General features: G+C 42.0%; 1 non-coding gene across 1 annotated transcript; it reads left to right on the top strand.

Moving 5' to 3' along the window:
• Positions 1 to 49,484: 49,484 nt before the first annotated feature.
• Trnas-cga (transfer RNA serine (anticodon CGA)) lies at positions 49,485 to 49,559 on the top strand. Its single transcript has one exon. It is a non-coding gene; the product is annotated as a tRNA-Ser (tRNA).
• The last annotated feature ends 22,530 nt before the right edge of the window (positions 49,560 to 72,089 follow it).

The following is a 72,089-nucleotide window of genomic DNA, read 5'->3' as shown; positions in this document are numbered from 1 at the left end:
ACTTACGTTTAGTGAAAAAAATACGAGCTTACGGAATATCGGACCAGGTTTGTGATTGGATTCAGGATTTCCTAGAAGAAAGAACACAACATGTCATTCTTAACGGTTCAAAATCTGCAGATGTAGAGGTAATTTCGGGAGTACCGCAGGGAAGCGTGATAGGACCTTTATTGTTTACAATATACATAAATGACTTAGTTGACAACATCGGTAGCTCCGTGAGGCTATTTGCAGATGACACGGTTGTCTACAAGAAAGTAGCAACATCAGAAGACTCGTACGTACTCCAGGAGGACCTGCAGAGGATTAATGCATGGTGCGACAGCTGACAGCTTTCCCTAAACGTAGATAAATGTAATATAATGCGCATACACAGGGGCAGAAATCCATTCCAGTACGATTATGCCATAGGTGGTAAATCATTGGAAGCGGTAACGACCGTAAAATACTTAGGAGTTACTATCCGGAGCGACCTGAAGTGGAATGATCACATAAAACAAATAGTGGGGAAAGCAGGCGCCAGGTTGAGATTCATAGGAAGAATTCTAAGAAAATGTGACTCATCGACGAAAGAAGTAGCTTACAAAACGCTTGTTCGTCCGATTCTTGAGTATTGCTCATCAGTATGGGACCCTTACCAGGTTGGATTAATAGAAGAGATAGACATGATCCAGCGAAAAGCAGCGCGATTCGTCATGGGGACATTTAGTCAGCGCGAGAGCGTTACGGAGATGCTGAACAAGCTCCAGTGGCGGACACTTCAAGAAAGGCGTTACGCAATACGGAGAGGTTTATTATCGAAATTACGAGAGAGCACATTCCGGGAAGAGATGGGCAACATATTACTACCGCCCACATATATCTCGCGTAATGATCACAACGAAAAGATCCGAGAAATTAGAGCAAATACGGAGACTTACAAGCAGTCGTTCTTCCCACGCACAATTCGTGAATGGAACAGGGAAGGGGGGATCAGATAGTGGTACAATAAGTACCCTCCGCCACACACCGTAAGGTGGCTCGCGGAGTATAGATGTAGATGTAGACCTGACGTAAGTGGCTGTAGTGACTGAAGTGACGTAGAAACTTGATTTTTTTTACATCGCCAAGGGATTGCATCTGACATAAATTTCAACTTTGTACGTCTACCCGTTCCAAAGAAAAAGGATTCTTAACAGTAGGACAGACAGACGGTAAGACGGACAATGAAGCGATCCTGTGACGGTTCCGTTTTTACAGATTGAGGCAAGGAACTCTAAAAATGTCTTACATTTAATATGGGCTACAACACTTGGAAATAACTATAAAACGAATAGCGGAGAACAGTAGTAGCTTGAGTAGAAAAAAAAAACGTAGCTTAGATTACAGAAAGAAAAGTAGAACAACAAAGACTACAACCAGACAGATTTAAACCGATGCCACTAGCGGCAGTGGACGTGAGGAAACTGTTTGGAGAAAGAAGGGAACACAAACATGATAGAATACAACTTGAAGAGAAGCATATAGAAAGTTACGGGAGACGCAAAGAGAAAGAAGCAAAACTGGTCGAACATGGAAGCGTTTGGTTTAATTTTTTCATGGAAGGACTGACTAATGTGATAATTTTTTAGGAAAATATTATGAGGTTGACGTACAGGAGGGTTTCAGGTTTTTCTTAAGTGCAACTGGGCGTCGAACTGTGCACAGAGCGCAGGGGTAGCTTGTTCCAGAGGCGGACAGTAGCAGCAGAGAAGTAATTTTCGAAGTATTTCGATTGCACTTGGTCTCTGATTTGAGGTTTTGTGATGCACGTACACCGAGGAGCCGATGAAGTAATCATGGCGTGTAGCAGTTACGTAACTTGTCTGGCCGCAACCATCCTAACTGGAAGCATGAAACACTGACATGGTGAAAGAGAAGGTTGATTCATATGGAACACACACAATCATTAATGCTCAATTTTAACCATCTGCAGTTATGACTACTCGTGTCGAGTATGGATTTGTGATGCACGGGTTGTGTGTTAACTCTAAACGTAAACAAATGTAGCCTAGTCCACAGAATTAGGAAGAGTGATCTGCTAATGTTCGATTACACGATTGCCGAACAACCACTAGAACCACTAGAACCTTCCGCTCACGCCCCAACATCGGGCAGCCCGCCTCCAGTGGTGTCGCGACAGGCGTGAATGGAGGGACGAATGGAGACGTGTCGTCTTCAGCGATGAGAGTCGCTTCTGCCTTGGTGCCAATGATGGTCGTATGCTTGTTTGGCGCCGTGCAGGTGAGCACCACAATCAGGACTGCATACGACTGAGGCACACAGGGCCAACACCCGGCATCATGGTGTGGGGAGCGATCTCCTACACTGGCCGTACACCACTGGTGATCGTCGAGGGGACACTGAATAGTGCACGGTACATCCAAACCGTCATCGAACCCATCGTTCTACCATTCCTAGACCGGCAAGGGAACTTGCTGTTCCAACAGGACAATGCACGTCCGCATGTATCCCGTGCCACCCAACGTGCTCTAGAAGGTGTAAGGCAACTACCCTGGCCAGCAAGATCTCCGGATCTGTCCCCCATTGAGCATGTTTGGGACTGGATGAAGCGTCGTCTCACGCGGTCTGCACGTCCAGCACGAACGCTGATCCAACTGAGGCGCCAGGTGGAAATGGCATGGCAAGCCGTTCCACAGGACTACATCCAGCATCTCTACGATAGTCTCCATGAGAGAATAGCAGCCTGCATTGCTGCGAAAGGTGGATATACACTGTACTAGTGCCGACATTGTGCATGCTCTGTTGCCTGTGTCTATGTGCCTGTGGTTCTGTCAGTGTGATCATGTGATGTATCTGACCCCAGGAATGTGTCAATAAAGTTTCCCCTTCCTGGGACAATGAATTCACGGTGTTCTTATTTCAATTTCCAGGAGTGTATGTTACCTTAAAAATAAACTCATTTAATAGTTACCTTTTTAGTTTATTAGTTTCTTCTTGGAAATTACATTCTTCCTGAAAATTTCTCGATAGTAAGTCCCCTTAACGTCGGAGACACACAGAATTTACCTGAAGTTCTTAAATATTTTATAGAACCGTATCCTGAAAAATACTGAATGTTAATAACAGAATTCATCGAGTCATTATAGCTTTATACTGAATTTAGTCGGAGAAATTAAACTGTGAATTTGTTTACGGCTGTCAGTGCATTCGCACTGAGCGCTCGATCAGCTGTAGGCGCGAGACGTAGAAAGCAATTGTTCGCGGTCAACGACTGCCTTGTGCGGTGCGCAGACTTGACTGTTGCTTTGAGTATGTGCCGCCGCCAAAACACAGCGCGGTATCCTTGTACACTCCGCGTGTTTACATGTAGCTGTTAGTTTCTCTAAAGTATGTCATTCTACAAAAATTTTTACGTTAGATATATGATGTATTCCTTTAGAGCATCGAGATTTAAGAGTTTCTACTTCAACAGTGTTATGATGTATAATTTTACGAATTCTACATGGACCGTTATAAAGCAGAAAAAATTTGCGACACAAGCCTTTTCCTTTGTGAGACAAACGGTGGGACTTAATTAACACCTTCTGACCAACTGACAAGATTTTTAAACGACCAGGACGTTTAGCTGATCTCTCTCTTCTAGCAGCCGCAGATGCAATATTTCGTAGAGCCAGGTTGACAACTTCAGAATGCCGCAGTTTCCGTGAAGGTGGAAAAGGAACGATTTCAGATATGCGATTTGTCGGTGCTTTGTTTTTTAATATCTGTATAGGCGGTAAACAAGTTGAATCATTAGGGAGTTCATTCAGAATGTTTTGAAAAATATGAAGATACTGATCCCACGTTCTGTGATTCTGATGACAATAAAGACGACACAATTTATTGATTTCCTTCATCCATCTCTCTGAAGCGTTAGATTGAGGGTGAAAAAGTGAAATGAAAATTGCTTTAATTTTACGACGCCGTAGAGTACGAAGCCAAATTTTAGAGCGAAACTGTGATCCATTATCTGATATAACCTTATCAACATGACCAACTTCTTTAAGAAAATGTTTGATAAAAGCGTTAGATACTGAACGAGTTGTTGCTTTGCGTAAAGGTGTAAAACACACATATTTTGACGTCAACTCCACTGCTACGAAAATGTACGCAAAACCATTAGTAGAACGAACCACTGGACCGAACAAATCGACTGCAGCCATCTCCTTTAATTTCGCTGGAATGATAGGAAACAACGGTGCTCTGTGAGAAACTGTTGGCGGCTTAGCCTTTTGACATAATTTGCATTTGGCCAGAACAGATCGAATACGTTTTTCCATATTACTGATGTAGCAATTTTCTCGTAATTTATGAAAGCATTTTCTGGGACCAAAGTGTGCATAACTGAAATGCGTATACCAAATCAGCTTATTAACCCACTCATCAGGAATACAAACTAACCAAACAGAGTTGTCGAGTGATTTTCGTTTAAAAAGAATGTCATTGCGAACTGAATAGCATCTAGTTTCTCTGGATCAGGAAGAATACCTTCTGTAGCAATAATGTGACCGAGAAATTTCACCTGAGAACGACCAAATTCAGATTTTTCCAAGTTTACTGTAATGCAAAGTCTTGCAAAGATACGTAACAATGAATCCCAAAATTTTGTTGTGCTCACTCCAAGAATGTTTAGCAGTAAGAATATCGGCAACATATGAAGTAATATTGTTACGAAGATAAACAGGTAAAATTTCATTTAAACTACGAATGAATGCTGCAGAAAATATAGTAAGTCCAAACGGTAAATTCCAAAGTCACTTTTGGGTGAAACAGTCATATCCGGTTATTGTTTACTTACTCTCTAGATAGATTGATAGTCGAAGAGTTGGTTTGACAGATGCAAAGAATAGTAAAAGAGTAGGCAGCGGTACAGAAAACTAAAAGAGAAATAGCACCACTACAGCTCGGGGCCCTATGCTCGCTACGGCACATATTCACTTGGAGTAGTGAATCCCCTGAGGACTTTAATAACTGCACATAATTTCCAGTTTGTGACTTTGTGGCAAATTTGGTGGAAGTGCGTACATAAATTGATCTAACCATGCACATGGATGTATGTCATTCTTAGAATTGCGGAAGATCTTAAATTTCCGAACAGTCAAAAAGTGTTTATAGTCGAAGTTTTCGCCTCGTGGCGACAAAGACCTGCCGCGTCTGTCCCAGTCCGAATGTCGATTATTGTAAAGTTCGCGCGCCTGGCGCTCTCTTGTTCCATCCCGTAAATGAAACAAATTATTTTCTTCAAACCCCTCTGCTATCTGTGATTCCAAATTTCTTTTGCCGTCTTTTCCTACGATTTCGCCCTCAATCTGTTTGACTTGCTTTTTTAAAGCCTCAAATTCCCTTTTCACGCGTTCATTAAATTTTCCCTGATTTTCAACATGCTTATTTATATTCTGATACTCTTCGGTTTCTGCAAATGGTAATGGAGCTGTATCATCCGAATCTCTGTCCCCATGTAAACTAAGATTTGTCAATTTGTCTGAAATCTCCTCAACTCTTTCCGATAAATCACCTATTTGTTCTTTCTGTTTATTTACGACTTCCGTAAGTGTCGCGACTCGGGTTTCAGTATTAACACATTTAGTAGTTAATTGTTCATACTGTTGTGTTAGGTTATTTAATCTGTCATTCGGTACGGATTCCTCGCTTCTCTCAAATATTTCTTCCTTATCTTTTGCATCTTGTAAATTTAACTCTGAAAATTTCTCTACTATCACGCGATCTCTTTCTTCCTGTTCTCTATCCTGTACCCTTTGTCTAATCTCTACTGCAATTAATCTATTATTGTGAGAATTCAGAATCGGTTGTACTTCTTCTCTGATTTCTTTCTTTAATTCATCTTTCATATTTTTGAAACATGTCCCAATTCGTGAATCTAACCGTGTTTCCAAAGTTCCCATCTCTGTTTTAATTGTTCCTATCTCTGTTTTTAATTCAGATCCTAACCATGTTTCTATTGTTCCCATATCAGTTTTAATTGTTCCCATCTCAGTTTTAATTGTTCCCATCTCAGTTTTAATTGTTCCCATCTCTGTTTCTAAACGTGTTGCCACTGTTTTTAATTCAGATCCCAAATTTAATATTGCACCCATCAACTGCTCCATATTTAATGGTTCAAAATTCTTTTCGCCCCGAACATTTCCCGCAAAACTAACTTCCGTCTGCATAGCCATAAAGCTATCTGTGTTCGATACTATTTCAGAATCTTCTATCGTTAATCTCGTATTCTGTGAATTTTCTGATTGAGAAAAATTTTGAAATGGTTCCGGACTATTTTCCCAACTTATTACATTGTTTTCCACTTCATTATTCATCACACTGTTCTCCTGTGTTGGCGAGTTCGCCATGTTAACAATTTCGTCATTCTCACTATCCATCATTTTTGCCTTTTTCATTGATCGCGTAATCATTTACAAAACATAAAAAATTCGTCACTGTACGAAAATTACACACAATGACACTTTATCATCAACAATATCATTCACATGAAATGTTTCCCTCAAATACGATTAATCGAACAATTGAAATAATTGCACTAAATTGTCAAACGCGTATACAAGACAACAAATCAAATTCTGAAAAAAAATACCATTAGAAGAATGCCAATTACCAAATCTACACATGCAAAATAGACTACAATTACTAAACTAGAAATTACTACAACAATACTACTGTCTACTATTTTTACAATCAGAAGAATTCCAAGGGACGATCCTGGCAGGGTCGCCACGTGCATGGGGGCTTAATTAAATATGATTGAAAATACTTTTTTAGTTTTTAGTAGCTGTATGTCCGATTACACTGTGTCTCGTAATCGGTTGGCCCTGACTAGTATTATTACGCTATCTGACTGCAAAGAACAACAACAAGAATGAAATGAAATTTTTCGTTAACACAATTAATTAATTAAGTCCCCAGCAACTATAAAACCTACATAACCCAAGCACAAATGTAATTGTTCTGTGTGTGGGAGTGTGACTCAACGTACACATCTGGCACGGTTCTTCTTCAACAAGACAAGAAATTTCAAATACCATTTATACTGACGTGATAAAAGAAAATTACAAATACTATAATTGCGTAAGGAAAGCAGAATTACATTCTAATACAAGAACACACGCCAGATGCTTTGTTGACTGAACCTGTAATGACGCATTATTTAGGATACTGAAATTAAAACAAACGGAGTTAATTACCTCATTTATATTGATGAAAATCGTTCTAATCCTTACATTATATCTCAACCAGAACTCTCCAATATCACATCTCAGCAAGCACTGCCTAATAGCACATCTCAACAAACACTCTCTGCTACAACATCTCAGCACAGACTACCACGAGACCTCGACAGGCACTGACTACTACGAGCTCTCGACAAGCACTGTGTAGGCGGCTTAATAATACTCTTTGGCGCAATCTCTGGCGCAGTGGCTCAGTGTAGCCACCTTTCAACATTTCATACGATAACTATCAAACTATGTAAGGCTAATGGCGCCTTGCTAGGTCGTAGCCATTGACTAAGCTGAAGGCTATTCTAACTGTCTCTCGGCAAATGAGAGAAAGGCTTCGTCAGTGTAGTCGCTAGCAAAGTCGTCGTACAACTGGGGCGAGTGCTATTCCATATCTCAAGACCTGCCTTGTGGTGGCGCTCGGTCTGCGATCACACAGTGGCGACACGCGGGTCCGACATGTACTAAATGGACCGCGGCCGATTTAAGCTACCACCTAGCAAGTGTGGTGTCTGGCGGTGACACCACACTTTCTACTGCATTGTCTACTACTCATCCTTTCTTCGTTCCTGTACTAGTCTATTGCAGACGACGCAATAGATTCGTAGCGTTAAGTTATGGAGGAGTCAGTTTCGAGTCTCGATCTTACAATATTCTTGTAAGTTTCTGTCATCTTTGTTATCTAGATTATACGAATGCTACAGTATTCCCTTTGTTAATTCAATACTCATTCCTTCGCTCATTCATTAGCGCTTGATAAATTTGAGCAAGGTTATTTTTTCGATAACACAGTTCTAACCCTCCGTTTTTTATGATCGATTACGATAGTTATGTGTACCTTGGGAAAAGGAAATTACGCCTTGGTACTGTTTGCAAGATGAGGCTCGTGTGCATCATTTACGTGATATTTCTTCTACGTGCTTTTTCCATTCGAGTGTTTTTCTTTCTTTTCATTCGTAAATGATCCAGTTACACTGCCTGCCAGGAAAAGTAACTCACTCAGAAGGCAAGGACGAAATGAAATTTCACGTGTGAGAGGGTGTGTGATGTTATTTCAGTGGCTACAAAATCGACTCAAATTTCCAAAGATCATAGCAGTTTGAGTCCATTTCAGTATAACTTTGCACTCCCTCCGGCCTGGGTGCACGCACTGATTCACTTGAGAACGGTGTCATAAAGATGTTGTATGCTCTTCCGAAGCACTCCAACTGCTTTTATAAAGATTCTCAGATCCGACCGCTTGACTGGAGTTTGCTCACCGCTAACAGTTCAGTACACAGTCCCAAACTGGCCCCTAACAACTCCAGTCGATAATCACCGTACAACAAACCAGCAATACAGTTCAATGTCAGTTACGGAAAACTTCTCACAAAAAAGACCACACTGAAATTCTCATGGCAACAAATGAGATTTATTGGCACGAAACAATCCTCACTCTGCTCTGAGGCCTCTTTTGACAGAACACGCTATAAACGCAGTTTCGAATGCTTTCTAAGCGTTTCGTAATGGTAAAGTAATCCCGTCGATCGCGAAGGTTCACTAACTCCGGAACTCCTAAACGATAACCATTTTCGAACCTAAACTCCGCCCCAGACAGTCGTCAGCTCGCCACCTCCGCTGCACCAGGACTACCGGCCGACTCTCCGATTCCACACCACGGAATTATTTAACATGTAGGCCTCTGAGCCATTCAGAGTCAATTGCAGAATTCAGGCATTCTATTTGGCCATTTTCGGCTGCTGCTTACGGTGCTTCTGCAAGATGCTAGCTCCTGGCAAGACGTTAAGTAATGTTTCTGGCTCAAATGGCTCTAAGCACTATGGGACTCAACATCTGAGGTCAGTAGTCCCCTGTAATGTTTCTGCAACGGACTGGAAACCACCGGCTTTCATCGGGAAGCTACTCACTCTAAAATTAGCCATGTCTGTCCGACCTCCACCATTCGGGAGCATTAAGGAAAACCCAGTCTGTCATTTTCAGCGGAAAAAAAGCCCCTCCCCACTGCAAACGGAAACTGGCCGATGTTACTATAAAGCGAACTATGGCTATCACAAGTAGGGGGCCAGGAAGTGAAATGTAAGAAACCCTCCCATCAAATATAAATCTTCCCTCCGCCTTCTCTATTATTCAATTTACGTGTTTACTCCATTTCATATCACTTCGTACTATTAAACCGAGATATCAAATCTAAATCTCCCCTTTGTCTTACCTACTACTGAATTTATGACCTCACCCATTTCATATCAATTCGTGGTATTAGGCCTGACTCCATACGTTAACACTAATCTTGAAATCGGACATTGCCGCAGGATTTCTTATTTCTTTCAGCTTCGAACGTAATCTAGCATTTACTTAACCCCCTCCCCCCCTCCCCCATATTTAAAGAGAGATGACAGTATAATGAATTCTACTCTGCTTTTGTAGATGATAAAAGTCTATGTGAATGCCGCTTGCCGCTAACTTGGTGTAATGTTTTGTCTGTACAGAAGTGTATCTGTCGCCTTTATCGCTCTTTCCCTCTCACACATAAATCGGTACAATAAAGTCAGGGCTTCGTGTTTTCTAGTTAGGCTGATCCGTGAAAAGACAGAGAAACAATTATGCTAATGGAGGATTCTCTCTCTCTCTCTCTCTCTCTCTCTCTCTCTCTCTCTCTCTCTCTCCCTGTCCTTTATCTGTGTACAGTTTAAATATACACTCCTGGAAATGGAAAAAAGAACACATTGACACCGGTGTGTCAGACCCACCATACTTGCTCCGGACACTGCGAGAGGGCTGTACAAGCAATGATCACACGCACGGCACAGCGGACACGCCAGGAACCGCGGTGTTGGCCGTCGAATGGCGCTAGCTGCGCAGCATTTGTGCACCGCCGCCGTCAGTGTCAGCCAGTTTGCCGTGGCATACGGAGCTCCATCGCAGTCTTTAACACTGGTAGCATGCCGCGACAGTGTGGACGTGAACCGTATGTGCAGTTGACGGACTTTGAGCGAGGGCGTATAGTGGGCATACAGGAGGCCGGGTGGACGTACCGCCGAATTGCTCAACACGTGGGGCGTGAGGTCTCCACAGTACATCGATGTTGTCGCCAGTGGTCGGCGCAAGGTGCACGTGCCCGTCGACCTGGGACCGGACCGCAGCGACGCACGGATGCACGCCAAGACCGTAGGATCCTACGCAGTGCCGTAGGGGACCGCACCGCCACTTCCCAGCAAATTAGGGACACTGTTGCTCCTGGGGTATCGGCGAGGACCATTCGCAACCGTCTCCATGAAGCTGGGCTACGGTCCCGCACACCGTTAGGCCGTCTTCTGCTCACGCTCCAACATTGTGCAGCCCGCCTCCAGTGGTGTCGCGACAGGCATGAATGGAGGGACGAATGGAGACGTGTCGTCTTCAGTGATGAGAGTCGCTTCTGCCTTGGTGCCAATTATGGTCGTATGCGTGTTTGGCGCTGTGCAGGTGAGCGCCACAATCAGGACTGCATACGACCGAGGCACACAGGGCCAACACCCGGCATCATGGTGTGGGGAGCGATCTCCTACACTGGCCGTACACCACTGGTGATCGTCGAGGGGACACTGAATAGTGCACGGTACATCCAAACCGTCATCGAACCCATCGTTCTACCATTCCTAGACCGGCAAGGGAACTTGCTGTTCCAACAGGACAATGCACGTCCGCATGTATCCCGTGCCACCCAACGTGCTCTAGAAGGTGTAAGTCAACTACCCTGGCCAGCAAGATCTCCGGATCTGTCCCCCATTGAGCATGTTTGGGACTGGATGAAGCGTCGTCTCACGCGGTCTGCACGTCCAGCACGAACGCTGGTCCAACTGAGGCGCCAGGTGGAAATGGCATGGCAAGCCGTTCCACAGGACTACATCCAGCATCTCTACGATCGTCTCCATGGGAGAATAGCAGCCTGCATTGCTGCGAAAGGTGGATATACACTGTACTAGTGCCGACATTGTGCATGCTCTGTTGCCTGTGTCTATGTGCCTGTGGTTCTGTCAGTGTGATCATGTGATGTATCTGACCCCAGGAATGTGTCAATAAAGTTTCCCCTTCCTGGGACAATGAATTCACGGTGTTCTTATTACAATTTCCAGGAGTGTATTATTTACGTGAAATCAGCCTAGTAGAATCTCTGGTGGAGCCCTTCGTCTTAATATTCAGCGGCTGGCTTGTTAGAAAGGATCTTTACATTTGTTATTATTATTAAGCGCTGCATTCAGTTGGGAAAATCGATCGTTTGAACAATTCGTTCAGTTTACGACAGATCTAAAATTTCAGATGTGGGCGGAGGCTTTTTGGATGATTTCAAAAAACTCAGAGATTGCAGGCTCTCTTCGTCACAGCTGAAACTTCCCAATTAATTACAGGGCCCAGACAATCATCAATGGTTCAGACAGAGAACTCATTCGTCATTCTTTCTAGAATAAAATGGTCACAAACCTTATTTCTGAGGAATATTGTATATTGAATCCATTTCCGTACATGTTCCGTTTTCTGTTGGTTCCAAGTCTCATGTAATTTTCTTTTACAGGTTCTTCTTTCTCTTTATTTATCACGCTAGCGGCACAAACTTTCCTAGCTCGCTTTAGCGCGAAGAAGAGTAAATATATCTCCTTTAGCAATCCGACAATTTTCCAACCGATACTTCCGAAGCTGTTCCTCTCTCTCTTTATAATAACCATGGAGCATACATTTCTGTACCTCTGTTGTTCCAAAGAATAAACGTAGTAGAAAAATACTTTGGCGTCGACGAGCTGTCGGCGCATATATTACTAGAAAATCTGATCAGATACTTTTCAAACGTAAATACATGTGGATGATTTGGTTGACCATTGTTAATTATTGCGTGGTAGAGGGTAATTTTCCGTGGGGAGATTACAATGCCCCTCGCAGCGAGCGAAGTTTGTGTGCTCAATTTTGATTCACCGAACACACTTCGCGAGCTATCTATTAGCGTGGATAACCCGGAAGTGATGATTGTCAGTCCTCCGACTGAAAAAGAATATTATATTTGAGACAGACGAAGAAAAGAAATGTTGAAGACAGAAGAAATGAAGAGACCGGTACCGCGGCTGTATTGCTTTTACGTGCATTTAGGTGTTATATTTGCTGTGCACAACCAAGGAAGATGATCTTTCATGAACTGATGTCAGGGTCTACCCATTCGGGAACTTTCTTAAGCAGGGAAACCTTGGAAAACCTCTTAAGCCTAGACCCCCAGCCTACGGTACATAGAAGATAGGAAAGCCTATAGAAGAAAAAAAAATATAATTTTGAAATAGATCTCTAAAGGAAAGACAGGGATCAATTTGTATCACGATTTGGAGAAGAGTGGTTTGTGCCTCTAGCAAAAAAAAACGTTTTACAATAAATAACGTGAATTCTCGTTTTACAATCTTGCTCCTGGTACAATATCTTGCGGTGCTAAACTCCCCCGGGTCTTGCATGTCCCCGACGTCCACATTTGTAGTCGGTCTTCTACGCGGCCCCCTCTGTAGTTGATCTTCTACGCGGCCCACAATGGGAAGAGTAGAAGGAACAGGGATACTCGAATTCACATGCAACATTCATTCCAAAAGAATTAGCAATGACCAAAAGGAAAACTCTTCCTATAAGAGAACTGATTAGGTTGCACCGTCCAAGATTCTCCTTTTTGAAAGCAAAATCTTTGTGGCTTCATGGATCCTTTTTGTTACGACGTACTTCAAGGAATTCAACCATTAACTAATGATGTTGCCAAAAGCATCATCCGATTTACTCCCTTTGAATACTCCTTTTGACTTTGCCTCCCCACTTGTGCTTATAAGTCCAAAAGTTCTAACACATTTTCTATCACTAATTTGTTCTTCGTAATTTAAAGGATTCATGTAACTTACTACAGATTTTGGATTCGAATCATCGAATAATGGAAAGTGTAGTTCATTTTATACCAAGACATCATCCATATTTCCTTGATAAGTCATATAATTTAGCTATACTCAAAACTTTTTATTCTAAATACATATACACTCCTGGAAATGGAAAAAAGAACACATCGACACCGGTGTGTCAGACCCACCATACTTGCTCCGGACACTGCGAGAGGGCTGTACAAGCAATGATCACACGCACGGCACAGCGGACACATCAGGAACCGCGGTGTTGGCCGTCAAATGGCGCTAGCTGCGCAGCATTTGTGCACCACCGCCGTCAGTGTCAGCCAGTTTGCCGTGGCATACGGAGCTCCATCGCAGTCTTTAACACTGGTAACATGCCGCGACAGCGTGGACGTGAACCGTATGTGCAGTTGACGGACTTTGAGCGAGGGCGTATAGTGGCCATGCGGGAGGCCGGGTGGACGTACCGCCGAATTGCTCAACACGTGGGGCGTGAGGTCTCCATAGTACATCGATGTTGTCACCAGTGGTCGGCGGAAGGTGCACGAGCCCGTCGACCTGGGACCGAACCGCAGTGACGCACGGATGCACGCCAAGACCGTAGGATCCTACGCAGTGCCGTAGGGGACCGCACCGCCACTTCCCAGCAAGTTAGGGACACTGTTGCTCCTGGGGTATCGGCGAGGACCATTCGCAACCGTCTCCATGAAGCTGGGCTACGGTCCCGCACACCGTTAGGCCGTCTTCCGCTCACGCCCCAACATCGTGCAGCCCGCCTCCAGTGGTGTCGCGACAGGCGTGAATGGAGGGACGAATGGAGACGTGTCGTCTTCAGCGATGAGAGTCGCTTCTGCCTTGGTGCCAATGATGGTCGTATGCGTGTTTGGCGCCGTGCAGGTGAGCGCCACAATCAGGACTGCATACGACTGAGGCACACAGGGCCAACACCCGGCATCATGGTGTGGGGAGCGATCTCCTACACTGGCCGTACACCACTGGTTATCGTCGAGGGGACACTGAATAGTGCACGGTACATCCAAACCGTCATCGAACCCATCGTTCTACCATTCCTAGACCGGCAAGGGAACTTGCTGTTCCAACAGGACAATGCACGTCCGCATGTATCCCGTGCCACCCAACGTGCTCTAGAAGGTGTAAGTCAACTACCCTGGCCAGCAAGATCTCCGGATCTGTCCCCCATTGAGCATGTTTGGGACTGGATGAAGCGTCGTCTCACGCGGTCTGCACGTCCAGCACGAACGCTGGTCCAACTGAGGCGCCAGGTGGAAATGGCATGGCAAGCCGTTCCACAGGACTACATCCAGCATCTCTACGATCGTCTCCATGGGAGAATAGCAGCCTGCATTGCTGCGAAAGGTGGATATACACTGTACTAGTGCCGACATTGTGCATGCTCTGTTGCCTGTGTCTATGTGCCTGTGGTTCTGTCAGTGTGATCATGTGATGTATCTGACCCCAGGAATGTGTCAATAAAGTTTCCCCTTCCTGGGACAATGTATTCACGGTGTTCTTATTTCAATTTCCAGGAGTGTATTTCTTCGCTTGAGTGCTGAAATGTAAAAGTTATTAGCATTGAGGAATGCGGATTCGCTTCTTTCAATTACTCTCTGATTCATACGGTGTTCATCCATGCTCATATATGGAAATGGATTTTTCACACAAAATTCCCAAACGAACACGAACCATTAAATTACTACTGAATCTATGAATATTACTTTCTTTAATCATTCATTAATAAATTAAAAACTCTTAACTTCTAATTATAACACCTATTCCTTTTAGAGTTCAACATGAATCAGTTTATCCTCGCGTTTGGTGCGAGTCTCTTACAAAGCATATCTGTATCGTCTATATCGATTTTAATTCTCGCGCCGACGTCAACTGTTTTGCGCGGGAAATTATCTTTGCGGCGTTAACCGTCACTCACGATTCACTACCACAACACATCCCTTCACATGTTTACACATGTAAGCGTTCACATGAGATTATATATGAATATTCACTCGGAACCTCTTTTGATTATTCCGCGTCATTTGCGGGAAACATTTCATTCTTCTTGAAGGTCAGTTAAATCCTTAATCATTCTTGATGACATTAGCAATGTTAAAGTTCTATGTTCACCCAAACCACAGGTGAAGCCTATCTCCACTATCTTCTTTACAACACTCGATAATAATAGTTAGTCACTATTTCTATACTCTATGTCACTGATTAACTATTTCAATTTAAAGGTTTCTATCACTACACACACAGTTTATTGTTATGTTAACAAACACTGTTATCCTGGTTCTTAGTTCTGGGCCTAGTGCATAATCTAGAGCTGCTATAAAGATTCCAGCACTAATGTTGAGTCCGTAAGGAACTACAGTAAATTGGTAACTTCTTCCGGAATAAATGAAAGCCGTATATTTCCTTGATAACTCATCCAGCTTGACCTGCCAATACGAACTCCGCAAATCGATGCTCGTCAAATATTGGACATCCTGGAACCGTTGTATCAGTTCGTCTATGTTTTCCGGATGTGTTCTCACTGGAATTATGATTTTATTTATTTCCCTGGCGTCGAGTACCAGTCTCACAGTTCCATTTGCTTTTGGCACGACCAACAATGGGGAGCAGTATGGGCTTGTAGAGGGTTCGATCAAACCCCATTTCAACATGCGATCTATTTCTTTTTGAACTTGAGCCTTTAACCTCCAGGGAACAGGATAGAAAGTTCTACAATACGTTTCGTGTGGCTTAACGTAGAGATGGCATATGTATCCCTTAACAACTCCTGGCCTTTGGTCAAACACGTTTTCATACACTAATAATAATTCTTTGAGCTGCTTCTTCTGCTCTTCAATAATGCAGTCGGATTCATTTAACTTCTCATACACTAATTGACCGAAGTCTCCTTTGACTTGGAACTCATTATTTACGTGCTGTTTAGAATTTTGTGCAGTCCTGATTACTTGCACACTGATCCCACTATTATATTTTCTGGTAAGGCTTTCCTTTTTCAACAAGTCTCAATTTCTTGTTTATTTACATTTAACCAAATTTTTCCTGTTTTAAAATCTATTCTGCATCCGTATTGACGTAGGCTGTCGACTCCTATAATGCAGTCTACCACCAAATTTTTTACAACAAGGAATGTGCTTAATATTGCTACATTTCCGACTTCTACACTAAGTAGTGACTGCACTTTTACATTAGCCGATCTAGCCCCAACGGCGCCTATTATTCTGCAATTTTGAACTGGAAAAATTGGTACTCGTCTTATATTTCTGATCTTGTTGAATATGAAACGTCCCCTTTGAACAATTATACATGACTGTGCTTAAACTGACACACAATATTTTGTTAGCGCAACGCAATCTGACTTTCAAAATTCCCTACAAAAGAATGGCCCTGACTAACATTAAACTATACCTTTCACAAATCACTTACCTCACAAAAATCTTCGCTGCTCAAGCTACTGCAATACAGCGAGCGCCACTGCTGCCAGCTAAATAAAAGATTCAAACTATGGAAGGCACTAACTACTGATAGGGATAGTTAGCAAATGAAAGATATTAATAGAGAACAAACAATGTATTTACCTTGATATCATCATGTATAAATATATCAGTTCATGACAAATTACAAATCTCCGCCATCTCTCTCCCCACATCCACCACTGCTGGCGGCTCACCTCCAACTGCGCAACGCTACGCGCTGTTCACAGCCAGCTGCCTAACACTACAATGGCGAGTATTACAACAATGCAAAGCAGCCACAGACTGCGCACAGCACAGCCAGTGATTTTCATACAGAGGTGGCGTTACCAATAAGAAATCCTAAACAGCCTACTTACATAAAGAAAACATAAACAGCCTACTTACAAATAGAGCCTCCGAAATAACATTCGTGGTTGCAGCTGTGTCCAAAACCGCCACTATAGATACAGTCTCCAAAATGACTTGCACTTCGGCTACTGCCACCTGTTCCTTATCCTCATCTTGGAGTTCTAAGTCCTCGGTCAATTCATCTGCCAGTAATCGTCCATCATTATACGTTAGCATGGGTACACATATCCTGTTGCCCCTCAACCAATTGTTGATCGCTCCTCCGGGGCACGAGTGGGTCCTTACAAGTTTGTTGGATTTTGATTCGCCTGGTGGTTGACATCGTCCGTCACTTCGGTAATTACCGGTTGATTCGTAGATGTCCGTCCCCACTGATGTTGGTTATTTGAATCTATTCCCCCCGGTTGATTCCACTTTCTATTACTGTTATTGTTCCAGGCTTGCGGTCTGAAATTCCTTTCGTTCCCCCATACGGGATTGTATCGTTTCCCATTCCTGTTGTTCCTTGGATAGCCCCTCGCAAGACTATTGCCGGTATTATTATTGAGATTTTGAGGGGTTTCTCCACTATTTATCGATCTCTGAGCGTTCCCTTGCCTACCATTTGGCGGAGGTTCTATCTCCCTATATTGGAATCTGTTGTTACGGGCTTTCTGGTTGCTCTCTTCTATAATGTCTATATGATCTAACGTCGTGAGGAACGACTCCAAGTCTTTATCGTTCCCGTAAATTAATTGATTCCGGATGTTAGTTGGTAATCTTGCCTTAAGTATGTTTATTATGTTTGGCAAAGGCATAGGTCTGTAGCAATATCTAGTTTTGTTTATACATTTTTCAAAATACTTCCTAAGGCTTCATTTTGAAAAAGAGAAAGGCTCTGGGTAGAGCACCTCCTGCCTTAGGCGTTCCTGTACCCCTTCTGACCAGAATTTTGCTAAAAACGCTTTCTCAAAATCGTCATATGTCGAGCAAACAGAAGTCATGTCCGAGGCCCAGATCGCCCCCGAACCTTGTATATACCCAGTCACGAAACTGATTTTCTGCCACTCCGACCAATTTCTGGGTAGCACTCCTCTAAAACTTCGGATAAAAACAATCGGATGGACCCCCCTTTTGTCAGTGTTAAAATTCTGGAATTGCCGATGCTTTATCATTTTTTCTTCGGCATGGCAAAGGCTTTCGTAATCTCCGTCAGATAAAACTTCACGCGAACAACTAGCTCGTGGCAATTTAATATTCGAGTTACTCACACAAGTCGGTATCGTGTGCGAATGTGCAGTAACTGGCTCTACAGACGCTGCCAACTTCTGCTGCTGGCCGGTATTCATTTGTTCTGAGCCTTGTTGTGAAACGCGTATCGACTTTTCTATCGTTTGTTTCCAATGCTCGAAATCAGCACCTAACTGCTGTCGCACTTCCTCAAGTCCTTTCGCAAACAAATTCTCTTCCTGTTTGCCGCATAGACTCTGGAATGCTGCTATAACATTTTGCTCAACGTTTTCACACATTAGCCTTTTATTTTCTAATGTGATTTCGGATAATTTACCCGTTAATACATTAATTTGGTGGTCTATAACGTCTTGACGTTCGGTCAGATGTTCAACACTTTCCTTTAGGTTCGTCTGCGTACGTGCCAATTCAGGAAGTTGCGCAATTGCACATGACATGGCATCTTGCTTTTGTACTAATTGCGGAACCATTTCCACCTGTTCCCGTACGGTATCTATCTTAATAGCTACATACTCCTTCATTTCTACACGTACGCGTTGAGTAGATTCCTCACATTGAGCTTTAACCAATTCTATTTGTGCAGTTAATTTTCGTTCCGTCTCTTCGGCCTGATCTTTAAGTTCCTTTGTCTTCGCCTCTATCCGCTGCTCTAATTCGGAAAAACTGTCATGTAACTGCTGCTTAATCGCAGCTTTCAGATTTTCCTGCCCCTCAGTAACTGAGGCTAATTTCGCATTCAAATCATTTTGCCCCTCGGTAACTGAGGCTAACTTCGCATTAATGTCGGTTTTCATATTATTCATGCTCTCGGTTATCATCTGCATCTGTCTCATGATAATTACTAATGGATCTAATCCATGTTGCATACTTGCTGTTACATCTCCAGCCGTGTCTACCGGGCGTTCTATTGCACTATCTGTGGCGATCGGTTCTACAACACTTCTTACTACATCACTATTATCCGTGCTCACAGCTGAAGGCTGTTGCGTGTTGCCCTGCTCTGCTTGACTCATCTTAAACATTGCCCTAGTTAAAACCATATAAATGTTCTACAGTCTATATATATATATATATATATATATATATATATCTCCCTTCACACAAGAATACTTCTGTGGCTACTTTCTTATAGTACTTATACAGGTAAATGCAACTAGGGCAGGTCAATCAAACTACGTCGGGCATGAACACAATTAGTAACTGCTCAAATCTACGTCTACTTCATCAATACCAACAAGCTTTAATAAAAAATTATAGATATAGCCGTTTTTCTGCGCCCAGCGTGCTGGTTTTATTTGTAGATCCACTTAATTTGCCTGCGAGTATTTCTTCTCTTTTCCAAGTTAAGTTGTCTCGTCGTAGTTCACATGAAACAGAGAACAAAATTATTTTAACAACGTCCAAAAACGTGTCCTGTCACGGATTGGCCATTATAATGAATTCTACTCTGCTTTTGTAAATGATGAAAGTCTATGTGAATGCCGCTTGCCGCTAACTTGGTGTAATGTTTTGTCTGTACAGAAGTGTATCTGTCGCCTTTATCGCTCTTTCCCTCTCACACATAAATCGGTACAATAAAGTCAGGGCTTCGTGTTTTCTAGTTAGGCTGATCCGTGAAAAGACAGAGAAACAATTATGCTAATGGAGGATTCTCTCTCTCTCTCTCTCTCTCTCTCTCTCTCTCTCTCTCCCTGTCCTTTATCTGTGTACAGTTTAAATATATTATTTACGTGAAATCAGCCTAGTAGAATCTCTGGTGGAGCCCTTCGTCTTAATATTCAGCGGCTGGCTTGCTAGAAAAGATCTTTACATTTGTTATTATTATTAAGCGCTGCATTCAGTTGGGAAAATCGATCGTTTGAACAATTCGTTCAGTTTACGACAGATCTAAAATTTCAGATGTGGACGAAGGCTTTTTGGACGATTTCAAAAAACTCAGAGATTGCAGGCTCTCTTCGTCACAGCTGAAACTTCCCAATTAATTACAGGGCCCAGACAATCATCAATGGTTCAGACAGAGAACTCATTCGTCATTCACTCTAGAATAAAATGGTCACAAACCTTATTTCTGAGGAATATTGTATATTGAATCCATTTCCGTACATGTTCCGTTTTCTGTTGGTTCCAAGTCTCATGTAATTTTCTTTTACAGGTTCTTCTTTCTCTTTATTTATCACGCTAGCGGCACAAACTTTCCTAGCTCGCTTTAGCGCGAAGAAGAGTAAATAAATCTCCTTTAGCAATCCGACAATCTTCCAACCGATACTTCCGAAGCTGTTTCTCTCTCTCTCTCTATAATAACCATGGAGCATACATTTCTGTACCTCTGTTGTTCCAAAGAATAAACGTACTAGAAAAATACCTTGGCGTCGACGAGCTGTCGGCGCATATATTACTAGAAAATCTGATCAGATACTTTTCAAACGTAAATACATGTGGATGATTTGGTTGACCATTATTAATTATTGCGTGGTAGAGGGTAATTTTCCGTGGGGAGATTACAACAGCTATCTAAGGAGAAATATTGTCGGAGTGGCTCTCCATTTTCTTACAATCATCCTGAGAGGTGGCCATTGTCTTTGGCAATGGCAACTCTCATTTATATTTCTAACAATGTAACAATACTTAATGCAATTGTTCTTTCCAGAACACGAGTTTGATCGAAATAACATCATTTTTTGATCGTGATAATATCATTAAATTTACTAATCACAGACTTACTGTCGGTGTCTGCAAACCAACACCAAGTTATAAAAAAGTGACCAGAGGAATAGAACTGTTTTTATTGATTGATTGAATAAGTTAAGAATGCCCACTGTTTCCTTATCCTATTGAGTCCACAGCAGGAGGGAGAAAGAAATGAATGTACGAAAATAATTGCAGGAAGAATGTTTGGGGAGAGAATAAGGATCGAACGATATTTAGCGATTGTGGGTGTACGATAGAGAACAACTAGTCCATAGGCAGCGATTATGGAAGCTCTGAAACTTAGCCTTTGGCGGTACCGAGGTGTAGGAACGTTGGATAGTCTGCAAAACTTACGTTTCAGTCTTTGGGAAGCAAAGCGCGGGATGTTTCCCATTATGTAGAAGGGCGGTTCGACCGGCAGCTTTAAACCGGGGAATTTCTGAGCTGATGATTGGTTGGGAGCCGCCCCCGCCATGATCGGTCAGGAGAGCAGAACTGTAGCGTCGGTCCGAGTCGAGGACTGCTGCTGAAGACTTGGACGAGAGAGGACGCTTTTCTGAGATGGGTCGACCCATGCTCGATTTAAGTGTGGGAAATGTGCTACATTTATGATTAAGGGTTTCACATGAGGTGAACAACCTTTTTTTGCAGCTAGACGTAAAGTAATATTAATATTTTGGGGGAACGAAATTTACTTAGGTAGGTAATGTGCAGTAATAGGTGCTGTAAAACTGTTGCTTTCCTTTGTGATAATAATTTGCAACTTTGGGGTTTTATAACAATTTCGTGGTGAATAATTTAATCTAATTTGTGTGAGCAAGCCAAGTTAATTAGAAAAAATGAAATATTTAATTGCTTGTGGCAATTTATTTAGTTTTACACCTGGCACTCACCACTTGGGGCTGATCAAGAATTGGATGCACGAGTGCTAGGGACTTATAGCATGTAAGTAGGAAGTGTGCTATTACATGAAATATGCGTGTGAAATTATGTACCGTTATAAATTTTCAATTTTCTTACATATCTGCAATCTTGAAAGAGTTAGCAACGTGGATCCTTTGTTAAGGACACGAGGTATCTCGTATGAAATCGTGTGTCGAATTTTAGCAAACCAAGTGAAATAATGCTTGCTTATTCATGTTTATTGAAATGTAGAGTCACGTCGGGAGACTCTGAATAATTAAAATTGCAAAGCGGAGAAAGAGATTAGTAAAATGATAATGTAGCCATGAATTGTGGCTGGAACAAAGTAAGTAGTTCATCCTGAGTGTGTGTATTTTGTATGTGTAATTTTGGAAGGGTTTTCATATTTCAATGGGTGAATTTGTGTCGGGAGTAGGCAGCAGTACAATAGTGGCTATTAAAGTGAATGATGAAATAGGCGCGGAAGTTTTTGTAATAATTTTGGTTTTCGGTGGAATAATTTTGAGTAGAGATAGTTACTGTATGGTGAATACCGGAACTGCTAACGGATCGATCCTTATGGTTCTCCTGTATATATGTTGTTGCAGTAATTGTGTGTGCATGTTGATTAATGGATACAGTTGTGGAATATCCTTTTCTTCCGATCCAAGAATGCGCACTTGTAGTAATAAGAGATACCATTCTGTAGGAGATCACAGTTTTAGTAAGAAAGTCAGATGCATAAACGATAAATACAGATACAAAGTCAGACGGATTAAATTTTACATTGTTAATAAGAAAGTCAGATGCGTTTAAATTAGATGGTGGAATCTGATGCAAATTTCATGCTGTGTAAAGATCAACGGCGTAAATATTTGTTTAAAGAAGTGAATTTTTTTGTTCTTATAATTATCTGTATTGTTTAATGAATAAACCAATTTCTTCTATAAAAATTCAAATTTGGTTCAAATGGCTCTGAGTACTATGGGACTTAACATCTGTGGTCATTAGTCCCCTAGAACTTAGAACTACTTAAACCTAAATAACCTAACGACATCACACACATCCATGCCCGAGGCAGGATTCGAACCTGCGACCGTAGCGGTTACGCGGTTCCAGATTGAAGCGCCTAGAACCGCACGGCCACACCGGCCGGCAATTCAAATTTGGGTCGGAACATTCTTTGTATAAGAATAGGCAAACCTTTCATTATTTTGTTTTATTTTCAGTTGAAAAAGAAATTTTGTCTAATAATTTTACTAAAGGTTGGAATGCCAATCATTGGGCCAAGCAGAATTGACATAGCTTTCGAGTTGGGGCATTTATGCAAAGGTCCCGCAAATAAATCCGTTGTGCATAGTGTTAAACTGAAGCAGTAGTGGGTACTTTGCAATCCGATGTGTGGACAACAGCAGTGATTCTCGCAGTGGTTTTGAACCAGATGAGTCATTTGTGTTTATTTAGAATATTAATGGTCCCATTACACTTTCAGGGGGCGCATTTACTGTTACTTGGTTACTTTTGTTTCTGTTGACCATTTACCTTCCAGTATATCGCATTCAGTTCTATCAGTTAATAATTCTTCGATCCAGTCACAAGATCTCTGTGAGATAGTGTTGTGGTTATCAGTCGACCATATGTGCAGTGTCGAATGTTTAACGCATGATGAGAAGGACCAAATTCACGTCTTCCGAAAACTATCTTAAGCAACTACTTCGGCAGCCCACACGCAGTGGAAGCATCGTAGACGTTGTAGCTACAGCCAGGCCGGACGTTATCGACGGCGTCAGTAAAGAGACAGGAATGAGTGATTATCATGTCACCATAGCGACTGTGGTTGCGAAAACCAGTCAAGAAGGCTAGGAGAGTGTTTCTGCTAGAAAGAGGCGATAAGCAGTTGTTAGCATCTCAGACGGTCAATCGACATCTTTGGTTCCGGTGTGATTGGCGCAGAGGTATTACGGTCGAAGTCTGAAGGGATTGTAAATTGTTTTCTAGGGGCGTATGTGTCTAGTAAGAGGATTAAGGAAGGAAAAGACTCCCCGTGGCTTGACAACGAAATTCGGAAAATGTTGAGGAAGCAAAGGCTGTTGCAGTCTTGGTTCAACAGAGAACACGCGAATGCGAGTGGCAAAAATTGTGCTCGTATGTAAAATCGCTCAGAAGGTCCAAAGGTTCCGTCACTCGGTGACCAGTCTGATTTGGATGTAGCAGATGGCGAAACGGAAACTGAAGTTTTAAATTTCACGTTTAAGAAAGCGTTCACGCAGGAGAATCGTACAAATATACCGTCGCTTGACCATCGCACGGAGTCCCATATGGCCAACACAGTGATAAGCATTCCTGGCGTAGAGAAACAGCTGAAAGAGCTGAAAACAAATCAGTCGCCATGTCCGGATGGAATCCCAGTTCGTTTTTACAAACAGTATTCTACGGCACTGGCCCCTAACTTCGCTTGCATTTATCGCGAATCTCTCACTCATTGCCAAGTCCCAAGCAACTGGAAAAAAAGCGCAAAGTCCCAAGAGATAGGAAAAAAAACGCAGGTGTCTCCTTTCTATAAGAAGCGTAAAATAACGAACCATTAAAATTGCAGGTCAGTATCCTTAACAACCGTTTGCTGCGTAATTCTTGAACATATTCTGAGTTCGAATATCATAAATTTGTTTGATCGTGAGAAACTCAGCTTTCTTATTTCTCACCTGATGTACGATGAACTAAGGATAAAGCTCAACAGACAGATTCCGTATTTCAAGATTTCCGAAAAGCATTTGACACAGTGCCCTGCTGCAAATTGTTAACTAAGCTACGAGTGTATGAAATATGTTTCCAGGTATGTGAGTGGCTTGAAGAATTCTTAAATAACAGAACCCAGTACGTTGTCCTCGACGACGGGTGTTCATCAGAGTGTTGGGTATAGTAAGAAGTGCCCTGGGAAGCTGTTAATAGGACCGATATTATTTTTCATATACGTACATGATCTGTCGGACATGGTGGGCAGCTGTCTGTGGTTATTTGCTGATGATGCTATGGTGTAGAGGAAAGGTGTTGAAGCTGAGTGACTGTAGGAGGGGATACAAGATAACTTAGACCAAATTTATAGTTGGCGTGATGAATAGCAGCTGGCTCCAAATGTAGAAAAATGTAATTTAACGCGGATGAGTACGAAAAACAAACCTGTAATGTTCAGGTACAACCTCAGTAGTGTTCTGCTTGATACGGTCACGCTGTTTAAATATATTTGGGCGTAGCGTTGCAAAGCGATATGAGATGGAAAGAGCATGTGAGGATTGTGTTGTGGAAGGTGGATGGTCGACTTCGGTTTATTGGGAGGAGACAGCGTATAGAACGTTAGTGCGACCTATTCTTAGGTACTGCTGTAGTGTTTGTGATTCACACTACGTCGGATTGGAAGAAGATGCCGAGGCAGTTGAGAGGCGGGCTGCTAAATTTGTTGCTTGTACGTTCGACCAATACAGAAGTATTACTGTGATGCTTCTGGAACTGAAATGCAAATCCCTTGAGGGAAGGCGATGTTCTTTTCTAGAAACACTATTGAGAAAATTTAAAGAAGCATCATTTGAGGCTGACTGCAGAACGATTATGCTGCAAGCATCTTATATTCACGTTACGATCATAAAGAAAAGATACGAGAAATTAGAGCTCATACAAAGACATATAGACAATCGTTTTTCCCTTACTTGATTTACGAATGGAACAGGAAAGGGAATGAGTACCGATACGGGGTAACCTCCGCCTCGCACCCTACGGTGGCTTGCGCAGTATGTATGTAGATGAGGATGTAGGTGATCCGCAAACGCGAGACACAGGGCAGTGTTACGACGTTGTTCTCGTATTTGGGAGGACGGACTTGACACTTGGGCATCCTGATGTGGTTTCTCTGTGATGTCCTAAATCTTTTACAGCGAATGCCGAGGCGGTCCCTCGGAAAGGGCGCAGACGATTTCCGCTCCTATGGTTTCCCAGTCCGAGCCCGTGATCCGTTTCCAGTGACCCTGTTGCTGATGGGACGTTAAGTCCAAACCTTCCCTCCTTTTGTCTATCTCTGCAGCTTCATCTATTGTTTGCGGAATATCACATGCGGAAAAAGTGAAATGTGCTTCACCTGAGTGTTATCTTTTCTGAAAGCATTCTGGTTGTTTGAGAGATTTTGACGTTATCGTTCGGGCTTAGAATATGTTATACTAAGGCAGGCGGCCTTTAGTATTATTTGCAGATAAATTTCTGTCTTCGTTCTTCTGCACTTCTCATACAGAGGAATACTCCGCTCTCTTTTCCAGTAATGTGGGTCTGTTCGGTACGCGAGAGATTCTTTGCAAATATGACCTAGATTCTGGGTTAATTCCGTAGTGCATTTCAAGTAAATACGCTGGGACTAGGGGATTTCTCCCGGTGCTGGCATTTGTTTGGCGCGAGCGAAGCGACTGGTTTCCTTTTTGTTTATCGCATTGATTATGCATCAAAAAGAAGAAAAATTTGGATTTAACATGCTCTCTATACGTGGATTACACACAGATATGAGGAATAAGGAAGACCCTCGTTAAAAAAAACCTGTAGTGCGATGTCAGTAAATTCGCTAAGGAAATACAAGATTATGTCAGAGGTGTTTTATCCATGTTAGACAATCTCAACGTTTTATTTTTTAAGCGATATGGTTCCCCACCACTTTTACGCACACCTCATGCGTGGGTGGCTGCACGGTAGTTGTGGTCGCCTGAGTCTTGGTAGTAATGCGATCTTGCAGAGTAACCATGCGGCCCATGGAGTACCGTGACACGGCTGCCCATGTCATCACCGAACCCCTGCTATCTTCCACTCTTGGGACGGAAACTTGGTCAGAAGTTGGAAACAGTGTACAACAGGACACATCCGACCAAATGACTTTCGTCCATTGCTCCATAGCCCAGGTTTTACGGCTTCGGCACCATGTTTCCATGCTACGGGCATTTGCATCACTGATGAGCGGTTTTGGAATTCCAACTCACACTACAATTCCCTGCTTATGGAGCTCCCTTCGTGTCGTTTTGGTGTTGGCAGCTTTCCAGAGTGCGACATTCAGTTCTGCAGTGACTTTCGCAGTTGTCGTCCTCAGATCCTCTTCAATGACCGTCCGTCACGATCACTCAACACACCATCGTCCGCGTTGTGACTTAGCGAGTGATGTTTTTGTGCTTTCCCTGTATGCGGTATAGGTGTTCGATATGGTGCCTCTTGGATCACCAAACACTTCGGCTACCATGGTTACGAAAGCACCCACGATACGAGCATCAACAATTTGCACACATTCAAATTCACTTGGCTCTGATATAATGCAGTCACAGCTATACATAACCATATTGTTACCACGACAGGCACTTGTATTGAGGACATTACCCAGTGCCGTTCGTGATCAAATACAACAGCGCAACCTCCAGGCTGGGATAGCGCCTGCATTTTCGTTCAAGCATGCATTTCTGGCAGTGTTTCCATATTTTTGTACAACCTCTGTAGAGAAGACGTCTCGGACCGATATCTCAGGCAACTTGCACAAGGGCGAGAAGTAGAATGAATTCTCCAAAACTATAATCCCCAGTGGAAGTGGAACTTAGTTTGGAGGAACACAAATTCGGGAGAACTTAATGCCAGGCGAGGTCCTTGCCTAAAGTGTGTGGCGCTTTGAGTGGACGTCTTGCTGGTTGTGCGACCAATCCACGAGCGCTCCAAAGGGCTCCAAAGTGCTCTGCCCAGACTACGATAGCAGAGACCAAGCGAGCCGGTCCACACTCTCATTCAGTAATAACTGTACTGTCCCTCGGGCAACACATTCCTTATCATAGCCTCACTGCCGTCCTTGGATTACTTTTCTGCATTGATTTATCCTTTGGTCAGCTTCATAAAACATTGTTTTCCTGGGTAAGATCATGTCACTTCCGTTACTATTACCGGAATTTGTTTTTTTTTTTTGGATACTGTGATTTTTATTTTATTTCAGAAAATGTATTTATCATGTGAGCAGGTCTGACTGCACTTGTGAAGTAGATTGCAAAAATTCTTTACATTACGAGCATTTGGACCCAGGTCATTTTCGTGAATAATTCATTAGAATTTTGTTATTCCCAAATGCTCATAAAATCAAGCCGCTGTGTGCAGTTAAGAGAGTACTTTCGATTTCAATATCTCAGTCTGAGATGCACATTGTGCAGGTAATATGACAGAAGTGGAGGTACACAGCAGTCAGTTTAAAACTGTCTCACTGCGGGGTGTCTGTAAACGTCTGTTAATGAAGGTCGCAGGCATTGTTGGTGTGGGGTTGGGATAAATACTAAGGTGAGGCAAAACCACAAACTCTTATGAAAGAAAACGTATTCTACAATGCGTTAAAGGTAGAAGCTATCCACAACAACTGGTACTGCAATGTTTTGTTCACTGTCGAGGCCATCTGTGGACTAGACGGCACCATGAACTTAGGCAAGACTACCACTTTTTATTGTGTTAATTTCCGCAATACTTCTGTCGCTGATCATCAGTATCAATTTGGACTCAATGTGAACTCATTTCACTTTTCACTTTCAACAGAGGATTATACAGCCTGTACCTTTCCCACTTGACAACCTTAACGAAGAGCCGAACACGTTCTGGCCTAACCACAAGCGCTGGAACGAAGACGAAGAACACGATACCAGAGAAGGCGATGAAACGACGTTGGCCAATGGTGCGCTCATCAGGACCGCGCCACGACAGGAACGGCACCTGCAAGAAGGGAACATAGACTGTTGTCGTTGTGGTCTTCAGTCCTGAGACTGCTCTCCATGCTACCCTACCCCGTGCAAGCTTCTTCACCTCACGGTACTTACTGCAACCTACATCCTTCTGAATCTGCTTAGTGTATTCATCTCTTGATCTCCCTCTACGATTTTTACCCTCCACGCCGCCCTCCAATGCTAAATTTGTGATCCCTTGATGCCTCAGAACATGTCCTACCAAACGGTCCCTTCTTCTTGTCAAGTTGTGCCACAAACTCCTCTTCTCCCCAATTCCATTCAATACCTCCTCATTAGTTATGTGATCTACCCATCTAATCTTCAGCATTCTTCTGTAGCACCACATTTCGAAAGCTTCTATTCTCTTCTTGTCCAAACTATTTATCGTCCATGTTTCACTTCCATACACGGCTACACTCCATACAAATACTTTCAGAAACGACTTCCTGACACTTAAATGTATAATCGATGTTAACAAATTTCTCTTCTTCAGAAACGATTTCCTTGCCATTGCCAGTCTACATTATATATCATCTCTACTTCGACCATCATCGGTTATTTTGCTCCCCAAATAACAAAACTCCTTTACTACTTTAAGTGTCTCATTTCCTAATCTAATTCCTCAGCATCACCCGACTTAATTCGACTACATTCCATTATACTCGTTTTGCTTTTGTTGATGTTCATCTTATATCCTCCTTTCAAGACATAATCCATCCCGTTCAACTGCTCTTCCAAGTCCTTTGCTGTCTCTGACAGTATTACAATGTCATCGGCGAACCTCAAAGTTTTTATTTCTTCTTCATGGATTTTAAGACTTACTCCAAATTTTTCTTTTGTTTCCTTTACTGCTTGCTATATATACAGATTGAATAACATCGGGGATAGGCTACAACCCTGTCTCACTCCCTTCCCAACCACTGCTTCCATTTCATGCCGCTCGACTCTTATAACTGCCATCTGGTTTCTGTACAAATTGTAAATAGCCTTTTGCTCCCTGTATTTTACCCCTGCCACCTTTAGAATTTGAAAGAGAGTATTCCAGTCAACATTGTCAAAAGCTTTCTCTAAGTCTACAAATGCTAGAAACGTAGCTTTGCCTTTCCTTAATCTTTCTTCTAAGATAAGTCGTAAGGTCGGTATTGCCTCACTTGTTCCAATATTTCTGCGGCGTCTACCAGTTTTTCCATTCGTCTGTAAAGAATTCGTGTTAGTATTTTGCAGCTGTGACTTATTAAACTGAAAGTTCGGTAATTTTCAGATCCTTCAACACCTGCTTTCTTTGGGATTGGAATTATTACATTCTTCTTGAAGTCTGAGGGTATTTCGTCTGTCTCATACATCTTACTCACCATATGGTAGAGTTTTGTCAGAACTGGCTCTCCCAAGGCCGTCAGTAGTTCTAATGGAATGTTGTCTACTCCCGGGGCCTTGTTTCGACTCAGGACTTTCAGTGCTTTGTCAAACTCTTCACGCAGTATCTTATCTCCCATTTCATCTTCATCTACCTCCTCTTTCATTTCCATAATATTGTCCTCAAGTACATCGTCCTTGTATAGACCCTCTAAATACTCCTTCCACCTTTCTGCTTTCCCTTCTTTACTTAGAACTGGGTTTCCATCTGAGCTCTTGATATTCATACAAGTGGTTCTCTTTTCTCCAAAGGTCTCTTTAATTTTCCTGTAGGCAGTATCTATCTTACCCCTAGTGAGATAAGTCTCTACATCCTTACATTTGTCCTCTAGCCATCCCTGCTTAGCCATTTTGCGCTTCCTGTCGATCTCATTTTAGAGGCGTTTGTATTCCTTTTTGCCTGCTTCATTTACTGCATTTTTATATTTTCTCCTTTTATCAATTAAATTCAATATTCCTTCTGTTACCCAAGGGTTTCTACTAGCCCTCGTCTTTTTACCTACTTGATCCTCTGCTGCCTTCACTACTTCATCCCTCAGAGCTATTCATTCTTCTTCTGCTGTATTTCTTTCCCCCATTCCTGTTATTTGTTCCCTTACGCTCTCCCTGAAACTCTGTAAAACCTCTGGTTTAGCCAGTTTATCCAAGTCCAATCTCTTTAAATTACCACCTTTTTGCAGTTTCTTCATTTTTAATCTACAGTTCATAACCAATAGATTGTGGTTAGAGTCCACATCAGCCCCTGGAAATGTCTTTCAGTTTAAAACCTGGTTCCTAAATCTCTGTCTTGCCATTATATAATCTATGTGATAGCTTCTAGTATACACTATATGATCAATAGTATCCGGACACCTCGCTGAAAATGACGTACAAGTTCGTGGCGCCCTCCATCGGTAATGCTTGAATTCAATATTGTGTTGGCCCACCATTAGCCTTCATGACAGCTTCCACTCTGGCAGGCATACTTTCAATCAGGTGTTGGAAGTTTTCTTGGGGAATGGCAGGCCATTCTTCACGGAGTGCTGCACTGAGGAGTGATATCGATGTCGGTCGGTGAGGCCTGGCACGAAATCGGCGTTCCAAAACCTCACAAAGGTGTTCTATAGGATTCAGGTCATGACTCTGTGCAGGCCGGTCCATTACATGGATGTTATTGTGGTGCAAACACTCCGCCAAACGCCGTGCATTATGAACAGGCGCTCGATTGTGTTAAAGATGCAATCGCCATCCCCGAATTGCTCATCAACAATGGGAAACAAGAAGGTGCTTAAAAACATCAATGTAGGCCTGTGCTGTGATAGTGCCAAGCAAAACACGACCATAACATAACACCACCGCCGCCGAATTTCACTGCTGGCACTTCACACGCTGGCAGATGACGTTCACCGGGCATTCGTCATACCCACACCCTGCCATCAGATCGCCTCGTTGTGTATCGTGATTCGTCATTCCACACAACGTGTTTCCACTGTTCAATAGTCCAATGTTTACGATCCTGACACCAAGCGAGGCGTCATTTGGCATTTACCGGCGTGATATGTGGCTTATGAGCATAAAATACAAGTTTTTTTCACCTCTCGCCTAACTTTCGTAGTACTTGCAGTGGTCCTGAGGCAGTTTGGAATTCCTGTGCCTTCGTCTGGATGGATGTCTGCATATTACACATTACAACCCTCTTCAACTGTCGGCAGTCTCTATCAGTCAACAGATGAGGTCGGGCTGTACAGCTCCGTGCTGTACGTGTCCCTTCACGTTTCCACTTCACTGAGACATCGGAAACTGTGGATGATTAGGAGTGTGGAAATCTCGCATACAGACGTATGACACAAGTGACACCCATGCACCTGACCACGTGCGAAGTCACATGAGTTCCGCAGAGCGCCCCATTCTGCTCTCTCACGATATCTAATGACTACTGAGGTCGCTGATATGTTCCTGGCAGTAGGTGGCAGCCAAGTGCACCTAATACGAAAAACATATGGTTTTTGGGGTGTCCGGATACTTTCGGTCAAATAGTGTAAGCGCCAATCCTGCCAGCCTCGGTAGCTCAGATCACCTCCGTATACGAACATTAGTGGACAGTATAGGCACAGTCGTAGACCGGCACCCGCAGATCAGTTATCAGTGACGTGTGTCACCTTGCAGGAACATTGTGTACAGCGACGAACTTAACTGTTTGCATGTCGCTCATCGTTTGTGACTTCTACTTGTAAATCTCCAAGTATTGTTGTTGTGTACATAGTTCCACGTAGTCAGCGCGTACACAACTTTCCCACTAGAGCGCGCCGCGCTAAGCACAACAGCGGAGGCGCAGCGCTCGTCCATCTCCGCACTACGAGATGGCGCTGTCTTAGAGACGGACCAAATTCTGCTTCCGCCGATCCGCATATTAATATGTCACGCAGCCATTGAGATTGCTGCTAACGTAGAACCTTTTCTCCTCGCGGATCACACTCGCGCAGTCATACCTGAATGCGCGAGGTATTATAACGAGTGTACGGACCTCCGATTAGTCAGTCGGCATTAGTCTGTACCAGTCTATAGTCAAGTTTCAGTCTGCGCCTAATAGGATTATCATATTCCTGTACATAGCCATGAAGATAAATGTATAGACACTTTGTCAAGTATCAGAGATATGTGAGAATAAAATTAACGTACCAAGACCAAAGCAACTTCAGATTGTCAATTTAAGTAGCATCCAGAGTCAAGTTAAGTAATTTTATGCTTTTATTATTTTAATAAATGTGTGTGAAAAGTAATCCAGTTCTGTTTAAAGTTGGTCACCGTCAATCTGCTACTCTAAGCGTGCAAGTGGCATTTCTATCGTCTGACCTAACGGCAGAAGATAAACACGCCACGATAAGACCACGAGACATATTGCTGTCACTCGCCTACTTCGATAGAGCGACAAGTCAAATGGCTTGGTTCAAATGGCTCTGAGCACTATGGGACTTAACATCTATGGTCATCAGTCCCCTAGAACTTAGAACTACTTAAACCTAACTAACCTAAGGACATCACACAACACCCAGCCATCACGAGGCAGAGAAAATCCCTGACCCCGCCGGGAATCGAACCCGGGAACCCGGGCGTGGGAAGCGAGAACGCTACCACACGACCACGAGATGCGGGCCGACAAGTCAAATAATCTGATGGTGTGTGTACCGAAGGTCTTACAGTACGCACACCACAATTGTTAATCTGCTTTATAGAAATAATACTAGTAATGTTATTTGCGTGAATTGTTATATAGCATTCCGAGAACGCTGCATCCCTTAGGTACCCTACAGGAGATGAGTTCGCGCGACTCAACAGAACATAATAAAAATAACGGCTATGATCCCACGTTAGTTGACAAGTTCTTTAAATTTAAATCTGACGCTAAAGTATCCACTTCAGGCGGCTGTGCTATTCCTGACAGTAGCGAGAACGGAAATGTTTTCTCGATTCCATTTGTAGGCCCTATTTCGTATAAAATTCATCGTCTTATGATTACAAAATAGTGATTCAAAGTTGGGCTTCCCAGGAACAATAACTTGCAAAAAAATCTCGTTCACAATCTCAAGTCCACAGTTGCCCCGATACACAATTCAGGAGTGTATATATTACTTGTGATGCGTGTCCCGTTTGTTATATAGGAAAAACTGGAGGATCTTTTAGTGACAAGTGCAAGGAACATTTGTTCGGAAAGAGAGGCACAAATGTATACAATTCCACTTTTGTTGATTATCTGCTAATTTCCGGAGACAAACAGAAACGCGTTGAAGAAATTTCCATTTTACATGAAGAAAAGAAACGTCATAGGCTCGATGTACTTGAAGAGCTGGAGATTTTCAAGCGTATTTCTAAGAACGACAGCCTCATCTTCAATGAACAGTAACAATTACGTAGGAAAAAGTTTTTCGGTGGTTTCAATCCACTACTCGCGGAATTTTGATTCCTCTATTTATTTTTTACTATATTTTTCCTGCTTCTGGCTCCGAAACATCATTTTCTTCTAATCTCGTAGATATCTGCTGCTGAAGTTACCTTAATGCATATATTTTCTGGATTGTACAGCTGTTTGTAATTCTTTTTCTATATCAACCGTCCTTTACGTAGCAGTAATTACTGTAAATCCTAACAGATGACTACATTATACTTAATCTGCTTGACGACGTATTTTCAAAAAGACATTAAGCTCTCTTTGTTCTTAAATTTAACTGTCTTTTTTCAATTATTTTTGTTATAAAGCTTGAAATGGTCACATGTTACAGTCCGCGCCTTATAGGCGGTGTAACTCGTAATGTTTTCGTGGCAGCAATGTACGCTACTGGGCCGATGTATGTGATGTTATTCCCAGCTGGGCAGACGTGGAAAAGGGTAGAACGTTTTATTTCACTTTTGACTTGAGCAATTTCATAGGATTTAGCAAAATTTCATTCTGATGAAGACACCCCTAGTAGGCGTCGAATCCTAGGTCAATGTACCTACTAGTTACGTGCAACCGGTTGGCTGTATAATCCTCTGCTGAAACTAGTATACGGTTGCTGTGTAAGAGTCATATTCAAAATGTTGAAAACTCTATCGTTTCACTTTTTTTTATAGAAGAATTAGTGCCAGGCATGTGTTACAAGTGTACCAAAAATTAAAAGCTGTGAGTTGCATAACGCAATGCAGATCGATGCCTACATCACCTTCTGAGCACAGTAAAGGCTGTACTTAACAACTTCTGACTACCAGACCATTTCTCTCACACGTCGTTAACTCGAGAAACTTTACCTCGCCGTGCCTAGAAAATAACGTCTGGGAACAAGGAAAAAGCGGAGAACGGCTTGTACTTAAAGTTACGCTCTTCCGTAGAGTGTCACTAACGGTAAATCAGAGTTTAACATCTCATCAACTTAGAGGTCGGTAGAGATAAGGAGAAAGCGTTCTCGCCTACAAGCAGTAAGCGGATGTATACTCATTCGGGCTTTTCGGTTGGTAAAACAAACATCCGAGTTCGACTACCTTTGTAGTACACAATTTTAAACTGTCAGTTAATGCAGACCGAAAAAATTAACACAAGCCCATCATACAACCGAGGTCTGTAGCCGCTCAGGTTATGGCATATCTGCCACACTCTTACATTTGGACTGTTAAAATATTCAGGGTCGTATATCACACTCGACGTAATTTTTTCTACATGCGTGCTTGCTTTTGTGTTTCGAAACAAAATGACAGGTTTGCAACGCTGCAAGCTGTGATTAATATCCCGTCATTGTTCATCCTACAGTAGCAAGTAGGTGTAACTCAAATACAATTGACGTGGACTCAGCCTTTTTGATGAATAGTACGTCGTACGTCGTCTACAGCTGTGTGCTTTGTACCGTGCGAAAACAGGTTCTTTCAGCGACGGGCTCCTAAGAGACGCCCTTTCTGGCGACACAGGCCTATCTGAAGTCTCACAGGGGAAGATCTCGGTAGTTGTTGCCGAGAATGTTTTGTTACTGACTAGAAACAAAAAACTCTTTGTAAAGTTTTAGCTGCTATGCTGCGACGGTGAAGAAATAGGTGGGGCGGTGATAAGTTCCTCCTCTCTTCATTCACGTATCGGTCTGCAAACAGCGCAGTGGTCACAATTCGTCAGGTGGGTTTGCGCTTGCTGTTGGAGTATATCACATTATCTTTGTGGTGTGGAGGTGTGTTTACAGAGTTAGCAAGCATTTCACCCTGGGCAATGAGACAGACAGTAATTGTGAACAGTGGTTGAATACTTTGGCATTGCATGAGGTGTACCTACAGGTGAAGAGCGTCCTAGTTGTGAACAAATAAAGCAACAGCTGACAGAAGAGAATGCTGTAATAGCAGAGCTTACTACACTTTTAATAGCGAAGCGCCGTCAGATGAAGATGCATCAGATGAAGAAAATGATATTGTCATGGCAGTGAGGGATGAAGCAGAGTCATCAGCCAGATTTCTAAGGAAGCAGTGGTTCATATAATTATCCATCATCTCCAAGATAACGAATGAAGTTTCCAGAAGGATATCTGGCTGATACGTACTAGATATGGACAAAACAAGGGAAAAAGATGGAAATGTTAGTTCTCCCCGTCTGTGTCGTCCTGTATTAGGAATTGATATGACACCGTGTTTGAAAATTACAGCAGTGTTGGCACAGAAAAGGAAATGAAGAGAACTGAGCCTCACAGTTCACTGCAGTTCAAAACTTCCAACTCGTGGGGAAAGAAATATATGTAAAGTGAGTTTGTCTGGTGCAAGATAACCTACAGAGTTAGCAAGCCGTTGGTTGAAGGGATGCCGATATACAACAAAAAGTGGATCAGTTCGTGTGAGAAATCAGGTCCCTCATTGAGGGATAACATCTCACCCCAGATCAAGTAATTAACGCCGAGCAATCAAGATCTCAAGTTACAATCTCGACGGATTCTCGACGTGAAGGGTGGCAAGCATGTCTTTGGTGTGCTTGAATCCATAGTGGCAACCACACACCCGTATATGATAATGAGGATAATGATGAATGGTACGTTGCTACCATATTTGTATGGCCTTTTTTCGGAGCTCACCGGCCTTTTTCCTGAAAATACGAATATAAATTTGTCGAACATCAACGCGTTTGCTAGCAAATCAGTTAATATGACGAATAGGGCTTGAAAAGTCTGCATAGGACAAGTAATGTGGCTAGATACGCAAGAAAAACCCTTTTTTTGGTTGACTCCTGGACAGCCAATAGTTATGACGAACTAACAACTCTACAGTTCTTGAAAGCATTGAATTCGACATTGGGAAATTTATCACAGATACAATTAAAGTATCTTTTGATAATTACAGTAGCATAGGGCATAGAGACCACTTCTTACGCTTTCAATCGTTCGTGTAATTCCTGGTCTCGGCGGCATTATTCTCAACTTAATGAAATTTGCATTTTTTCAATGCGGCTTCATCAAAGACTTTCCTATTGTATTTCAAAGACTCTTGGAGTACTGCTTCGAAGAAGGATTAACGGAAGAATGTTTCCATGAGAACTGTGGCCAACCTCTTTCATCAAATGTGGGCACTGTTGTTATTGTTGACCTTCATATCCTTTGCCTCCGGTACTGTAGTTAAGTAAGTAAACTCTGTCAACGAGTGTTTCGTGTTGTATTATTGACTATTTGTCTCAGGTAATCTATTTGTGTAGTAAATAATTCGTACTTAACAGTATTCTCATCGTAACTTTGACGACTCATACCTCCTAACAGTCCATAGCAGCTGCAATTTTTATAGTGCATGTATATTTTGTTGCTCTATTACCTGCGCTGCGTGTGAGTATAATTTGCGCGACAACATACCGTCACCTTCCCCCGTCAGTTCTGCAATTCCTGTTGCCACAGCCTGTCTCTGGCTAAAGCGGTACATCGCCTTCTACATACCAATTGTTCCCTTCTCTGCTGCTTCTCGGCCAATATAACTCATCACGGCCGTTCCGCTCTTGGCAACTGGTTTCACAGTGCCGTACATTTTGGTCTGCTGGGACTGGGAAGTGTGTTTCGTGTCTCATTCAACACGCCGTGCCCACATAGGATACGATTAAATACGAAATTGCGTCGTACTAACACTCGACAATAAGCACAAATTCATGGGAGCTTTGTAGTGTCAAAAACTTATCTGTTGCACTCATTTCTCGCAACAGCTGACTTAATGTATGTTCGGCACATTTTATTGAAGTTTCATTGTACTCCATTAATTTCCGGATGCCCAGCCACATAAATTCGGCTTCTTTTAATATTTCGGCTGTCTATCGTTCAGCTTCATCACAGTTAGCCGAAATACTGACGCTCGAGCATTCGCTCCCTCTTTTTAAATTCGCGGACAGCGCCAATGTGCGTGCGGCCACAGATACACAGCCGCCAGAGATGTTGATCGACGACAAACAAGTACAGTGTGCGTGAATTATATCTGTCGCTGCATCAGATCATCTTTAAAGGAACCCAAGGGTGCTGCTGTCGTTGGTGGAGGATGAAATATCACTTTTAGTTTGTGCTCGCTGAGGATACTTCGTATTTTTGGCGAGAGACGTCCCACATATGGCAGAAAAGCCACGAATCTTTCTGTGCCGTCTTGTGCATTCCTTATGACCACATTTGGTTTCATTCGCCGCGCCTTTCGTATCTGCTCTGGAGAATACTTTTTGACTACAAAAACCTTCTTAAGCGTAGGAGCTCGACCTGCAGACTGCTCACGTCAGCAACGATGTATGCTCTGTGAACTTAAGTTCTGATTGCATTCACCATCTACGAAGGAAGGTGGCAGTTATTTACACGTAAATATTAATCTGTATGCATCGGTTTCCGACATACTATATGCCATCATCTTTGGACCGAACAAAAACATCCGAAAGTTGAAGGCATCACTGCTTTTCAATTTCCATTGTAAACTGTATTTGTGCATGGATGGAATTCAGATGTGTTGTGGCGTAACAAGACAGCTATGCCACACTGAAGTAGCCGAAAGGCACGCGTAATCTCACGTTGGCTAAAGAGAGGTCTGAAACAGGATACGTAATGAATGGTAGCAAGAAAAGTACGTAGCTGCTATAATACTTAACTTTTAATCCTTCATTTGAATACAGCATTCCTTGATGATACAAGTGAGACTCTATCTTCAAATGGTTAATGGCGCCTTGCTAGGTCGTAGCCATGGATTTAGCTGAAGGCTATTCTAACTATCTCTCGGCAAATGAGAGATGCTTCGTCCATGTAGTCGCTAGCAATCTCGTCGTACAACTGGGGCGAGTTCTAGTCCGTATCTCGAGACCTGCCTTGTGGTGGCGCTCGGTCTGCGATCACACAGTGGCGACACGCGGGTCCGACATGTACTAAATGAACCGCGGCCGATTTAAAGCTACCACCTAGCAAGTGTGGTGTCTGGCGGTGACACCACAAGATGTTTTAAAAATTCTTGTAATTTATCTTCCACATTGGGCCACATTACAAATGTGTCGTCAACATACCTCCAAAGTACTAAGAGCTTTAAGGTAAGAGATTCCAGTGAGTTTTCCTCGAAATTTAACGGTGCAGTTACTGCGCCGTGAAAACATGACGATGTATATCAATTCATGTTTCGAATTATATGTTTTTGCAACTAAACAAAAAATCATGTTCTTTCTTTCACGTAACGGCTGACCACTGTTAGAATGCGTGAAGCGTCTGAATGCAAAAGCGTGCCGAATGGCTGGTCACCAGCTTCAAATGCACCGAAGGCCATCGCTCCTCAGAGGAGCGCTCTCGTGTTGACCCAGGCGGGCGCAGAAAGCTATGCGCAGAAAGCAACGTGTTTTCTCAGTTGTGCGCATGACGTCACGGTGGAAGCAGCTGTGCCAAACAGTACACAGTTCGAATTGTGTGTGATTGTTTTTCTTGTGTTGTTTTGTGTTTGAAGGAGTATTCTGATTGAGTTCTTTCTTCTGAGGTACTCAGTCAACAGCGGAAACATTCGGAATTCGGGAGTGTTAACGGTTTTTGCTGTAACTGATATTTGATTCGGAACTGAAATAGTTAGCGATAGTGGACAGCGGAATTAATTTTTACAATGCCAGGCTGTGCTGCAACGGGCTGTTTTTCCTCCAACTGGAGCACAAAGGGAACTGACGTAATGTATCACAGTTTCCCGCGTAATGAAACATTACAAAAACTATGGTTGTCGAAATGTTGAGGGAAAGACAGTGTAAATGTTGCGCATGCAAGAATACATTCTCGCCATTCCACAGAAACAGATTACTTAAGGGATTTACGGTCTGAATTGCTTAATTTGCCCCGAAAAAGAATGCTCAAGCCAGATGCAGTTCCTTCGCGCAATTTGCCGTGCAGTAGTGCGACTGTCAATGTGTCACCCGCAACAGAAGACAGAACCAAACGGTATAAGAAACGAGAACTACATAAGAAATCTCTGGAAACTCTGGAAAAGCTGTCACCAAATAAGAAACATAATAAGAGCACATGTATGGATGACAGTTTTTTTTTTTTTTGACACAGATAAAGTTACTTTGATGAATACTATAGCGGCTTTAGAAAGAAGGAATGCTGTTCTTACAGACAAGTGTGTGCAACTTCGAGCTCTTAAGTAAATTCATTTCAATGCGATTAAATGAATAGTTTCTGATTTATTTGAGCCGAGGTTTCGAATTTCAAGTGTGTGTCAGTGTGGTTGTGATCTGACATTTTACCGATGTGTGAGGCATAAGCTGCGAAAGAATATAACTCATCAGTTTTAACTGTAATATTTGAGCAGCAGAAAAGCAGTTTAGACATCTCATTTCTGGTATAAACAAAATCTTCCGCCAAAAACTTGACGTAAATGCGCATGCCGTGTCGTCTGCTTGTGAGCGCTTGCTTCCACGCTGACGTCACGAGGCCAGCCAATGGCAGAGCAGAGCACTTACTGCCCAACCTTATTATTCAGTAACCTTGGTGTTGACCCCATAACATGGAGGTATAACAAGGTGAGACGGCGCTGCAGGCTTGTGCTGTACGTCGTTTTTGAGCCGGCGCCGTCATATTAGAGGAAACGGAACATTGGCAGACTGTTCTTAACAATTGCTTATGGATATTAATTTCTGTAGCGTACGCTCAGAAGTTGTTTTAAATAGAAAATTTTACAATGCTTTCATGAACAACGCAGTGACAGTAAGGTATTTTCAGACGTTTCTCTTGCCTTCTATGCCTATTTGACTAGTAACAAGACGCATTTCGCCTCGATAAGGTAACTTTCTTTTTGTAATATGTTCCGAATAACCGAGAAGAGAAGTATGTGATATGAAACGGCTGCTTTCGTAATCTAGCATTTTCCTTAATACAGATTGACGAAAGTGATGTTCGATCTATGTCCCATTCTCGAAGATGCTGAGAACATATTTTCCTATCCATTTTGTAAATAAAAACCACATTTTCCTTACAGCAACGCATTTTATTTGTTTCAGACAATTTCTGCCGTTCCCTTTAAGCATCATCAATGGACTCTATAATGACTGTTTTATTCTGATATTCGATGTTTGTAGATTATAAAACAGTTCAGTCATGTTTTTTACGTAAACAAGTCATTACTTACAGTTATTCGAGTTTTTGACCAGCATCTGCGTTACCTCTCATCTGGCCACATGCTGGAGGTCGCACTATAACTTCACTTATGAAACGTAGAAGATTTCACTTTACGAACGCTTTCTTCACAATTTCCATGTTCTTTGTGCTAATTGCTGTCGGGCACTATCATTCTTCTGTCGCTAATTGTAGCTACTTTACCGAAAACTGTGATTTAAAGTCGTAACTCGTGTGTGTTCAGTGTACATGTTGCCAACCTAACGAAGTATATGATGAAAACTTACGTCTCTGCTCTTTATATCTGTGTGTGTGTGTGTGTGTGTGTGTGTGTAAGTGTGCGTGTGTGTGTGTGTGTGTGTGTGTGTTTAATCAGGGCGAGTTGTAGAAAATTAAATATGAATGGAATAGTTTTCAGTGAGTGGTTGACTGATTCGTGTTCAGATTTTTGGGTTTTGGTTTCATGGAAGAGTGAGGGGAAAAGGGTTGGGTGGTATTATTAAGATAATAATCATCTGTTGGAGTGTTACTGTACTGTTTTATCTGTTAGAGTAAACAGTGAGTTGTTGTTATATGGCCGGCCGGAGTGGCCAAGCGGTTCTAGGCGCTACAGTCTGGAACCGCGCGACCGCTACGGTCGCAGGTTCGAATCCTGCCTCGGGCATGGATGTGTGTGATGACGAGGTTGGTTAGGTTTAAGTAGTTCTAAGTTCTAGGGGACTGATGACCTCAGAAGTTAAGTCCCATGGTGCTCAGAGCCATTTGAACCATTTGTTGTTATATGTACTTGATCATTCAACGGGATTTTCTTTTCTGCTTTAGTTTTGTTGTATGTGGTAATTTCCTTGCAGGGTTCGAAGGTGTTGTTTGTTGTTTACTCTATCTAGAAGAATAATGGTGCTCCATAGCAAACTGTTTTCAGCATATACTTCGTTAGGTGGCAGCATGTGCACAAACAAACCAAATAGGAAGAGACATAACATGAAGACCGAGGCATGTGCCGCTCTTCGGTCTCTCGATTGTCGGTTGTGCCGTTGTGTGGCCACCTTTGCCCGTGCGCGACTCTGCGGCGCCACAACGTCGCCTTGGTAGTTGGCAGGAGGGCTCCAAGGAGTAGGGACTCGGAGGAAGGGCCGCGGCGTGAGGGGAGTGGCGACGGAGTGCTGCGCTGTTAGTAGAAGGAGCATGTTGGGGCGGGCGGGTGTTTTTGACGGCCAGAGGAGGTGTGTGCAAGGAACGCGACGGTGACGGAACCGCATCCGCTGTTTGTGCCTGCCGGCTGTGTCCTGGGGAAGTAAGCTTAAGGAAACGTGGATTTGCGGCAATCTCGCGAAAAAAAGGGCACTCGGTGAGCGATCGGAGACTCTTTTTTTACTTAGTGGTTTGTTGGTGCATTGTTGTCGTAGTGCTGTCTGAACCCTGCCTCAGTGAACTACAACTGTGACCTTTTATATGAATCTCGCGGTCATTAGATTACGAGCATTTGTTGTGCGTTGGGCCGTAAGGCGTTCTATTAGAATAGGTCAAAGGCTGTGCCCTCTCTAAATTGTGATATTCACGGGAGTTTAAATTACCGTTCTGCTTGTTCAAATGGCATTTCTGTACACACTATCGAGCCCCTCTCTGGGCCTCCTCCTAACGATTTATTGCTTTGCGTGTTAATCAGCCTGTAATTGTGTAATCCAACTTTAGTTTTCGATAGGTTTCGGCAGTGCTCTATCAGGTCTGGCCCGGCGGACCCGGTCATTGTTTCCCGGGCAGTTACGCCGACGTCCTACCTGACTGCAACGTCACTCCGGCTTTATACGGAGCCTTAACAAACTACTAAATTTGCTTAAACATTCTATTATTTAGTGCTGTTAGCTTCATTGAGTTGTTTCTTAGGAGTTTTCATTCGTTGATGCAAGTGACAATTGATCTGAACCAAAGTTTTTGAGATTCTGAATTTTGTTTGCTTTTACATTTGGTAAATTCATTAACAGCTGTGATCACTGACGCACTAAGCTGCAGTTGTCTAATGTGTTGTCACATTTTACTGCATGCTTTTTTAAGTATAGTGTTGTATTTCTTTTAACTGTGACCAATGATTTGGTTCGCCATTCCTCCCCAGAGCCAAATGTGCTGAACGCTAAGGTGGTTTGTTAAAAGAAAGCCAGTCCTTTCTCAAACTCACAGTAGTTACGACTTTAAATCAGAGTTTTCCGTAAAATATCTACAACTTGAGACAGAAGAATCATTGTGCTCATTGCAATTAGCGCAAGCAACACGAAAATTGGGAAGAAAAAAGTTCGTAATGTGAATATGTGCTTATGTTTCCTAAGTGAAGTTGTAGTGTGACCTCCACCGTGTGGCCAGATGAGGGGGAACGCAGATGGCAGCAAAAAACTCGGATAACTGTACGTAATCACTTATCTGTGTAAAAAAAACAGGACGTGAACTGTTTTGTAATTTACAAATATCCGTATCAAAACAAAATTGTTTCATTCTAGAGTCCACTGAAGATGCCTTAATGTAAAAGGCGAAACGCTTCTGGGACAAATAAAATACATTGCAGCAAGAAAAAGGCGTTTTTTACTTATTTCTTTGTTTGCTGCGGATGATGACCAAGCAAATAAACCTGAAATTTTGCTGTGTTTGGTCGGTTTCCAATCACTTTTTCCTAGCGTTCACCCAGAGATTTGAGTGATGGGAAATCTAATGTTAAATGAATGAAATAAAACTTCTACAGTGCAACCAACATTCATGTCTGTAAAAGAAAATATCGCTTGAACTGCTCCATTTACGAATGAAATGTGATTCATTTAGACTGTAGACTGTAATAGAAATAATTATAACACTCATAAATGACATTTTTCATCAGAACACATTCACCAGGAGCTTATGTTTTGGGCAACTAACATCGCGGACAGGGGCTCCAATTTTGTGACGTCTTGACAACTCTCCTTAAATATTCACACCCGGAATCTCCGATCGTTGCTGAAGCATCAGAAATTTTATTTCTAATAACGAAGCTATATAATTTCTTGTTGTCTATGGATGAATTTTCTTCAGTTATAATGATGTAGTGCGGAGATACAACCAGCATTACATCAAGGTGCATAAAAGATAATGTTCACTGCGAATTGCAGATGCTCATTTACATGCACTTAAGTAATATATCAGAGTAATGGAATGATTTATAAAGGTGACGAAGATTATTTTCTATTATGTTACTGCTTCATTTGGGACAGAGAAAGCAGTAACATAATGTTATTTTACGTGAAGCAAGAATTGTATTTATGGTGACTTTTTGTAACTTTATATTGTCTTAGACACTGTGTGGAGAACGTTTGACCTCAGTTTATACTTAAGAAGTTAATCACCATCGTCATGCATGCTAACCTCCTACTAACATTTTCTCTAAAAATGAAAATATGCACCAATTTTTTAAAAATTTGTTTCTGAACCAGTGAGTAACAGTGAGCTTGGACAGAAGCAGAGAGTTTATACTTCTTTGCTGAAGGAAATGATTTTTTATGTGGATTACAAAACACGGTCCGTCTGAAACCCCTATTCACATTCGGTAATCACATAAACGTAACACCATACCTCGCAAATAGTATTCGAGTCAGCGGCACGTGTACGCCAAATGCTATTGTCTACTCTGGTAGTAATATCAGCTGCCTGAATATAGACTTGGTGAGTTTCGACGAATGTCACACTTCTACATGTGAAAATAAGCAGAAAAAGTCCTATGAATGTGTGCCCGATTTTCAGTGGTTACGGAACTGGAGTGGGTTGAAGTCTCTGCACACCCATGAATGATTGTGAAGACAAGCGTGAATGCTACTTGCCGAAATTTTCAGTGACGGCCCCTGTAAGCAACAGCGAACGTGCAACGAAAGGACGCCAGGTGAAAATACATTAATACTGAAATGTTATGCCCAGGTCGCCATGAGCGTGAATATTGCAGTGAAAACACGTGTTGTGTGACGTCCTTAGGTTAGTTAGGTTTAAGTAGTTTTAAGTTCTAGGAGACTGATGACCATAGATGTTAAGTCCCGTAGTGCTCAGAGCCATTTGAACCATTTTTTTTGAAAACACGTGTTCATTGTGCTTCTTTACTTTTACCAATTGTTACTAAGGCTTTTAGTATAATGTTAGAATAGTCGCTACTAAAAACTTCATTACGTTTAGTACTTTTCTTGTAACAACTCACATTTCTAATGTTGCCTGTCCACAAACCTCTCACAAGGGTAGTTGAAATATAAATGGGGTTAAACATGGGCAGCCAGGAACAAGTTCCAGCCAAATCACCAGTCACCAACCATTTCTCTCTTAATTGCAGCCTACCAAGTCTCCTCTAGAAGTGAACGGCAACTAGCCTACATGAGACGGAAGCCTTACCATGTCTACGGGACGTAAGAGCAAGTCAAGGACGTATCGTACGGTTTGTTAGGTAAGTACTTATTGAGAAGCGCTAGCCAATCAATTAGCGACCAGTCCCTCACGCTGACAACCTTTACTACTTGGAGGTTGCTGTATTCTTACGTCTGTCAGCCTCGTGTCACTCCTGCTTTTTGATTTGCTGAGGCGAAATTTCGCGTCAATTCTCAGCTATTTCCCCCCTGGAGAACACCGTTAAGGGTCCTTGCAGCTCGATTATGTTCATCTGAGTCAGTATCCACTCCTCCTGGGACGAGTTTCAAGATGATGCATGATTGCGTTCACCTGTCTGTAGGCGAGGCCTCGCCCTCGTAGTTTTCCACCCCCCCCCCCCTCCCCACCCCATCCCACTGCGCAGAGGACCCAACTTACGGAACTGAAATCCCTTGCACCTTTAATTTACATGTTTAATACTTGCACCGTACGCTTGTTTCATTCGAAAGTGAGTATGACTACGATATCTGGCAGTGATCCCAAAACGTTGGGTACTTCTGCGTGTTTGTTCAAATGGGTGCAATTGATGTCGATCGATTTATAATTTTAAAACAACGAGAGAAACGTTGATGGGAACGAACTGACCGCAGTTATCAAATGCGTGATCAACAATGGAAAATCTCCGCAGAAATGGATACACCACGTAGTTTATAACTGTACTCTGCTAATTTCAAAAAGGACTGACATTACATTATTCTGAAAAACAGAAGTTTACAAATGCGTCCATGACGTGAAAGATTCTCGTTATTCTTCGTTTATCTCCTACGGTACTGTAACTCTCCACATTACCATGCTGTAGCTCCACATCCTCTTATCCTTTTTTGTGACTCATCAGTCTGCTAACGGGTTTGATAGGGCCCGCCACGAATTCTTCTCTATGCCAACTTTTTCATCTCAGTATAGCACTTGCGACCTGTCCTCAATTTTTTACTGAATGTATTCCAGTCTGTCTTCTTCAACAGCTTCCTCTAGTGCCATGGGAGTTAGAAAGTCTTCGATGGTGTTGAGCCACAGTCTTGCCATATTTTTGAGAGAATAAACCGCCATCTGACTGATTTGAACTGCCTTAACAGATATGACATGTTAGTGCCTCAAATGGCTCTGAGCACTATGGGACTTAACATCTGAGGTCATCAGTCCCCTGGAACTTAGAACTACTTAAACCTAACTAACCTAAGGACATTACACACATCCATGCCCGAGGCAGCATTCGAACCTGCGACCGTAACGGTCGCGCGGTTCCACACTGAAGCGCCTAGAACCGCACGGCCACACTGGCCGGCGCCATGTTAGTGGCCTAAGAACATTTAGCATTGTACTTGATAGTGGCATAAAAGCCGAAATCTACACAGTACACAAAATAAATATCGTCATACACAGTCAGATGGAGATTTATCCTCTCAAAGAACTATGCGAGTCATTCCCTGATGTCTTAACAGAAGTCCCATCATCCTGTCCCTTCTTCTTGTCAGCGTTTTCCTTACATTATGTTCCTCGCCGATTCTGCGGTGAACCTCCTATTTCCTTATTTTATCGAATATACCTAATTTTCAACATTCTTTTGTAGCACAACAACCCAAAGGCTTCTATTCCCGTCTGTTCGGGATTTCCCATAGACCATGCTTTACTACCGTACAATGTTGTCCTTCAAATGGACATTCTCAGAAATTTCTTCCTCATATTAAGATCTATATTTGATACCAGTCGACTCCTCTTCGCTAGCTTTGCTCCTTTTGCCAGTGCTAGTCTGCTTTTTATGTCCTCCTTGCTCCATCCGTCAATGGTTACTTAGGTGTCTAGGTGGCAAAACTCCATAACTTCATGTACCTCGTGGTTCCCAGCTGTGATAGGTTAGTCGCTGTTCCCATTACTGATACTTCTCATACTTCAGTCTTTCTTCGATTTACATCGTTAATTCTGTTCAACAGCTACTGTAATTCTTCTTCATTTTCACTGACGAAAGCAGCGACTCTCGTCATTGGCCTCCTTTCACCCCGAATTTTAATCCGTCTTTTGAAACCCTCTTTTATTTCCGTCATTGCTTCTTCGACATATACGTCGAACAGTAGGAACAAAAGAATACGTCTTACACGCTTTTTAATCCCAGAACTTCGTTCTTGGTTTTCCAGTCTTACTGTTCGATCTTGGTTCTTGTACATACTGAATACTGTCCGCCTTATCTGTATTTTTTATCATAATGTCGAATATCTTGTACCATTTTTCATTGTCGAACGTTTTTGGCCGGTCGACGAATCCTATGAACATGTTCTAATTTATTTTCAATCTTGCTTCCATTACCAACTGCAACGTCAGAACCGTCACACAGGTGAATATATCTTTCCTAAAGCCAAACTGATCTTCGTCTAATTCAGCTTCAGTTTCCTTTGCCTTCTTCTGTATATTATTTTATTACTGCATTATGAAGTAAACATCTGCACTTTACACTGACGTCGGTTAAACAAAACTAACTCCAGCTGTTTTCAGCAACAGCTGCCACTTGCTGCTTAGAATGGCAAAGGTGCGCGTCACAGCCTACTTTGCTATTGATAAAGTATTCTCTTCATTACCCAAATTTCTTTTTTTACACAGGGACATAAGATACGTCTCCAAAATGTCCAAATGTGTGTGAAATCTTATGGGACTTAACTGCTAAGGTCATCTGTCCCGAAGCTTAGACACTACGTAACCTAAATTATCCTAAGGACAAATACACACACCCATGCCCGAGGGAGGACTCGAACCTCCGCCGGTACCACATATGTCTTCGAAGGGTGTACTTCATAAGTCACAAACACGTGGCGAAAGGCTATGAAGCCAAAAAAGGTGACGACGACTATGTCAAGTCAAGCAGACAGTACAGAACAATACTACAAACGGCCACATTTTGACTGTACGGTTTCTTAGTTGCACTATATCTCATACAGATCTTAATTTAAATGGAAGCTGTAGGTTCTGATTAGGAGTGTCACGATACAAGCATGTCAAAATGATGGTACCATCTCAACTACCGCAGGCTGTCAGTTTATTTCTTTAATGAACCATACATGTAAATTACACTATCGACCAGTGGGCCATTATCAAGTGTCTGCAATATAACATCAAAAGTACAGTGAATAGGTAAGACATGTTAGTGGAGAACATTAAACTCGCGTATTACAGCTGTTGTTTAAATTATATACGTGATATTGTTGATGTGTGTGTGTGTGTGTGTGTGTGTGTCAAATTAAAAAAATGTTCCTTGCGTGTTAAATGCGGACAAAGAACTTCCCACACAATTTTTGAATGTGACGCACGCATCAGCAATACCATGTAAGCAATTTAAACATTAATTGTAATACGCAAGCGTATGCTTGATATGCGATATGAAACTTCCTGGCAGATTAAAACTGTGTGCCCGACCGAGACTCGAACTCGGGCGTGATTCGTGCTTCGGTAGCTCAGTTGGTAGAGCACTTGCCCGCGAAAGGCAAAGGTCCCGTGTTCGAGTCTCGGTCGGGCACACAGTTTTATCTGCCAGGAAGTTTCATATCAGCGCACACTCCGCTGCAGAGTGAAAATCTCATTCTGGAAACATCCCCCAGGCTGTGGCTAAGCCATGTCTCCGCTATATCCTTTCTTTCTGGAGTGCTAGTTCTGCAAGGTTCGCAGGAGAGCTTCTGTAAAGTAGGAGACGAGATACTGGCAGAAGTAAAGCTGTGGGTACCGGGCGTGAGTCGTGCTTCGGTAGCTCAGTTGGTAGAGCACTTGCCCGCGAAAGGCAAAGGTCCCGAGTTCGAGTCTCGGTCGGGCACACAGTTTTAATCTGCCAGGAAGTTTCATATCAGCGCACACTCCACTGAAGAGTGAAAATCTCATTCTAGAAACATCCCCCAGGCTGTGGCTAAGCCATGTCTCCGCTATATCCTTTCTTTCAGGAGTGCTAGTTCTGCAAGGTTCGCAGGAGAGCTTCTGTAAAGTTTGGAAGGTAGGAGACGAGATACTGGCAGAAGTAGGGCTGTGGTTACTGGGCGTGAGTCGTGCTTCGGTAGCTCAGTTGGTAGAGCACTTGCCCGCGAAAGGCAAAGGTCCCGAGTTCGAGTCTCGGTCGGGGACACAGTTTTAATCTGCTGGGAAGTTTCATATCAGCGCACACTCCGCTGCAGAGTGAAAATCTCATTCTGGAAACATCCCCCAGGCTGTGGCTAAGCCATGTCTCCGCTATATCCTTTCTTTCAGGAGTGCTAGTTCTGCAAGGTTCGCAGGAGAGCTTTTGTAAAGTTTGGAAGGTAGGAAACGAGATACTGGCAGAAGTAAAGCTGTGGGTACCGGGCGTGAGTCGTGCATCGGTAGCTCAGTTGGTAGAGCACTTGCCCGCGAAAGGCAAAGGTCCCGAGTTCGAGTCTCGGTCGGGCACACAGTTTTAATCTGCCAGGAAGTTTCATATCAGCGCACACTCCGCTGCAGAGTGAAAATCTCATTCTGGAATAACCTATATCTTTCATGAATCACTTACCTCACAAAAATCTTCGTTACTCAAACTACTGCAATACAGCGAGCGCCAATACTGCCAGCTAAATAAAAAATTCTATCTACTGAAGGCACTAACTACTGATAGGCATAGTTAGCAAATGAAAGATTTTCATAGAGAACAAACAATGTATTATCTTAATAATGTTCAAAAGTTCATGATATCCAGTATTACAAATTTATTCTTTCTGATGGGCACACGTCCAGATCGTCCGCTCTCAAAACTCTGCCGTCTCACTCCCCACATCCACCACTTCTGCCGGCTCACCTCCAACTGTGCAACGCTACGCTCTGTTCACATCCAACTGCCCAACACTACAATAGCGAATATTCCAACAATTGCAAACCAGCCACAGACTGCACACAGCATAGTCAGTGATTTTCGTACAGAGCGCTACATGGCGTTACCAACATAAAAACCTAAACAGCCTACTTACAACGTTGATGGACCAAAAGCTGCGAGCTGAACAGAGAAACTATTCTAGTTCTTGATAAGCCTCTTGCTATATTACAAACTGTTCTTAAGCACTTTATTAGGTGCTACGAACAACGTTACAGGAAGTATTAACAAATGATCATAGTGCAACATTAAGCTGCACCGTGTCGAGCAGCACGGTCGATTTCCTTTTCTCCAGAGATTTGTTTCAAGTCGTGTGTCGCATTCGTGCCACAAGATGGTGGGCAACGCGGGCCATTTGATGAAAGCGAGCGTCGCTGCCGCCAATCTGGGAACATGCGTGAAAGGCTATGGCGTTCAGCTTCAGCGATCGAAAACATCTACACCTTCTGCATCAATTGAAACTGCATGGTTACAGAGACCTTTTCAAGTCTCAAATATCTATGATGTATATATGTGGTCTGAAGCGACGAATGAAATTTTGTAAGAAGGCCGGGATTCGAATCGGGGGCTCCTGGGGCTCGTTAGGCAGATCCACTAACCACTACACCACCCTGGCACAGTGGCTTTGCACATCTGCACTGACTACCCTATCGCACCTTATTCCTCAGTTCAAATTCCCAATGACATCTCAGCCCACTTGGTATTCCACCGCCCCCCTCCCCCCCTCAAACTCGAACAGCCGAACAGCATTGCAGACGCTCTCCAACTATTTTGGAGTGGCACTTCGACATCGGACGAAACAGGGGAGCCTCCCTGAAACCCAGACATAGGTGCTTTAATCAAATGAAAAGGAGGGAGTTGCCCTAGGGTTGCAGTTGTGCAAAGCCACTGTGGCGTAGTGGTTAGCGTACCTGCCTAACGGACAGGAGTCCAAGGGCCGAATCTCGGCCTTAGTACAAATTTTCATTCGTCGCTTCAGACTGCCTGTACAGGATGTTTCCGTAAGAGTGTGCAAAAATGTAACAGGACATGGAGAATGCTTCGCTGAACAATTTGAGGTGGGGAATCTGGGGTCAGAGAAGCCAGATTAAGGAGATAAGGAAGTAAACTTGTAAGTAGGCTGTCTAAGTTTTTATATTGGTAACGCCACGTAGCGCTCTTTATGAAAGTCACTGGCTGTGCTGTGTGCAGTCTGTGGCTGGGTGGCTTTGTTGTAATATTCGCTATTGTAGTGTTGGGCTGTTGGCTGTTAACAGCGCGTAGCGTTGCGCAGTTGGAGGTGAGCCGCCAGCAGTGGTGGATGTGGGGAGTGAGATGGTGGAGTTTTGGACAGAGAGAGTAAATTTGTAAGACTGGCTGCCATGAACTGATATATATATTATGACTTTTGAACACTATTGAGGTAAATACATTGTTTGTTCTCTATAAAAATCTTTCATTTTCTAACTATACCTATCAGTAGTTAGTACCTTCAGTAGTTTGAATCTTTTATTTAGCTGGCAGTAGTGGCGCTCGCTGTATTTTGCAGTAGTTCGAGTAACTAAGATTTTTGTGAGGTAAAAACTATAGAGGAAAACAGAGACTGGAATACGTCGAGCAAATAACTGAGGACGTAGGTTGCAAGTGCTACTCTGAGATGAAGAGGTTAGCACAGGAAAGGAATTCGTGGCGAGTCGCATCAAACCAGTCAGTAGACTGATGACCAAAAAAAAAGTGATTTGTGAAAGGTATAGGTTAATGTTAGTCAGGGCCATTCTTTTGTAGGGATTTTTGAAAGTCAGATTGCGTTGCGCCAAAAAATATTGTGTGTCAGTTTAAGCACAGTCATGTATAATTGTTCTAAGGGGACGTTTCGTATGTCGACCCTTAGCCAAGGATACCTCACTGGAATCTTCTGATTTTTTCTTGTAGTTTGTGTAATTAGTGTAGGTTTTGTTTATTGCTAGCGCGTAATTGTAGAGAGGATCTCCTTTGTAGTTGCAGTCTTTCATTGTTGTACAGTAAAACAGTTGTGGCATGCATGTAGATTTGCACCAAGTATTCCGCAGCTGAGCTTGCAATTAACTAGATATTATTTTCAGTGCTATTTTAATGTGTTTTCTTATTTTTGCTCTTCAAATTGTGCTTTTCTGTGTTATCGTGTGAAATATTGTGACAATTACGGCGTGTGAAAAACGTAATACTAGGCTCCAAAGTAACGTGAGAAATGACAACGAAGACGAAAGCAGTGTGTTAGCGCCACCGTGTAATGAATTAACTAATGTTCAACATAGTAATTTGGTAATTGTGCATAGGGAAATGGAGCGGGCGGCAAACAATGGTGTAGACAGTGAAAGAATTAGTGAACAGGGAAGCATTATCGATCGATCGGTCCCCAACAGCCCGCCTCAGGAATCGGGAATGACAGGACACAATCTTACAAAAATACTGCAGATTCAGGTTTTGGGTCCTCACCGTTTTCTCAAATAAGTCAAGATACATTTTCTGCTTGTCAAAATGTGAATGTTGCTGGTGCAACTTCACTGCCGAAAAGCACTGAGGAACATGGTTCAGACACCAGTGCATTGTTATTACAGTTAGTGCAACAAAAGGGACAAAGGCTACAAAAGTTAGATACAACGCTTGAACAAAATCAGAAACAAATGGGACAAAATCTTCAAAAGTTAGACACAATGGAACAAAATCTTCATAAGTTGGATGCCACATTTGAACAAACACGTGAAGATTTAACTACTGAGTTACATAAAATCGAATCGAAATGTCAAAAAGTCTGTAATGACGTAAAAACACAAATTTGTGAGCATTTCCAACCTATTTTTTCGCGTCATGAAAATGCATTACAGAATCACGAAGCAGCCATAAAGGAATTGCAAACTATAGTTCATGAAAATCACGACACCTTGAAAGCTAAAATTGACTCAGTTGCATCTACTGATTCGGTTACGCAACTTGCAAAAACTCAGGAAAGCTTAAAGGACACAGTAGATACTCTGAAAATTGGTTCAGAAAGACACATGGAGGAAATTAGTTCATTATCAGAGAAAGTAGTTGAACTTTCGGATCAGCTAAATAATTTACCTACGAAGGTAGATGATAATCTGAATGACACAAAACCGGTAGTCTTTAATGACACAGAAGAGTGCGAACAAATTAGGAAATTCAAACAAAATCAGAATCAAATTAATACGCAACACCAAAGAGAAATCCGGGAAGTACAAGATCAGTTGACACAGGTAATACAGGAATTACATATTTTAGAGGACACTCGCGCTCCAATACGGAAAGAGGGAAATAGAAATACGGAACAGCCACAAAATAATAACACCGGGCACTTCGGAAATTATGAAAGAAATTGGCAAGGTACACCGAATTTCGAATTTTGAGATGCAACCGCCGAAACGACGTAACAATGACCGACATGACGACAGACGATATGATCGTAACGACAGACCTGAATTGCATCAGAACTGGCGGGATTCCAACAGGGCAGGGCCCTCTCGACAAGGTGAATCTATAGAAGTTAAGGTGCGTTTACACTGCGATTTGTATCGGTACATGTATGAGATACATGTATATGCGACTTTGCGACATGTATGAGTTGACAAGTATCAATTTCATACATGTATGAGCGTGCATTTACACTGATTTGTATCACTATGCGACGGCTTCCGACGACGATTTGGAAGATTTCACATTTTTATGTGCTGGTACACTTGCTCTTTTGGAAGATGATAGGAAGAAAAGGCGGAGGAAGCGTAGATGGTGGCAGAGAGAGTTTCTTCGCAAACGCGCTACTCACGGAGCTTACGCAATGCTCGTTCAGGAATTAATGCTAGAGGATGGCGCATATTTTAGAAATTATGTTAAGATGAGTATGGAGGATTTCCATGGTTTGCTATCTCTTGTTGCACCTCTTGTGTCCAAAACCAACACAAACTTTCGAGAAGCGATTCCACCAGAGGATCAGTTGGCAGTAACACTCCGTTTTTTGGCCACTGGGGATTTCTTTTCGACGTTAATGTATCTGCATAGAATATCAAAAAGTGCCATATGCAACATTATTCTTCGTGTTTGCGAGGCCATTGTGCAAGTATTATCCCAAGAAGTGAAGGTAAAAGTTATATATATGTATATATCAGAGTATGTAATACATTATATAATTTTTTCATGCATCTGGCACGTATATCAGTTTTTTGCTATTATTCCGGCGGCCTCGCGTGATAATGTTGACAACGGATGCTAATGCCGACAATCGTGTGTGAGACGTTGGCATTAGCAGTCGCGCGACAATGCAAATGTTTTGTCATGAAATCTTCGTTTTACGAGGGCAATTACTTTTAACGAGCGGACGAGGGTACATACAAGTAACTGTCAACCAGGAACAGCAGCACAAATTTTCTACCGCGTCGTTGATGTTGCCAACATAACCACGTGAGGCTGCTGCAACAGGAACTAAAATTTTAACGGCACATACATTTTGCAGCATAAATTTCTCAAATTTTGCTGAAATGGGTTAGCTTTTAGTTCTTTGGATCGACTGACATGCTTCACTCAGTAATACAATATCACAATTTCTGAGGACACTTTCTTCACAGTAAAGATATCCAACAACATTAATTTGTATTTTTATTAAGTAGTACTTGACAGCACATTACATGCATATTTCAACATATATACATGTTTTTAAAGAATACATAAATTATGATGCATTTGTATCTCTTAGTTCATCGTTTGCCTCCTGCAAACTTCTGTATATTCCGTTCTCAAGTCTTGCCATAATTCTAGTATGGCCATTTTCATAAAGAAATCTGAGCTTATTGGCGACCAAGTCACCCAAGTGGGTAAACTGGTCCCTTTTTCTGCCTGCTAAATTGTCGCCAACTTTTCTTAAGGTCTGTAAAAGACCTTCTCGGTCTTCATGCAGGTCTCTCCTGGCTCTCTTCAGTGCACTTGATCTACCACTTCCACTCGGACTTGGAGTGGTACAGGGTGGCACAGTTGCAGATCCACTTTCATGTGGAGGCACAGAGATGACTGGAGTGGTTTCCACTTCCACAATGTCTTCTAGGGGCGTGGCAAATGTCACCTCCTCCATTTCTGTGACATCGAAAGGGAAACTAATGCTTCCTTCTCCTTGTCCTTCACCATCTCCTTCTGTGGCTGGGGCTTCCATGACCTTTAAAATACATAACACATTTCTAAGGCAAAGTGAGCTATATGTTATACATACATTATAATCAAAGTATCTTAATGTATTTAGAATTTTTTTGAGTGTCCATGTGTAAATTAAATTAAAAGAGTAACAATTTTCTTTCCAGCTTCCTGCTACTGCAGAGGAATGACTGAAAATTGCCAAAGAATGTGAAGAAAAATGGAATTTCCCCAGGTGTTTGGGAGCTATAGATGGGAGACACATTGACATTGTGGCACCACCCAACAGTGGAACAGTTTATTTTAATTATAAAGAGCGCTTCAGCATTGTTTTGCTAGCAATTGCTGATGCTAATTATAGAATAATTTACGCTGATGTTGGCACGCAGGGGAGGATTTCAGATGGTGGTGTCCTTAAAGACACCACATTTTACAAAATGTTAGAAACCAAAACTCTAAATATACCACCATCAACTCTTCCTGGTAGGAGCAAGACTGTTCCATATGTTTTCGTCGCTGACGAAGCCTTTGGCCTAGAGGAAAATATTGTGAAACCATTTCCAGGTCTGCATGAAAAAAATAGTTGGCAACGTATTTTTAACTATAGAGCATGCAGGGCAAGAAGAGTAATAGAAAATGTATTTGGGATTATAAGTGCTGTTTACAGAGTGCTGAGGAGGCAAATGCTTCTCAGTCCGGAAAAGGTTACAGTGGTGGCACTAGCCTGTGTTTATTTACATAATTTTCTTCAAAACAGAAAATCTCAAAGGTATTGTCCAGCAGGAACATACGACAGAGAGGGAGATGATGGCAACGTAATACCTGTGTCCTGGAGGGCACCTCTACTGTGCTGTAGCCACTGCCCAGAACTGGCCGAAGAACTTCTTTGCTGAATGACAACAGAAGAGAATATGCTGAATACTTCTGCAGTATTCAGGGCTCCATCCCATCGCAGTATGGAAAATAAGTTCCACATCATTGTTAAATGATGACATAAAGTAATATGCTCTATTCTTCTGCAGTATTCAGGACTTCAAACCATAGCAGTATGGAGAATCATGTTTTTCAGTGAAATTGTAAATATTCACATTATGTAGAGCATTAGCACGAAAAAATGTTGCCAAATATATGATTAATAAAATAATATAACAAATTTACTTACTGGTACTACCTCATGTGTGCTCCTATGAAAGAGTGGTTTGTAATTGTCTCTTATGAACTGCATACTTTCAAAAGCATACCATGAAGTGTGGTACACATTGCTTGTAGCACTTCCAGTTCCTTTGCTGCTCTTCCTTTTCGCTAACTCGCGACTATATTGGCTTTTTAAATTATGCCACTTGTCCTCACATTCCTTCCTTCACACGTTAAATGCCTTGGCAATTTCCTTCCACTCGTCGTACCTTTTCTGAGTGTTCTTATAGTCTCCTAGTTTCACATCCCATATACAGGGATGCCTGCGCACTGCCTCTATAAAATGCAGTGTATTTTGTTTGGACCGAGAAGTCATGGCAAATTTTAAAGTATTACACGCGGGCACAACACACGACACAATACACAAATAACTACACAACAAACGACAGTCGGCACCTCCAAAACTCAAACAGCTGCCAAAGAGCCTGGTACTACGCATGTGCTAATCGTCAAAATAAGCGGCAGGCGACAAGACGACAGGAAATGATAGTACTGCGCATGCGCGAGTTCTTAAAATGTAACTCATACATGTCGCGTATATGGCCAAAACGCGATATACAAAATGTATATGCGACATGTATGAGCTCGAGGGTCCGCATAAAAGTTTCGTGAATTTTTGTATGAGGTGATGTATCGCGACATGTCAAATTGACATGTCGCTCATACATGTCGCGATACATGTATCCCAGTGTAAACGTACCTTTAGGTCTTCAAATCCCAATAATGACGCACGCCATCAAAGAGATAATAGGGAATGACTCATACCGCTGGCAGCCACAAAACGTACTTATGAAACTGACGACGCAGCTGCCGTAGCTAGTAATTACGTAAAAATGGAAGACATTAGGGTCATCTTACTCCAGGAACACGACGTAAAACATAACAACATTGCATATCCTGTGATTCACATTACAGTAAATGACGTAAAATTTACGGCAGTACTTGACTCTGGCAGTCCCATTTCAGTAATTAGTGAAACAGTCTTTAGCAAATGCAACAAATCGAACGATTGCCCCACACTTCCGTTACATAAGATTAAATTACAAGGTGCAATCTTTGGAAAAAGTGTAGATGTATGCCAACAAACCAACTTAGAATTCTGTTGTCAAAGCCACAGCTTCTCTATGAACTTTCTTATTGATCCATTATTGTCGACGGAAATTATATTGGGAGTAGACTTCTTTAATGAATACAAAGCAATCTTAAACTTTCACGATGCTGAAATAAGTTTAGAGAAAGAAGCTAAGTCAATAGCTTTGAAATTTGAAGATTGGCTCTCAAACCATGACGAGGAAATTAATCGGCTTTACCTTCTATTAGACAACAGTTCGAAATTTTCTACGGAACTAGACACTAACAATCACTGTGCAAGTACTGACAGGGATGATATCGACGGCATATTTGAAACTAATGAGTTAATTCAGAATAAAATTCAAACAATTGAGAATTGTAATGACACTGATAGGCAAGACCTTTTTGAGATTTTACAAGCACATTCCACAGTTTTTACTCACAAAACAGGGACAATCAAGGGATTTCAATACCAATTTCGTGTTCGTGAGCATACTAAATTTTGTGTTAGACCATACGTAATTCCGGCACATTATAGGGACCGTGTTAGAGCAGAAATACAATCTATGCTTGACGAGCACATTATTGAGCCTGCAGTAAGCTCATACAACAATCTATTACATGTTGTTGAAAAGAAAAATGGATCGATCAGGCTTGTCTTAGATTCGAGACAAATCAATACTATCATCATTCCTGAAACAGACAGGCTGCAAACGTTGGAAGAACTTCTTCAAAATTTAAATGGTGTCAGTGTTGTCTTCTATTGATCTCAGATCCAGCTTTTATCACATCGAACTTCATCCAGAATGTAGAAAATACACAGCTTTCCTTTGTTTCGGCGTTTGTTATCAGTTTTGGAAACTTCCTTTTGGTTTGAACATTTCTTCGGCAGCATTCATTCGCGGGCTAAATTCCATATTACCTGAGTTCTTAAAACGTCACATCACCTTATATGTGGACGATATTCTGATAGCAGAAGCCTCATGGGAACAACACAATCACATCCTCAACAGCGTGTTACATATTTTTGCAGAATCTGGAATTACAGTTAACTTGGAAAAGTCTGAATTTGGTAGGACAAAGGTGAAGTTTTTGGGACATATTATTTCTTCTGAAGGCATTCAGCCGGATCCTGAAAAGTTAGAAGCAATCAGAGCCATTCCAGTTCCATCCACAAAAAAACAAGTCCACAGTTTTCTAGGTCTCGTAAATTTTTACCGTCGTTTTCTGAATATGCAAATTCTAGTTACACCAAAACTTTGTTCTCTCACTGGAAAAAATACTATTTGGAACTGGGACGAACAAGCACAGTTGGAATTCAATTCTTTGAAAGAAGCGTTACTTAACGCGCCAATACTAGCTCATCCAGATCTGTCACAAGATTTCTGCCTTAGCACTGATTCTTCTAAAGTCGGTCTTGGTGCCCATTTATTTCAAGAAGCCATAGAAAATGACACTACTGTTCAGAAAACCATTGCTTTTGCTATCCGAGAGCTAACAAAATCTGAAAAAAAAATTATTCCGTTACTGAATTAGAAGCTTTAGCTATCGTTTGGGCATTTAACAAATTCCGTTTCTTTCTTTCTGGTAAGCACGTAAAAGTATACAGTGATCATCGTGCATTACAATTTCTTATGTCTTCAAAATTAAATCATGACTGGTTAAAACGATGGGCATTGTTTCTGCAAGAATTCCACTTCACAATAGTCTACATTCCCGGCAAGGAGAACATTGTTGCGGACGCACTGTCACGCGCACCGGCTGGGCTTGAGAAAAGTAACACAGAAGGCAACCTCGAGAAAAATTGCAGTATTCTTTACATTCAGAAAGTCGCCTTTGAAAACTTCATAACCACATCTTTGAAGGACATTGCTCATGAACAAGATAAAGATTCGATTTGGAAAGACATCAAAAGTAAATGGCATGAAAAGACACACACACAGATTCGGCATTATTATCTGGTTAAACAACATACTGTTGACAAGCTATGGGTACCTTGCATTCCAGATGATTTTGTTAATAAGCTCATTTGGTACATTCATTTCAGCTACGCACATTTTGGTCCACGAAAATGTTATCACATTCTTCGTACGACTTGTTATTTTAACAATATGGAAAAGAGAATTCGAAGAGTCTTGTCTATTTGTAAACTTTGTCAAAAGGCGAAACCATCTACTATCTCACATCGTGCTCCGTTGTTTCCTATCATTCCTTCTAAATTAAAAGAATTTGCTGCTGTTGATCTCTTGGGACCCCTTGTCAGAACATCGAATGGATTTTCGTACATTCTAGTCGCTGTTGAACTTACTTCAAAATTTGTTTCTTTCACTCCGTTACGTAAAGCCACTGGACAGTCTGTATCCAACGCCTTTGTTAAAAATTTCTTACGTGAAGTTGGCCACGTTGCTAAAGTCATTTCAGATAACGGATCGCAATTCAGATCTGCTGTTTGGTCACGCATGCTTTGGAACCATAAAATCAAACCTGTTTTTATTTCATTGTACTCACCACATTGTAACCCATCTGAACGGATTATGAAAGAAATCAATAAGCTTTGCAGACTTTATTGTCACAGAAAGCATCAGCATTGGGACAGATATTTACACTTATTTCAAAATGTGCTGAATGAAATGCCTCATGACTCCACTGCTTTACCACCTACTCTTGTACTGAAGAATGAAGAACCACCAAACAGAATAAGAGAGCTTGTACCTGTCCCGAATACAAGTAAACTTTGACACAAAGACATAATTGATTTGGCTATTAAAAATATAAAATATGCAACAGACAAAAGGAGAAAACTACATGGTAAAGCAAATGCAAAGAAATTATATATTGGTCAGAAAGTTCTCATTAAAGCTCCTTCATTGTCACATAAGAAGAAACACTTGAGTCATAAATTCTTTCTAGTTTATAATGGACCTTACAGAATCCGACGTATACCTCATGATAATTGCGTTGAGGTTGAAACTCTGCGTACTAGGAAGAGTAAAGGTTTACACCACATTTCACATGTAAAACCGTTTGTTGAAAGATAATCTGCTTTTTAACTTTGTCTTTGCCATAAAACTTTTCACTTTTCCAGTATGCTTTGTCAGACTTAAGAAACTGTTACCATGCAACAATGTTTGAAGTTAAATATCCAGTCAAGAACCTGGGCAACTTATTTAGACAGTAATTACTAATACATTGTTATAGTGAACAGACGACACAGTGTTGTACATTCTTGCAACAAGTTGCACGATTACGTAACGACTATCAGGCTTACATACTTAGAACATACACTGCTAATGAGATTTTAATGCAACATTTTGGTTTACTTGAAAAGATACTCTTTATTTGAAGTACATTCGGTGAGATTAAAGATGACTTAGCATTTGGTTTCTTTGATAGCTACACGATTATATCACGACACTATTAATATGTGACACAATTTACATTGTTGCTTTTGCGGTGTATCTGTTTTATATCTGCACAGTTTTTCTGTATTATTCTGGAAAGTAAAACATGTTTTAGTAGTAACTTTTGTGGTATAGCTACAATGAGACAGCCTTTTTCGCAGCACAACAATACGTCACATTATAGTACTTTCTTGATCACGGTAAGGTACGTAATAAATACGATATACATACGCAAAGCATTTCACTTTCGTTTATGATGAGGTAAGTACATTGACTTCAGCAGACCTTTGCTTACAGAGGACGATAACTACGACACTTCCACAGAATTATCTTACAGCAAGACGCACATTTAGCGCTACAGGACACGCATTTGAGTGATTAATTTTGTACTTAAACCATTTAGTTTTCAAGATTTTTGAATTGCAAAGAAAGTTTTCTGTGATACATTTCATTCCATTGCTGTAATCTGTAACACCTGAGGGTATAATTACATTAGTCTTCAGGGGGGTACACGCTTACTTTGTGTACCATGTGTTTGGCAAGCACAAGGAGCCCTAGCTAATATGGTATTTGCTTATACAACTTTACACATCGGTACCATATTCCTCTATCACAGAATTACATAGCTATCTGATTATTTAACAGAGAAACATTTTTTTACTATGTCAGTGACAGATGTTTATGCAATTACAGAGTTGGATAACTTCACACATATGAAATTGTATTTTGTCTGTACTTTGTGAACTGTTCATATTTTTTCGGAACCATTGTGATACTATGAGAGCTTTGAATGATGTATTTGGTATGGGGTCATGATTTTTCAAGTACGTTGGAGGTAGATGACACTATTGAAATGAGCAGAGAATTTTTTTAGGTTTTGACATTATTGCAGAAAGCTATGCCTTTTTTTAGATTTGACTGAGGTGTTATGATGTTATTGGACACTGTTATATTCATAAGATTTTGTATCTACACATTTGCAACGCAAATTCTCGACCCGTGAAATTTTGTATATGAGACTGCCACTGTAGTGCAAACTGGTGTTGTAAATATTTCGGTAAGAAAGTTAAGCGACCACCTGCACGTAATGCGTCGTGGGCACCCAGCTGGGCGACAGTCGCCTGGAAAAAAGCCATTAGTGTGTGCCTTTCGCTATTGACATTTCTTTGTAGAAAGCATCGCAAATACGACACGCTCAAACTTGAAAACATATGATTATACTGTGGAGCTCTTAATTTATGATATTTACTAAAATGCCTAATGAAATGATGAGAAACATTTTACATCTATTGTCTTTCTAGTTGAGAGATTGCTCATTTTGTTTAATATCTGGTTTCCAGCTGTGTTGCAGCATTGGCTTTATAAAATAAAATTAAGTGCATTTGCTAATGTGAACACTTTCTGCCAACAGATCTATTATATAATAATTTTATGATCCATATTCTTCGAAAAAGGGGCACTTGGAATGGAAAGAACAATAAGAAGGGATTAATAACAGTAACTGCATACATAATTTTCTTTTCAACTACTTGGTAATTTTTTTGGTAGAGTATGTTATCGTGATGCATCACTCTAGTGTTAAGATGTGACATAGGTATTAAACATGGCCATTTTTACTGTAATATTTTTCTGCTTGAGCTTTGTCATGTTTAGATATAAGTTATTGCATTTGCTGCTGCTGTTTGCCAGGCATAGTGTTACTAAATTTCACTTGTATTACTCTGTTAAGCCAGTTTTACTACTGATTTATTTTTCTTGTTGCTGCACATTGGCTCATATTAGTTGTAATGTTGCATTTGCTTGGTAATTTAGATTTACTGTAGCTTGCTTTGCCAGTTTGCATTTTTTTCATTGCTGTTTGTATTAATTGTTTTGTGCTGCTGCATTGCCTCGTCCTTTAGTTTAGCATCTGAGTTCAGTAGATTTAAGTTAGCTTAAGAGGGGGTAGACTATAAAACAGAATGAGTAGCGATGCATTGGAAGAAATGCATTGAGAAGTTATATGAAAAAAGTACAGAAAGCAAGTATAGATAGGACTTTTTGGAAATAATGAAGAACGAAGGGAGATCTCCGAGAAGTAAAGAAAGTTTTGTTTGCAAAACACTGCAGTAAAACAAACCCTGTCCTTTCCTTGTGTTATCCCACTATGTGTTTATGTACCGTTGGGTATTTGTGTTCTTCCTGTCTTTATGTGTTTATCTAATAAGAGTTATGTTGTAGAATTTTTCTGATAATATGTTATTTAATTTGTAAAGATGTTTAGACATTATTCTGTTTTGTTTTAATGCTTATGTGTGAAGTTGATGTTTCAAAAGTTATTCTGATCTTTTATGTATTTACTTATGTCATAATTCCTGTAACACTGATGTATATGTTTATTTCTATTCTTTTGTAAAGCCCCTATTACTACAAATGTTATCTGTATTGTTATGTTCTTTAATGATGTATTTTGCACCTTTGTTATTGTATTCTTATGTTATAAAATTGTAATTGACACCAGTTCATCAAATTAAGTAACTTGTAAGTTACATTTCACAGCACACGTTTCTGTTGGTCATAGTATATGGATAATAGTTGAGAAGCTGGGACTGTTAGTGTTTGCAAGTGTGTTAATAATTCAGCATGGGACTGGTTAACAGCATTGCTGGTTCTAAGGACATTTCAAAAAAAAAAAAAATTTGTGAGTGCACAAGTGGTGGTTTATGGACTTGCTATATTGTCCACAAGACTCTTCGATGGTGATTGTGCACCTGCACAGTCGCAACAGATGGCTGCTGGCCGTCTCTACAAGGACTACAGTGCGTCTGAATCTTTGATGGCCCACTAGTACCATTATTTCTACAAAGACTGCAGTGGGTCTGCACCTCTGGTGGCCCAACAATACCATAATCTCTACCAGGACTACAGTGGGTCTGCTCTGTGATGACCTACCTACCAGTATTCTTCAAAACTTCGAATGACTCTGCTGTGGGTTTGCTCTGTTGTGGCCCATTACCTGTCTGCATGTCAAGAGTCAGCACTGTCTTTCTGTTGGAAGGACGACACTACTTCTTCAAGACTGCATGGAAATCCACTACTTCCGTGTGCATTTTCTTTTACTGCTCAGACATTGAGAAAAACACTGCTATTTTAGTGTGATCAACGATCAGGACTGTCTTTATAGACTGTGAGAAAATTTTAGCTTTTGACCAACATTGTATCAATAAGTGCGTGCATTTGATATCTTTGTTATTGTAATTATGAAAAATTTCTTCAAATCTGTATTGGCCACTGCCAAAACAATTTGTAAAATTTTTTGTGGGGAGCATGGGGGCTATGTAAGTAGGCTGTCTAGGTTTTTATATTGGTAACGCCACGTAGCGCTCCGTATGAAAATCACTGGCTGTGCTGTGTGCAGTCTGTGGCTGGGTGGCATTGTTCTAATATTCGCTATTGTAGTGTTGGGCTGTTGGCTGTTAATAGCACGTAGCGTTGCGCAGTTGGAGGTGAGCCTCCAGCAGTGGTGGATGTGGGGAGTGAGATGGCGGAGTTTTGGGCAGAGACAGTAAATTTGTAAGACTGGCTGCCATGAACTGATATATATATTATGACTTTTGAACACTATTGAGGTAAATAAATTGTTTGTTCTCTATCAAAATCTTTCATTTGCTAACTATACCTATCAGTAGTTAGTACCTTCAGTAGTTTGAATCTTTTATTTAGCTGGCAGTAGTGGCGTTCGCTGTGTTGCAGTAGTTCGAGTAACGAAGATTTTTGTGATGTAAGTGATTTGTGAAAGGTATGGGTTAATGTTAGTCAGGGCCATTCTTTTGTAGGGATTTTTGAAAGTCAGATTGCGTTGCGCCAAAAAATATTGTGTGTCAGTTTAAGCACAGTCATGTATAATTGTTCTAAGGGGACGTTTCAAACTTCTCTACCGTTTCGTGTATCATTACTGCTTACCAGCTTATTTATAACGAACATGCGTACATGTTTACACGTACTGTATTGTTTATTTACCGGGCGATCAAAAAGTCAGTATAAATTTGAAAACTGAATAAACCACGGAATAATGTAGATAGAGAGGTTAAAAATTGACACACATGCTTGGAATGACATGGGGTTTTATTAGAACAAAAAAAATTAGAAAAGTTAAAAAAAGTCAGACAGATGGCGCTTCATATGATCAGAATAGCAATAATTAGCATAACAAAGTAAGACAAAGCAAAGATGATGTTCTTCACAGGAAATGCTCAATAGGTCCACCATCATTCCTCAACAATAGCTCTAGTCGAGGCGTGTCCAGAGTTATGGTGAGGCACTGGCGTCGGATGTTGTCTCTCAGCATCCCTAGAGATGTCGGTCGATCACGATACACTTGCGACTTCAGGTAACCCCAAAGCCAATAATGGCACGGACTAAGGTCTGGGGACCTGGGAGGCGAAGCATGACGAAAGTGGCGGCTGAGCACACGATCATCACCAAACGACGCGCCAAGAGGTCTTTCACGGGTCTAGCAATATGGGGTGGAGCACCATCCTGCATAAACATCATACGTTCCAGTTGGTGTTTATCAGCCAGACTGGGGATGATGCAATTCTGTAGCATATCGGCGTACCTCTGACCCATCACGGTAGCAGTTTTGCTGTCCAGCGCCATCTGTCGAACATTTTGTGAACTTTGTTTTTTTTTTGTTCTAATAAATTTATATTTTCAAATTTATACTGACTTTTTGATCACCCGGTACATGTACATTGCTTCATTCCTGCAAGGAAAGGAGGAGGACGAGCCTGATTACTAGGAAGTCATGATGCAGGATTTATTTACTTCACTTGTCCATGAGGTTGCTCTGTTGTATCGTATTTACATTGTTCAATGACGCAACGTGCTGTCAATCAACGACGGACCCATTCACTACTCAGTGCTATTCAGAGACGCACAGTACAATACGATGGAGCAGTACCAGTACAGTTTTGCAGAACTTACTGACATGCTCATTGTGTATGGGGAAGTACGCTGCAATGATCTCGCTGCTGAATGGCAGTACAGGGAACGATTTCCTAACAGGCAGTATCCGTCACGGCAAGTATTTATTTCTCTCTATCGACGAATACGGGAGACTGGTTCATTGGATAGAAGAAACGAGGGACTTGCCAACATGAGGACCACTCGTAAAACCGCTTTGGAAGAGAAGATGCTGGAACATCGACCAGATTTCCTTCAAATCGTGCTGTTCCCTGACGAGTCCTCATCTGATCGTGATGGTATTTCGAACAGCAGCAATAGTCATGTATGGGAGAGAGCCACACCATCAAGTACGTTTGGCTGTGAATATCTGGGCCAGCATTGTAAGCCACAATCTCAATGGGCCATATCTACTGCCTAGCCGTCTGAATTGCCGCCTCTACTTGAGGCTCGTGTAAAGCTACCCTTGGTTGAAACTTCCTGGCAGATTAAAACTGTGTGCCCGACCGAGATTCGAACTCGGTTCAAAATGGTTCAAATGGCTCTGAGCACTATGGGACTCAACATCTATGGTCATCAGTCCCCTAGAGCTTATAACTACTTAAACCTAACTAACCTAAGGACATCACACACATCCGTGGCCGAGGCAGGATTCGAACCTGCGACCGTAACAGTCGCGCGGCTCCGGACTGAGCGCCTAGAACCGCTAGACCACTGCGGCCGGCATTCGAACTCGGGATCTTTTCCTTTCGTGGGCAAGTGCTCTACCATCTGAGCTACCGAAGCACTACTCACGCCCGGTACTCACAGCCCTACTTCTGCCAGTATCTCGTCTCCTACCTTCCAAACTTTACAGAAGCTCTCCTGCGAACCTTGCAGAACTAGCACTCCTGAAAGAAAGGATATAGCGGAGACATGGCTTAGCCACAGCCCGGGGGATGTTTCCAGAATGAGATTTTCACTCTGCAGCGGAGTGTGCGCTGATATGAAACTTCCTGGCTGATTAAAACTGTGTGCCCAACCGAGACTCGAACTCGGGACCTTTGCCTTTCGCGGGCAAGTGCTCTACCATCTGAGCTACCGAAGCACGACTCACGCCCGGTACTCACAGCCTTACTTCTGCCAGTATCTCGTCTGCTACCTTCCAAACTTTACAGAAGGTTCGCAGGACAGCTTCTGTAAAGTTTGGAAGGTAGGAGACGAGATACTGGCAGAAGTAGGGCTGTGAGTACCGGGCGTGAGTCGTGCTTCGGTAGCTCAGATGGTAGAGCACTTGCCCGCGAAAGGCAAAGGTCCCGAGTTCGAGTCTCGGTCGGGCACACAGTTTTAATCAGCCAGGAAGTTTCATATCAGCGCACACTCCGCTGCAGAGTGAAAATCTCATTCTGGAAACTACCCTTGGTTGTTCGTGAGAGGATGCGGGTACAACATGACGGTGCACCGCCTCACTTCAAATGTAGATGTCCATAGCCATCTCAGTTCTGTATTTCCTGCTCTCTGGATTGGAAGGGGAGGTCCTATTCCATAGCCTGCGAGGTCATCTGACCTGAATCCTCTTGTTTATGTCCTCTGGGGACATGTAAAGTCACTTGTGTATGAGACCCCAGTGGATGAGGAGATAGAATTAGCTGCCAGAATTGTAGCTGCCTGTGATGTGATTCAAAACACACCAGAGAAATTTGTCAGGGTGCGTCAGGATTTTGTCTGCCGGTGTCATGCTCATCATTGACGTTGGTGGCCGTCAGTTTCTGCACTTTTTGTAAGATACAGTATAAATAGTACATTGATTGCGTCAGTTGTGGTAGTTGCACTTAACTGTAACTAATTTAAATAAAAAGTGCTCAGTAATGTGATTTTATTTCTATTATCTCCTCCTCCCCCATGTTGCCTACCTCCAATTGATCAATGGAGCATCCTCCATGAGCCGTTAAATTTTTGCACGCTCTTACGGAAACGCCCCGTATACATCCCTGTAACCCAGCACTGTGACCGCCGTCGGTGCCAGCAGCATGTCGTCGACACCTGTGCTGGCCGCCGATGGCTGTTGTGGCGGCTTGGGCTGTGCTTGGAGATGGGCAACGAAGTGAAGTCTTGGACAGTGCGGCACACGAGCTCCGGTCGCACTGTCACGAAGCAGCGAGTCTCGGGCGGAGCCAAGTCTAAGGGGCCTCGAGATCTCGTGCATACAGGACGGCTGTCGGACGAGACGGCAGTCAGCACCCACTGGCATGCCGTGTGGACAACCTGGCAGTGCGGTCGCTGCCTTTACCTGGCCGCACGCCCAGCAGTTCCAGGGGAGGCGAAGGAGCGGTTTCTCCTGGTGGTAAGGAGCACTACACTATGTGCGAAAGTGCTTTGAATGTTTTCTTTTCTTTTTTCTTTTCTTGAGTCATCAGTCTTCTGTTGCTTTGATGCGGCCCCCCACGAATTCCTCTCCTGTGCCAACATCTTCATCTCAGAGTAGCACTTGCGACCCACGTCCTCAATTATTTGCTGGACGTGTTCCAATCTCTGTCTTGTTCTACAGTTTTCGCCCTCTAAATCTCCCTCTGGTACCATGGAAGTCGTTCCCTGATGTCTTAATAGATGTCCCGTCATCGTGTCCCTTCTTCTTGTCAGTATTTTCCACATATTCCTTTCCTTTCCGATTCTGTTCACAACCTCCTCAATTCTTACCTTAGCAGTCCACCTAATTTTCCACATTCTTCAGTAGCACCACATCTCAAATGTTTCAGTTTTCTCACTGTATGTCACTGCTATACAATGCTGTTCTCAAACAAACGCCTATGTTTGATACTAACAGGCTTTTCTTGGTGAGAAATGCTCTTTTTGCCAGTGCTAGTCGGCTTTTCAAAATGATTCAAATGGCTCTGAGCACTATGGGACTTAACTTCTGAGGTCATCAGTCCCCTAGAACTCAGAACTACTTAAACCTAACTAACCTAAGGACATCTCACACATCCATGCCCGCGGCAGGATTCGAACCTGCGACCGTAGCGGTCGCGCGGTTCCAGACTGTAGCGCTTAGAACCGCTCGGCCACTCTGGCCGGCTAGTCGGCTTTTAATGTCCTTTTTGCTCTTACTGGCATTGGTTATTTTGCTGCCTAGGTAGTAGTATTCCTTAATTTCATCCACTTCGTGACCGTCAATCTTGATGTTAAGTTTCTCTCTGTTCTCATTTCTGCTACATCTCATTACTTTCGTCTTTCTTCTATTTACTCTTAATCCATATTCTGTACTCATTAGACTGTTCACTCCATTCAGAAAATCATGTAATTCTTCTTCACTTTCATTCAGGATAGCAATGTCATCAGTGAATCGTATCATTGACATCGTTTCACCTTGAATTTCAAACCTACTCCTCAACCTTTCTTTTATTTCCATCATTGCTTCTTCGATGTACAGATTGAACAGTATGGATGAAAGAATTCATCCCTGTCTTACACCCTTTTTAATCCAACCACTTTGTTCTTGAGCGTCCACTCTTATTATTCCCTGTCGGCTCTTGTACATATTGTATATTACCTGTCTCTTCCTATAGCTTACTCCTGTTTTGAGTGTAGCCACTTGTAAAACAATTTCCTGAAGGGAAGACTACAAATGCTGAGTAATAGCGTGTTTGTATTTATGGCGTGTGGGGCGTGGTCGGTGTCTTTTGTGATATAGAGTGGATATAGCAGTTTCACTGGACGCCGTGAGCGTGATTAAGTAAGTTACAGAGAAGGTGATTGTTCTTCACAATTAGCGTACATCCGATGTTTATTCAGTGGTTTCATTGTCCAACGAATGTCTTGTGACCGACCATTTGATTCACTCTTGTTCCTTTTTGTTTTGTTATTGCCCTATGGGCTTGAACTGTCATATTTGTAATGACACTGTCATATATATACTGTTTAAGAAGTTACTCAGACATAAGTGCGTGTAGCTTGCGTCTTAGTTGTGAGTGCTGGAATTAATAGTAGAGCAAGGTGTAGTTAGATGCTCTCTTACTGATCCTACGAAAGTTAAGTTTGTTTTCGCATTCTTAGTTTTCTGTCGTCATTTTTTGTTTTGGCAGGGTGATAAACATTTTAATGTATATGGTGTTGTCTGGTGGCCCGTTACATGGCCAGATTGAAACTGTTCAACATTTAAACTTGTTTTGTTGTTGTCAGAAGGATACTTCATGCTTGACTACTTCAACTTTATTTAAGTTCTTTTTTTTCTACAGAGAATTGCGTTTATTTTATTGTAATCGGTTTCTGTCCTTTAAATAAACATTTTAAAGGTAGATAAAATAATTAAACAGAGTCCCACATCTGCACAAACTCGAGGTCGAACACCACTCGGGGAAACTACAGCCGTAATTTTTCCCGAGGACATGCAGCTTTACTGTATGATTACATGATGATGGCGTCCTCTTGGGTAAAATATTCCGGAGGTAAAATAGTCCCCCATTCAGATCTCCGGGCGGGGACTACTCAGGAGGACGTCGTTATCAGGAGAAAGAAAACGGGCGATCTACGGATCGGAGCGTGGAATGTCAGATTCCTTAATCGGGTAGGTAGGTTAGAAAATTTAAAAAGGGAAATGGATAGGTTAAAGTTAGATATAGTGGGAATTAGTGAAGTTCGGTGGCAGGAGGAACAAGACTTTTGGTCAGGTGATTACAGGGTTATAAATACAAAATCAAATAGGGGTAATGCAGGAGTAGGTTTAATAATGAATAAAAAAATAGGAGTGCGGGTTAGCTACTACAAACAGCATAGTGAACGCATTATTGTGGCCAAGATAGACAAAAAGCCCATGCCTACTACAGTAGTACAAGTTTATATGCCAACTAGCTCTGCAGATGATGAAGAAATAGATGAAATGTATGACGAGATAAAAGAAATTATTCAGGTAGTGAAGGGAGACGAAAATTTAATAGTCATGGGTGACTGGAATTCGTCAGTAGGAAAAGGGAGAGAAGGAAACGTAGTAGGTGAATATGGATTGGGGGGAAGGAATGAAAGAGGAAGCCGCCTTGTTGAATTTAACTTAATCATAGCTAACACTTGGTTCAAGAATCATAAAAGAAGGTTGTATACCTGGAAGAGTCCTGGAGATACTAAAAGGTATCAGATAGATTATATAATGGTAAGACAAACATTTAGGAACCAGGTTTTAAATTGTAAGACATTTCCAGGGGCAGATGTGGATTCTGACCACAATCTATTGGTTATGATCTGCAGATTGAAACTGAAGAAACTGCAAAAAGGTGGGAATCTAAGGAGATGGGACCTGGATAAACTGAAAGAACCAGAGGTTGTAGAGAGTTTCAGGGAGAGCATAAGGGAACAATTGACAGGAATGGGGGAAAGAAATACAGTAGAAGAAGAATGGGTAGCTCTGAGGGATGAAGTAGTGAAGGCAGCAGACGATCAAGTAGGTAAAAAGACGAGGGCTAATAGAAATCCTTGGGTAACAGAAGAAATATTGAATTTAATTACTGAAAGGAGAAAATATAAAAATGCAGTAAATGAAGCAGGCAAAAAGGAATACAAACGTCTCAAAAATGACATCGACAGGAAGTGCAAAATTGCTAAGCAGGGATGGCTAGAGGACAAATGTAAGGATGTAGAGGCTTGTCACACTAGGGGTAAGATAGATACTGCCTACAGGAAAATTAAAGAGACCTTTGGAGAGAAGAGAACCACTTGTATGAATATCAAGAGCTCAGATGGCAACCCAGTTCTAAGCAAAGAAGGGAAGGCAGAAAGGTGGAAGGAGTATATAGAGGGTTTATACAAGGACGATGTACTTGAGGACAATATAATGGAAATGGAAGAGGATGTAGATGAAGACGAAATGGGAGATAAGATACTGCGTGAAGAGTTTGACAGAGCACTGAAAGACCTGAGTCGAAACAAGGCTCGGGGAGTAGACAACATTCCATTAGAACTACTGATGGCCTCGGGAGAGCCAGTCATGACAAAACTCTACCATCTGGTGAGCACGATGTATGAGACAGGCGAAATACCCTCAGACTTCAAG

Source organism: Schistocerca serialis, chromosome 1, assembly GCF_023864345.2.
Source record: "Schistocerca serialis cubense isolate TAMUIC-IGC-003099 chromosome 1, iqSchSeri2.2, whole genome shotgun sequence".
Classification (NCBI taxonomy): Eukaryota; Metazoa; Arthropoda; class Insecta; order Orthoptera; family Acrididae; genus Schistocerca; species Schistocerca serialis.
Note: the sequence above shows the minus strand (reverse complement) of the source record. Positions and strands in the feature narration are given on the sequence as shown.